Source organism: Trematomus bernacchii, unplaced genomic scaffold, assembly GCF_902827165.1.
Source record: "Trematomus bernacchii unplaced genomic scaffold, fTreBer1.1, whole genome shotgun sequence".
Lineage (NCBI taxonomy): Eukaryota > Metazoa > Chordata > Actinopteri > Perciformes > Nototheniidae > Trematomus > Trematomus bernacchii.
Window position 1 is genome coordinate 2,164,565 of NW_022987686.1, and position 58,140 is coordinate 2,222,704.

A 58,140-nucleotide genomic window follows, 5' to 3' on the forward strand; every position below is an offset into this window, starting at 1 on the left:
CGACCTCAAGATCAGCCTATTGGGCCCCTCTGGCCTGGAGCAGCCTCACCCCCGACCCCCCCCCCGACCCCCCCCCCCCCCCCCCCCCCCCCCTCCCTCTCGATACGAAGAGAGGCGTGCAATCGGTGTGCGGGTGTCACTCTATCCAAGCTGGACGGACACAACACAAAGTTGAAAGAAGAAGAGAGGACACCCTGCAGCTCAGGAGAACCAGGCTGATCGCTTCGGGATTCTCTTTTGGATTGTACCTTTCAGACCTCTTTTTGTTGCTGAAGTGCGAAACGTTTCAGTCGGGGCTTGTTGTACTTTTGAGGGAGTTTCACGTGTCTCCATTTGGCACCAGACGCATCTGTCATCGACTGCTGCTCGGTGCCTGGAGCTGCCAAAGTCATGCCGGCCGGGTTTCAGCAACTTGGAGGGGAGGTAATGATTTTTAGAGTGCTCTTCACAAATGTTACATGTGGCTGGACCTGCCTTCAGTTTGCAAAAGCGAAGGAAAGCCTTAATTTTGTTCGGTGCGCATTTGTATTTGGTGAGATTGTACGCACGGTTTAATCTGGGTAGAACGCAAAGACTGTTAGAGAACATCATTTAATATCTATGCCGGATTTATTTTGCCTAACATAATCCAATAAATAATGAAACACGTTGATTTGCTGGGCAAAAAATAATCAGAAAATAAAAATAGTATAAATATAATTTATTTAGCCAGATCTAGAACATGTTGTGTAGTGTCAACGTTGACAGTAAGCAAAGACATGGCCTATTTTCTCATTGACATAGTCTAAAAATGATAATATCAACAACAATGTCCTCTGTAACATCCAGTAACAACACAAAGTCAGCCCTGATCTGAACGGGTTTAGCCCTTATTTAGTCCTGAGCAGTGACCTTGGCCAACCAAATGTGCGAGTTGACAGGTCAGAGCTGAGTGCTGTGGGTTGTTAAAGGCCTCCTAGTTTGATTGGTTCCTTTTCACCTCATAAACAATGCCTGTGTTGTATGCTACCAGAAGTTGTTTTTGAGAAAAGCTTTATAGATCAGGTGGATGTCTGAATAAGTCTTAGGTGTCCCTCCTGGGATTCTGCACAGTTTAATTTCAAATCTGGAAACAAGAGAGAGTTATTTTAGAATGCCATGTACGAACACCATCTGTGAACAGGTTGATGCTCCATGGATGTGGGCACATTTGCTAACTCAGTCCTACAGTGTAAAATAAATAGTGGAAACTTAAACAAAGCAAAAAGCAAACACACTTTATGAGGTCTAAGGAATCAGATTCATTCATGATAAGTGAGAAGTAAATGAATTACCGAGCATTCAACTATGTCATTTTTAATGAAAAGCAGTTACCATTAAGTGTAGTAGAGCATAACTGACGGCTCCTGAGGTTTGAACTTTTCTGTTGCAAGGACATGTGCACACACACAAACTTTTGTTTTGGTCCATGAACACTAAACAGCACTTATCTGGGGATTCAACACAGCAAGGTCAAGCCAGTGTTACAAATGTACTACACACATATTACATGCAAATAATAATCCACTGAAACCATACAATACGAAAAGGCGGTTTGGCCCACATTTGAGTTTAGAGTCACATGACATTGTTGTTGTCAGGAGGCCCACATCATCAAAATGTCAACTTTACAGTAAGCCACGCTGGGTGTGTCTTCAAAGACTTTGTGAGCCTTTCCAAAGCTTTTAAAATCACCACGTTTTTCTGTCAAACTGTTCATATTTTAGCATTAGGCTGTTTTGTAACTTACATGCAGGTTAATGAAAGGTATCTTTAAGACTTAAACACCCTTTGAGGGGAAGACCCAATGTCCCGAAGGTCGTCTCATCTCTCACCGTGGAGACAGCTGCTTGTAGCCTGCTGGGAAACAGGAGGGAAGTTAAAGAGAGAGATCTGTTCTCATCAGGATCACAGTTATATATAGTCAATTGTTGGCGAGAGTAGAGCTACAGTACAGAAATGAATCCAAGTTGTCCATAGTACACTTTACGCTTAATGTTCCGACATATGTGTTTTTACCTCTCTGTATGTTGTTTCTTTGTACTTCAGACAGTGACTGGAACCTTCGTTCTCTCGGTCTTCACGGCTGTCCTGGGATCTCTGGGCTTTGGATACAACATTGGCGTCATCAATGCACCGCAGAAGGTAAAAATGAAGCACTGATTGCTCAGACGATGGTCAGAATCAGCCAATAAATCCTATACAAACTTGCCAAATTGGTGCTAACATTACATCAAGAAGGTGTGTTTAGGAGTTCTGTTGTTTAAGGCGGGAGGCCGTGACATTTTACCAGATGTCAACTCAGCTGTTTCTTGTATTTTCCTGATTTGATAATGCTGCTTCAAACGGTGCCAATGGTGTTTAGAAAATACACTTGGAAAATGACAATACATTCCTGGCACATGATGCATTGATATATATACAAGGGAGTTATGAAACAGCAAAGCAAGTTTATGGAGCATCTTAGTTGTGTTTATGGAAAAACAGCAATGCCAAACCCTGTCTTGTGTAACTGCAAAGAGGGGTATTTATGCTTTGTTTATGAGGAAAAGGGGGGTTATTGGATTAGATTTACTGTCAGATCTGGGATGCAACATAGTGCTGCACAAACCTATGGAGCCTGTTTATTAAACACTAAATATATATATATAGATGGAGGCACATGATTTTTGCAAACCTGACATGCTCTTGCTGCTCATGTTGCAGCCACACGAGGTGTTCCAGAATGAAGGCATGCTTGGGTACTGCATGTGAGAAATATGTGATTTATGACTTCCCCTACATGCATGTTGCCCTATTATAAGGACTGGTACGTGTCAATAAATACTTAATAAATACGTCACATAAAACAGTGAACACATTTGTTGGACATTAGTGACATAGAGTCTTAGAGGTGAATGGATGCAGAGAACCCGAGCCATGTCAGGTGAGGTTCTCTGACTCGGTGTTGGCCTATCTTTACACTCAACTACAAACACCCCCCAGCTGACGGAGTTTCACTGAGCCAATACACCTAGAATAGAAGCTGAGCCGATGTGTCTATGTCTGATGGTTTTGTCACCCGTAACAATACAGCTGAGAGAGGCTACCAAGTGCTGGTTGTTTCAATACAAATAAAACATGTGTTTTAATAAACATAACACATTTTATTTTCTACACTTTGCTCAACTAATGGATTGTCCTCCCATTTTTTAAACTTTTACTTTGTTGATAAACCCTTTGCATTTATTTCGATGCAGTTCCAGCTCATGAGCCTATATTCAAATAAAATAAATTGTTTAATGGAAATATAAGCATGTTTTTAGGACACTTATTCTAATAAGAAGAAGACAATTCAACTTATTGTCATTAGTACAGGTACTATGTAACAAAACGGTGTCTCTGCATTTGACCCATCCTAGTGTTAGGAGCAGTGGGCTGCCATTATGTACGGCGCCTGGGGAGCAGTGTAGGGAATAGTGCCTTGCTCAGGGACACCTGGTCAGCACTTGGTCTTTCCGGGACTTGAACTGGTGACCTTCCAGTTGCCAAGCCAAGTCCCTATGGACTTCGCCACCACCGCCCTATGGGTGTTCATAATAATGACATACATTCAATGCCAGCTTTTTGTATTTGTACTTTACAGCTTTAAAGACTCTGTGCTACTGACACATTTTTGTCACCCCCAAAAAGGATTGATGCTTGGAAATCAGCCTTTGATGTCAATCAAATGTGTTAAATTTACAAATGCTGACTTTCAATCCCAGTTATCAGGGCCACAAACCATGTAGGCTATCAAAGAGACTTTAACTCCTAAGTAGTTGGGTTCCAGGGTAACATGTTTCCGGGTCTCCTCTCACCTCTGTGCAGATCATCGAGCAGGAGTACAATTCAACATGGATCCAGCGGTATGGAGAGCCCATCCCAGCGGGGACCCTCACCACCCTCTGGTCCTTGTCCGTGGCCATCTTCTCCATCGGTGGCATGCTGTCCTCCTTCTGTGTGGGCTTCGTCTCCGAGTGGCTGGGCAGGTAGGGAAACACACAGGATGCAACAATGGTTTAGGTTTTCCTACTCAACTGTGGAGATATTTGTACAATGTTCTTTTAAATGAACCTGAGCCTATTCGGACAAATACAAATATTTTATATCCTCCAGTCTTCAACTGATTTACTACATTAAAATTGTACATTCAGGGTTTTTTAGGTAGGTGAGTAGGACAATCAACAATATGCTGCCCAATACAATCCTTAGGCCCCATTTAGATTAAATGCATATTACTATTTAAATTATTTGAGCAAAAACAGAGATATATCAATGTAAACAGAAATGCCTTTAACTGCATCGCACCTAAATAAACCTTGATTACCAGAATATTGACATACTGTATAGTTAATCCACTCAATTATTTTCTGAGTCAATGCTTTCTTTATTTTTGGACAGTCAGGTACATTTACAAATATGTCAGTGGCCAAATATTTGAGTCATGATACATCAGGGTCTCCTTTCCACCTCTGCATGGATCCAAAATGGATCCCAATGTCCAGCCTGTAGTCACTGAGGAAACTCTTCCCAGGATGTTCCTTGTCTACCAAGCTTCCCTCTGTAACCTGAGCTGGGATGTGAGCTGGATTGCAGCCCACATTTTGAACTCACTGAAAGGGGATCCAAACAGAGCTGGCAGCACTGGGTCAGGAGGGGTTGGGGGGGTGGGAGCATTCAGCTTCGGTGCACTCAGGACAAGGTCTTCCTAAAAAAAGCAGCGGACATCGATTTGGCTGTTGAAGACAGTGGGAACCGCGTCGAACTCTGAGGTCAAAGTGATTTAGATGCAACCTAAGTCTCCAGTGCACAAAGAAGAGTGGGTGGGTGAGACACAGTGGAGAGGAAAATATGGGGGGCACAGGTTTTACTACTGTGCAGAAGGATTTATGTGCAGAAGGCGACTTGAAGAATGTTCACATTTTTCACATAATCTTCTAAAATTATACACACATTTTATTTTCCCACCATTTTCCAGATATGTTTTTGGAAATGTTTGGCATATATTTTGGATGTAAAGGATATAGGAAGAGAAAGTAGATGTAATTTTTTCAAATTTTTAACAAGGCAACTGATCATCGTTGTCGGTAAATAAACATATCGCCTTCATCACATCCCGTCTGGACTACTGCAATGGAGTCCTGTCCGGGGTTCACAGCAAAACCCTGGACAGGCTCCAATACGTCCAGAACTCTGCCGCCAGGCTTCTCACCCGCACCAAGCCATGGCAACATATCACCCCCACCCTCATCCACCTACACTGGCTGCCGGTCAAGTCCCGGATTCAGTACAAAACACTCCTCCTCACGTACAAGTCCCTCCATACCCTCGCCCCCCAGTACTTATCGGACCTCCTCCATCCCTACACCCCTTCTCGGAGTCTGCGGTCCTCAGACACGGGCCTGCTCTCCATCCCCCGCTCTCGCCTCCAAACTGTTGGTGACAGGGCGTTCAGTGTTGCGGCCCCCACCCTCTGGAATGCACTTCCTGCCGAGATCCGTAATGCTGCCTCCCTGGACATCTTCAAATCATCATTAAAAACACACCTGTTCACCCTGGCCTTCGGGCCCTAGCCCTTTCTTGGTCCCCCGGCTTCCTTTTTTTTTTTTTTTGCCCTTTGATTGTCTGTTTGTTTTGTTTGTCCACCATGTACAGCGACCATGCTTGAAAGGCGCTATATAAATATCATTTATTATTATTATTATCAGTATAATTAGTATTCAAAGCAGAGCAAAAAAGGCTTGTTGGATCTTTAAAATATAATGATTTGTAAGAAAGGATTTTTTGAAATAAAGTCAAATATGTCCTATTAAAGTCACAATTAACAATTACTATTAATATCAGACAATGATTACGCTACTAACGAAAGCCTTCAATATTGTTGTACAACACTGCTCTCTGGAGGCTAAAAGAGGTCTGTCTAATTCATTTAGTACCATTATAACGTATGTTAAAGACCCATTATATCTTTGTTCCAAATGCAAGACTCTCTCTGAGATCCTTTGACTTAAAATGTCAAAGTACAATTTCATGTCTGGGGAATTTCTACAAAGATGTTTGTCTGTGTTTTTCTCCAGGAGGAAAGGAATGCTCATAAACAACATGTTTGCCTTCGTTGGTGGAAGTCTGATGGGGTTGTCCAAGCTCTGCGGCTCCTTTGAAATGTTGATCCTCGGCCGCTTTGTAATCGGTCTCTACTGCGGTGAGAGATCCACTATTCTCTATTTCTCATTTGTTTAATTTACGTAGTATTACTTATAAGTACATTGCCGTAACGGCTACTCTTTTTTTTCTCATCCAACCTATTCTCTCTGCAGGGTTGGCATCAGGCTTGACTCCGATGTATGTGGGTGAGATAGCTCCTACAAGTCTGCGAGGGGCATTGGGGACACTGCACCAACTGGCTATAGTCACTGGTATCCTCATAGCACAGGTAGGACAGCACACCCTAATATTAATGTTGCAAAAATTATGAAACTTTTTCTTTCTTTAGTCTGCATATTTTTGGAATAGCCCTTACTTATTAGTATAGTATTAGTATAGTTTAATTTCCTATTCCCTCACACTTGATCCCTCTCTCTTTGCAGATCCTCGGTCTGGAGTCCTTACTGGGTGTTGAACATTTGTGGCCAATTCTGTTGGGTTTAGCAATCGTTCCAGCTGTTTTTCAGATGGCACTTCTGCCTTTCTGCCCCGAGAGCCCCCGCTTCCTCTACATCGTCCGCTGCCAGGAGCACCAAGCTAAGAGAGGTGAGCAAGATGCTAAGTGTTTGAGATATTGGCTGTAGAGATGTCTGTCTTCTATCGATCATAAAGGAACCAGATGTGTCTCCGTTTGTGGTGCTTGTAGTGCCACAAAATACTTTTTAATAACTCTACACTACAGCAATGTCTCTTTTAAAAAATCATGACCTGCCCATTTAAGATAATCCACAAACCTAGACATGAGCAGTTTCAAAAGGGAATTATTACCTTTTTTTTAACCAAACTGTACAAGAAATAATGAGCTACTTGTCAATTAGTAGATGCACACTTTCTTATGTGCTGTGATATGGTTGGAAGGTGAAGGCCGGTTGAAAGAAAAATAGTTCCTACATGAATGTCTTACAACATGGGTCCGTTGATTATATTGAGAAACCGGATCGTAATATCAGGAAAGAGAAACTGCTGCGGAGTTTTTAATGTATTCTTTTCCTGCTTTGAGCCGATGTGCTAACTAGCCCTATTATATCTCAGAGAAGGCAGACATCTCTACAGCCAATATCTCCAACCATGCTGTACTAGAAGACATCACGTAATATTTCTGCGTCTGAATGTACTAGAACAGGTGTCTAAATGTCCCAAAACTCAAATAGAATATGTTAATCAAACATACAGACCTCTTAGATATTACGCTTTACATGTCTCCTTTGTGCAGGCCTGAGGAGGTTAACGGGGAGACAGGAAGTGGGCAGTATGTTGGCGGAGATGAAGGAAGAGAAGAGGAAGATGGACATGGAGAGGAAGGTGTCCATCCTGGAGCTCTTTCGCTCTAAGCTCTACCGGCAGCCCATCATGATCTCCATCATGCTGCAGCTCTCCCAGCAGCTGTCTGGGGTCAATGCAGTACGTGTTATATCACATTATTCTTGAATTTTTTAGTTGTACAAATGACATCAATTCACTTTGCATAGAGTCTCAAAAAGGAAAGTGAATCAGTGCTGTATAATATGGCGTCATTTTGATCTGATTTCCCCTCTGGTCAGATTTTTTACTACTCCACCAGTATCTTCATGAAGGCAGGAGTCCAGAGTCCAGTCTATGCCACCATAGGAGCAGGCGTGGTGAACTGTGCCTTCACTGTGGTCTCGGTCAGTAGCATATCTCTGATTTCTAATATCTCTACTCCTTCCTTATTAAATTACCTCATTTTGAAACTTTAATCTTTAGTGAATTTAGAATGATGAAGAAAACAGTCCTGCTATGTAGCAAAGCATGTCTCTTATGTCATGGCCATTTCTACTGATCATAATTCCATTGTTGAGGTCTACTAGAATAGATTTACATTGTTCAATTTTCCAAACTCACATTGGTTTCTCATACAGCATCTCTGTATAGTATGTGTATTCACTCTCTGTCCTAAACGCCTTGTTGGAGCTCCTGCCCACCCCCCCCCCCCCCCCCCCCCCCCTCCCTATGAGCCCACTGTGCTCTGATGTGTGTTTATGTGTTACAATGGCATTTGTTAGCAACGAGAAAATGACACCAGCAATGACAAACAGATGAGAATGCTGCGTGGGGTCTGGGTGCCGTGTTGGCGGGACGTTGCGGGGCTCGCTGCTGCGAGGAGCGGACAGTGTGAGCTGGATTACTGCTGGTGTTGTTTCCTGGCTGCTGCGTGGGGTCTGCGAGACAGCGAAACCCAGCCCGAACCCAGCCCGAGCACACACACACACACCCGCAGCCTCCCCGCGTCCCAGGCTGAGAAATCCGCGGAGCTGCAGCTGAGAAAAGATTGAGTGTGTGTGTGTGAGGAAGTCCGCGGATTGGTCCAAACGTAATGGCTCCGCGCACGTAACGTAACATCACTATACCCAATACGTCACTGTACCCAGGAAGAAAAAGAAAAATCTCCAACGAGGCGTTCTGGGGCAGCATAGACAGGTCTTTTCTGTGTTAGAGTTTTACTCGCTACAGGGTGTACTTTGAGGGTTTGTGACTCTGCAGACCGTTTACATGCAGAAAAAGCTACATAACACACAAGGGGACGGGTAATAACCAGAAAAGCATGACATGGGACCTTTAACAATGTTATCAAAGAGCAAATAACTTAACACTACAGGTTCTTCTTGTGCCTGCCTCTCAAACATTCCTGCGTCCAAATAGGTCAAGTTTGGTTTAGCTGGTCAAGATCATTTCAATGTCACAATATTGGTCACGAAGCAGGACTTTTAGCTGGTAGTAGCATCGCTCTTTGGTGTGTCCACTATTTTCTGGTGATCCACCATCATGTGGTTGCGTGTGCTCATTGCTTGAAATTTGGTATAAAAATTAATATCCTCCTCAAGGTGAATTGTCAAAACTTTGATGACCATTATTATTAGCTTAAGCTGTAGTTGCTAATGGACCTCAATTAGCAAACGTTAGCATGCAAACATGGGCAACATTAAACCTGCTAAGTATCAACATGTTAGCATTGGTAGCATTTGGCTCAAAGCACCACTTTTAAAGGGAATAGAGCTGCTAGCATAAATAAATAATCTAGCTTTCTTTGTCAATGAATCATATTTCAGAACAAGCTAGGTGAAAAGCTAACTTAAGCAACCAAAGTAGAATAGGTAAGGTTTACATCCAGTCACCTCCTGAGAATAATTCAGTGTTACCCCATTTTCTTGTTATTTACAGCTCTTCCTGATAGAGAGGATGGGTCGGCGGACGCTCCACATGCTGGGACTTGGCGGGATGGCCATCTGTGCCGTCATCATGACCATGGCTCTTGCTCTGTTGGTCAGTCTCTGCAGAGAAGCAATTATTCATCTACTGTTATGGATGTTGTCTGTACAAACCACTGAACCTCTTTTCCTACCACCTGATAGGAGCATGTTCCATGGATGAGTTACATCAGCATGCTGGCCATCTTCGGTTTTGTGGCCTTCTTTGAGATCGGTCCGGGTCCCATTCCTTGGTTCTTTGTAGCTGAGCTCTTCTCTCAGGGTCCAAGGCCGGCCGCCATGGCTGTAGCCGGCTTCTCCAACTGGACCGCTAACTTCATCATCGGCATGTGCTTCCAATCTGTTGCTGTGAGTATTACTTACCTTGATGATGTTGGGGATATTCTAAACAAATAAGTATGGTCTACTCATTCTCTAACTGTAATCTGTACTTTTCCCCATCCTCTTCCAGGACGCTACTGGGCCATATGTCTTCCTGATCTTCGCATCACTCCTCATCGTCTTCCTAATCTTCACATTCTTCCTTGTGCCAGAGACACGGGGCAAAACATTCGACCAGATTGCAGCAAACTTCCAACAGCGCTCTGCAGGAATGATGGATATGGACCTGGATCTGGACCTGGATCTGGACAAGCCCAGCACCGAGCTGGACTATTTGGGGGAGGAAAGCAACCACTGAGGGGTCTCTCTGTAGGGAAATTAGACTGTGTTTAGCTTGGGATGAACTGTGTATGTGGGCCTGACTCTAAAACTTTATTTTCTGACATGTATATTGAGGTTAATTGATGTATTCATATAGATTGTTGTGCCAAAGCAGTGTTAAAGGTGTGTGATAAGTGTCCTTTCCTGGTACTACTGCAATATTGGGTTACCAATTGAGCCTTGACAAAGAGGAGACTACTGTAGTTTAAAGAATTAAGATGTACTTCAAAGCTAAGTGTCTCCATTGTTGAGGCATAGCCTGTGCGTGTGGTGGGATGTTATTCCATGGTGATGCACTCTGTGGCAATATTGACAGAAGACGGAGGTGGAGAGACTTGGGATTCCTGCACTTTATGTACAGAGACATCTATAGTTATTCAGAGTTTGGAGGTAACCCCCCACCTTCAAGAATAAGATCAAAGTAATGTGCTTACATACTTTGTACTCAAGCTGGGAACACTCCTGTGTAAATGCTACCGATTCAAACACATTGACAGCATTCAGATTGTTATAATTTAGGGTTCGTCCGAAAGTTGTTCAAATGTAAATTTGAAGGGACGTCATGACATTTGGGTTTTGTGAGTGTTTGCTGTCCCAGAACTTAAAATAAGGCAACCCAAGCATTTCTTATGTGGGCTGCCTGAAAGACTTCATTGCCAAACTGCAATTTCAAATCATGAAGTGTCGACCCAGCTAAAGCAATCACAACATATATTTCTGATCATGAGAAACGTATTGCACAACCTGCAGAAATGCTACCGTTAAAGAAATTATATTTTAGTACTCCATGTGTACATAGTGTTTTATTTGGTTGTTGATATCAAGGTATGAGGGTCTAAATGTTTCAATTCTTTATGCACTCCAGTGGTTGTTTGGTCGTGTAAACAGAAGCCTGATGCACTAGACTAGAGAGTTGTGCAACCAAAGGGCTGCCTGTATAGAGTAGATTATTATTCTGTATTTTTCTGTCATGTGTGCCATTTATTCTTTATTGGTGTGTATCATTACCTTCTGAAGATTTCTATTGAGGTTGTTCAGTGAGGACCTGTTATTTGTATTATGAATTGTGATGCTGCTGTCAATAGGATACTGTAAATAAGGTTACTGAAAACACCTGTGAAGGTCTCCAGTGATTTCTATATAGAATTATAAATTGTGTTGCATTAAAGGTGGGGTAGGTAAGTTTGAGAAACCGGCTCAAGATACACTTTGTTATATTCCATGGAATGCTCTTAACATCCCGATAGCAATGAATATCTTAAGTGCTTTGACAAAAAATCCATAAAAAATGTTCATCTGTGGAAGCCGTAGTACTGTAAAAAGCACGACCAATCATTTTAGCTGGCCCGGCTAAAATAACTGGATGGCCTACCTGCCTGTCAGCCTTCCATCTGTGCACAAACTTATCTCGTGCCCTCATTGGTCATGTGCGCGTTCGTGTGTGTTGGGAGGAGGGGCTCTGTAAGGAAGTGGCAGATTTTTTCCGGCTGTGTATTTTCAAATTCTTGCGCATTCGAGCTGGTTTCTCCAAAATTACCTACCCCACCTTTAAGTACTCCAATTTTTTTTACACAAATGCGGACAAAAGTAGTCATATGTGCACCCTATTCATGAAGAAATAAGTACTGCATCTTGAGATTTGCAAACATGATTTATTCATTAACATTTCAACTACTGACATTGCACATAATCCCCTCCAAAGAAAAAGCACACACAAATAAGTAAAACAAAAAAAAATTATTTTTATCAATCTATCCTCAACTGAGGAGATGAAGGGAGTAGTTGTTTTTTTAAGAATGGATTGAGGTGGCAACAGTACTGACTCCCACAATGCACCACCAACCCAACACCTGCTTGGTTTTTCCCCTCTTCAACCACATTTTAAAAAAGGTAAATAAAAATCAAGGTTGGTTCCTCTATAACTACTTGATGCGTCCCGTCCAGCCAATTAAAAGAAAACACCTTTTTTTAAAGGGGGGTTGGAATAACTGGGCTACCAAGCAGATTTTCTATTATAATTTTTTTTAAAGATGCACTTACAATGTCTCAATATGCACACAAAACTACCTTTTATCCCCCCATTTCCCTACCTCATCCCTTTCCAGAAATCAGTGACTAGACAGGACAACACAACACAAGACAAAATGAGAGGGGTGGGGGCCGGAGGAATGACAGCAAGACAGGGTGGGTTGGAGGAGGGTTGGAGGAGGGAGGGGGGAGTGTAGGGAGGGGAGAGCAGTGCATGTGTTCTGAAATAGGTCCAGTCCTCCAACCCTAGGAACTATGGAAAAGGAAAAAAACACATGGGAGACAAAGGGAATGAGAGAAGAGCACAAAGACAAGCACAATGGATTCTGGTGGTTTTGAGTTTGACACGGATAACGGCTTCAGCTACCAGTCGGAAAGGGCACGTTAAAGAAGTTGTTTGTTTAGGTGTTGGTGGACTAAATATGTTATGCTGCTGCTCTCATCCAGAACAGTACATTGCTCTGCTCCCTTACTGGGACTCTTGTTTCTCCGAGCTCAGGGCGAGCCGACCCCCCTCCACTTTTGGCAATACACTGACGATGGATAAATACCTTATACAACCCAATTCCAAAACATCCCAAGTATCACTTTAACGTAGGTCTCCTCGCACGCCGTGTAAAATGTGAGCCAATGCGGCACCTGTATCTGAATAGGAAATACAACCCTGCACCCCCATGTCCCCCACCCTGCTTCACCCACCTCTTACCAAGGGTTACAGGACTGTCCTCTCACGAGCATCACTCTGTTGGTGCTGGGTCTGTTGTAGCAGCTGCCTGCTGTGGCTAAAGACACAGGTTAGATATTTGTGTCAACACAACAAATTCTAGTAACCATACAGATTAGAAGAAAAAAATGTAATGTAGTTTTAGCATCTTACCTCGGGTGATTTTGGCGGTTTAGGAGAGGTTTTAGGGGACAACTTGGGTGTTTTTGTCGTGGACTTAAGGTCACCTGGTTTGGACGTCGGAGGAGGGGTACCAGGTTCTGATGCAGACTTCTCTGTATCATTCTGCAATAGCAAACCATGAGTTAAACTTCCGGAACATTTTCAAAAATGGCTTTCAATCTAAAATACAATTGACCCAGTGAGGTTTAAATGATTGTATAGAGTGGCGAAGTCACGCCCATCTACTTCCGCCCCATGGGACCTTATTTCGGAAAAATAATGTATTGAAGTCAATGGAGAGAGAAAACTTATCTTTCGATCCCGTTTGAATTGTGCCATGAATTACACATATGATGTTTGTCAATCTTAAAAAATAATTTCCATGTCAAAAAAGTCAGTTTGTCGTAAAACTGTTGAAATATAAGACTATGAAAAATACGTAACTAGAAAGACTACAAATCCCAGAGTCGCGTAAGTGATGTCACAATTGTTTTCCTCCACTAAGAGATAGCTAAGATCAGCGCCATATATATATATATATATATATATATATATATATATATATATATATATATATATATATATATATATATATATATATATACACATACATACATATATATATATATATATATATACACATACATACATACATATTAGGGCTGTCAGTCGATTAAAATATTTAATCGCATGATTGTCCATAGTTAATCGCGATTAATCGCAAATTAATCGCACATTTTTTATCTGTTCTAAATGTACCTTAGAGGGATATCTTTCAAGTTTTTAATACTCTTATCAACATATGAGTGGACAAATATGCTTTATATGTTTGTTTATTATCATTTGAACAATGACAAATATTCTCATGAATATTAAACACAACAACCTCTGAACATTACAAATATTCACCTCAATTCAACCTGGAACCTCTCTCATACAATAATACTGTGTGTGTGTGTGTGTGTGTGTGTGTGTGTGTGTGTGTGTGTGTGTGTGTGTGTGTGTGTGTGTGTGTGTGGAGACACTGTGATGGAGCTATGTGCAGCTCAAGGCATATATGCTCGAATGGGAGCTGCCTGGACGCTGCAATCATGTTGCGCGCACTATCCGTGCTGACTGTGCTGACTTTTCGTACAATGTCCCACTGTCTGGCTACCTGCATAAAGTCAAGTGCTCGGCGCAGTTGTCGGCGAAATGTCATTGAAACAGCTCCTTATATCCGTCAGCGCAGCTAGCTAGCACCAGATGCTAACAACAACAACACGTAAGGTGTGCCTCGCTCGCGCGAGTCGCGCCACACATACACACTCCTTCCCGGTCCTCCCGATGGCCAGTCCGGGCCTGCCAGTGAGCGTGGTAGTGTGGTCTGCCACAAGCGGGTGGCAGGAGCGGGGCTGTCAGCATCAGCTTGTCGATGGTATTTTACACTCGATGCGCTCTGAAACTACGGGGGCCAAGGACAAAAAATACACATGCGTTAATCGCGTTAAAATAATTAGTGGCGTTATTTTTTTTTTGCGTTAACGCGTTATTAACGCGTTAACTTGACAGCCCTAATTAATAAATATATATATATATATATATATATATATATATATATATATATATATATATATATATATATATATATATATATATATATATATATATATATATATATATATATATATACTATCTATATGGCGCTGGCTAAGATAAGATAACTTTAACAAGATGCCTGTGTGCTTAGTACCAGGTTGTTATTATACCAGCAATGGGTCTTGCTCGTTCTTTCGCTTCCCGTCTGATGAAAGGACCAGGAGTGTCTGGATCAAGCTAGCTAGTAGCTAGCACGTTAGTTAGCATTACAGCCTTGCCATTTTTATTAGCCTTAACATGAAGTAACATTAAGTAACCCAAAATGTTAAACAATAAGAGTAGTAGTCATATTTCGTGAACCCTTTGAAGAGTACTGTCACCGGTGTGATCATTCTATAATACACCATTTAAGCCCGGGGGAGAAATGCTAACGCTAACGCTAGCATCGACGATCTTCTCTACTTCATGCTATCTGCACAAATGGTTGACATTAAACATTAAAACGACCAGGCAGTTCAGAGAGAATCAAAGAAAGGCAGGCAGGCAGCTTTGCATGACATTCTTCAGGACGCGTTTCATTGTGGTGATAGTGAGGGTAGTCAATCGTTTTGTTGACAAGACAGTAGTGACGGCCATCTTGGTGACGCGTGTTGTTGACCAGAGATGTAGTTCATTGAGCGTTTCACACAAACAAATGTGTTACTTCACAGTTTTACGACACATTTTTTTTTTTTTGACTTGCAAAATTATCTTTTAAATTGACAAACATATGTGTAATTCGTGGCACAATTCAAACGGGATCGAAAGATAATCTTTCTCTCTCCATTGACTTCAATACATAATTTTTCCGAAATAAGGTCCCATGGAGGTCCACCGGAAGGGGAGGGACTTCGCCACTCTATACCACTTACACCACAAGGTCACATGACACCATTGAAGCAAAAGTGATCATTGATTTAGTGGTGCAGCATCAGCCCATATTGTAAAACACTGCACTGTCAACTACACTGATGACATCACTTCCTGTTTGAGGGCAATTTTGTTTGACTTGAGGCAAGGTGGAGAACATACTTTATCATGTAAAATACATTTAAAAAAAGCTTTAAAGCTCATTTGTATGTGTTGCATTTACTCTGCACTTGCAAGTCGAGTTGAATTTATGAACTCTAAATTTACAATTAGCTCATATCTCACTTGATACTTTTAACACTCACTTTCGAGGTCGAGGACTCGGAGTTCCTCGTCCTGCGGCGTCTAGTCTGGCGGCGTTGTTCCTTCTGGTCCTCAGCTGCTTCTCCGTTGGTCTGGGGGGCCTCAGAGGCCTCCGGCTGCTTCACTTCTTCTTGCTCCTGGCTCTTTTCTGAAGTAGCCTGCTCGCCGTCTGCAGCCTGCTCAGCTGGTGGGCGAGGACGGAACGGTCTGTGACAGAGGACATGGAAGTCAAGCTTTTCAGTTCTGTAGTTCACAAACATAAAAATGAACACGTCATGTCACCTGCGGTACGGGCGCCAGAATCTGCGCTGTTGAGGTCGCGGTGTGTCGTCGCCCTCTGCCACTTCGTTCTTCTGTTCTCCAGCCTCACCCTAAAAGATGAAGAAGCCAAAACTGTGTTTAATAAAAAAGCTGATGGACACTTATTGAACTTTGGGATTTCGTCAAAAAAGGTTGTGGTCGTTTTCCCTTGTGCTAACCGTTCTCTTTCAGCTTACCTCTAGTGCCTCTGGCCGTGGTCTGCGGGGCCTCCGGCGGCGCTGCTGAGGTTTCCCTGCATCGTTTTCTCCTGATCCTTCGCCCTCAACAGCGGAGGACTGGCCCTCGGGTGTTTTCTCCTCATCAGGCTTTGGGCTCCTGGGGAAGAACCTTCGACGGAAGCGGCGTTTGTTGGGTGCGTAGCGGCTACCTTTGACAGGAACACCGCCCGGACCGGTTACATTGGCTGCTTCTGAGCCCTGTGGGACACCAAGGCAATGGGAAATGTATAGAAATCAACACATCTTAAACTGTTGTCATAATGCCATACTACACAATGGATCCCGAGATTCTCACCTTGGCGGCTTCAATCACATCAAACTCCACTACCTCCCCATCTCCGACACTGCGGAGGAACTTCCTGGGGTTGTTTTTCTTGATAGCGGTCTGAGGAGACAGATTTAACATCAAACAATGGTTCCAAATAAAGCCATGTACATGAATTCAAAAAGGCCCTTTACCTTACCTGATGTACGAACACATCTTCTTTGGTATCATTTCTGTGAGAAATAGAACCTGATTAGCTTTGGAATTATTGAGGATGGTTACAGAAAACTTGAAGATGCACTAAAATTGTAAAGTAATGCAGACAACATTATGTTGAGGAAACACAATACCTGTTTATGAAGCCATATCCATTACGCACATTGAACCACTTCACTGTGCCTGGGACCAAGGTGGCTACAATAACAGGTAGCACATGATTAAATATGTATTGCAGTGACATTTCACATAAGACATTGTTTTACAACCATTCCAAGAACACAATATAGGCATGTTCTTATCTTGCTTATATCAATGACAGCCTTGCTTACAACTAGAAAAGGCAGAGTTGTGTCAATCATTAACAGGAAGACTTTGAAACCTGGTCTGCACTAGGTCACGAGGAGAAGGAGGGGGGGGGGGGGGGGGAGAATGCTAAACAACAACGCTATGTTACACCTCGGTGGTCACAAAAATATGAATTTTGACTGTCACAATTGAAGTTGCTCTTGAAAAAACGTCACCTCAATGCATTGAATTGGGACGTTAGCTTCTCAATTAAATCGTTTGCACCTGTGAGGGTGCGCGTGCAAAGGCCGGGTGGCAGCGCGAGACAGCTGATAAAAAATTAGATGTAGGTCATGTGTTCAAACTGTTAAACAAACTTAAATAAATATTAAGCGTTTATTTTGTTTCCTTCTTAGTGTAGGAAACAAAAAGGAAGCTGCTTTAAAAAGGTGCGCAAAAAAGTAGGAAGAATCAGGTGTGCTAGTGCTCTAATTTTGGGTAAACTATGAACCAAATTACATTAAAAAAGTCTGCCAATAAAAGCACCTACGATTTTTTGTGTTTCACAGTAGAAGTCTGAATTTGTTTGGTATTGCTTCCTATGTGTTAAACTCAGGACACGTGTTTCTCCAAAAACGCAACACAAATGATTGATTGGCCTTCACACTCTCCATTAGTTGACACTTTTTAAAAACCATTACCTTGCAAAAGTTGACCATTTTTAAAATACAACAACAGTATTACACACGAAAAAGTTTAATTTGACATGAGTTGAAAAATGATGCTGCATCAACATAAATCTTTTTATCCGACTCATATCCATAAAACATGGATTCAAAGTCAAGATTAAAGAGTGCTGAACCACCTGACCCTCACAGATCCGTAGGCTATCAGAAGGACTCTCTTCACCCACCTATGACTTTTCTCTCCGGCTGTGGCTCTTCCTCCACAGGGGCAGACAGTGGAGCGCTCTGCGGTTCGGTTTCGATCATGCTCGCTGTCGGATTACTTTACTATCACTCCGCAGTCCCCTCCCTGCGGCTCCTCGCGAAACTTTTCTCTCCTTCTACTTCTTCTTCTTTGGGGTTGCGCGGCAGTTGGCCTCCTTGGCGTTGCATTAGTGCCTCCCTCTGGATGTGGTCTATAAGTACAGGGGCTCACATCAAACCAAATAGCCTATTTTCTGCCCTTTCCTCTGGCTCCACACTGGCCTGTCCTGCACAGTGTACTTAGAAATATTGCCATTGTATAATAATATATCAAAGTTAAATGAACCCAGTCACTTGGAATAATAATGTATCATACAAACATTACAGAGGTAGGAAGTAAGTACATTTACTCAAGTACTATACTTAAGTACAATTATTCCCATTATTTTCCATGTTTTGCTACTTTGTGTCTTTTTCTCCTTTAGATCACTGTTCTAAATGCAATGGATGAAGAAGCTGCAATCGGCATCAAAGCCTTGGGTAAATAAGCCACTGCAGGTAAATACAGAACCAACAGCTGTATCGATACGCAGCTGTCAATCATCCAACCCCCCAAAAACTACCGCCTGACCCCCGCCCGCCTGAAGATGAGAGCGTGTGTGTTTTGAAATGATGTGTGTGTTTGGGTGTTACACCACAAGTCACCAGCATGTGAGAGTGTGTGTGACGTCATACCGTTTGTTCATCATTGGACCGAGGGTAAGGCAACTCCAGTTAACAAGATGCAAGTCCAAAAAAAGACACTGTCACTTTAAAATGTTATTGACAATTATGAAAATCCACTATACTGGAAATATCCATAATGCATAATTACTTTACTGTGTATATATTGTTAAAACTGGATTTGTTAGAGAAATGTAAAGATTTAAAGATTTAAATTAAATGTAGCAAATTGGCTTGTGCAATAATATATAAAGCCTGTATGAGGTGATGCATATTTAGTGTACCACTGAGGATTTGCCTACCCCTTAAAGCACTTTTTGTCTCATGTTAACATGTGTATCGTTTCTATGTATCACTTTTGAATATAAATGCAAGTTTACGGTTCATTTTTTATTTTCGAGCAACGTTATATTTCTTTCTGTGTGTCACACTTCATTTTACAGCCTGATCTAGCCGGATGCTTCCTGTCATTGTTGGGTCAAACTCTTTTTATTTCCTGAAAACTGTAGGCTGTAGGATAAAGTGTCCATGTCATGGCCATTTCTACTGATCATAATTCCATTGTTGAGGTCTACTAAAATAGATTTACACTGTGCAATTTTCCAAACTCACATTGGTTTCTCAGTCCTAAACGGCTTGTTGGAGCTCCTGTCCCCCCCTCCCCTCCCTGTGAGCCCAGTGGCCGTCTGCGAGAAAGCGAGACACAGCGAAACCCAGCCCGAAACCAGCCCGAGCACACACTCACAGCCTCGCCGCGTCCCGCCGTGTCGGGCTGAAATCCCCGGAGCTGCAGCTGAGAAAAGATTGAGAGTGTGTGTAACGGCTCCGCGGACGTAACGTCACTATACCCATGAAGAAAAAAATGGAAAAAGAGAAATCTCCAAGGAGGCGTTCTGGGGCATCATGGACAGGTATTTTCTGTGTTAGAGTTTTACTCGCTACAGGTGTACTTTTAGGGTTTGTGACTCTGCAGACCGTTTACATGCTTAAAAAGCTACATAACACACAAGGGGACGGGTAATAACCGGAAAAGCATGACATGGGACCTTTAAGGCTTGTTCAGTGGCTGCCATACAGTACATATTTTCTGTAGGGACCTCCTGCTGTTTAGTTCATCCCCTGAAATGAGTCCATACCTACATGGCACTCCAAGGTTCATTCTTTGTCTCCAAAAGAAAGAAACCTAGCAACAAGAACAAATTGCCAACTGTTTCAAAGTCTTTCAAAGCCCCTTTTCAGAGAGCCTTTTGCTGAAAGTGAGTCAGATTTCATTTGACCTGAACCCTGAGCGCTGATTCAGGAGAAGATAACTCGTGGCAGTTTGGTATCCTTTTTCTTTGTGTTCATACAGCAAAGCCAAACTGTGAAAAATGTCTCAAAAAAAATAAAGAGGAAACAGTTGGACTTGGTGTTTGCTTATAGTTTTTATTTAGCAACCTTAAAAGTGTTAAAACAGCCGACTTCTGTAGAAGAGGAAAACACGGGAAAGCTCCATTGTTTTGTCAGAAAAGTCATTTTAATTTCATGTGCGGTAACTAAACACAATTGATCTAATGTGATCAAGGAGTCAGCAACACAGTGAAATAGAGTCTTTCAGTTTCAGTGGTCTTCATCAGTGTGAGCGTGACTTTTCAGCGGAAACATGTTGATTTAATCCACATATTCTTCCTCTAAAGCCACTGCGCAAACACTGAATCCTCCACAGAAAATAATGAATATTAGTATACAAAGAATAAGCTCTGTTTCGAAAAGATATTAACATTTTAGTGCACATGAGCACAATCGCACCTGCTGTACAGTGTATTTAATATATCAAATTATTTTACAAATTGAGTTTTGTAAAAAAAAAAAAGGTTACAGAAGCAAGTTATCAGCAGATCACATTAGGAAAGTCCAAAAAACAAACTGTACAGGATATAAAACTCAAATCAGATGGCACAATAATGACTTTTTCTGCTGAAATCAAGCAATTACTTGTCGAAAAGGTTCTCTTGAGTGAAGTGGAGGTGATGAAGGGGGGGTTACTTCCCGTGGTGGTAGAACCTCTGCCCGCCCTGGCTGTGGGGGAGGAAGCCGTGGCGAGGGGCGCCCTGGGGAGAGCTCTGGAACGAGGCCTGGGGGGGGGGGAGACAGGGAACAACATGAGGAAGGGGCATATTGTCTAACAGCTGATGAAGTAGAAACACATAATGACAGTATAGCAAAGTGTATATCAAGAGAATTAAGGGGTGGAGGAGTCATTTATCTAAAACAGGCAGATATAAAGTCATTTCTAAGTAAGATTTAAAGGTAACCAGGCCCCTTTGTAAGACAATACATTATCATTTCATAATCCAGCATCTGTCTCAAGTCATGTTTCTTTAAAATGGCCCTAAAAAAGGTTTGGATTATTTTAAAGAATGTAATATCAGTTTTCTCTCTGGTATGAATGTATGTTCCTCTTGATAAAAGCCCCAGCTAAATGAAATGTACACAGCCATATTATGCTAATTTTCAGGTTCATATTTTTATTTTGTGTCTCTACTGTGACATGTTAACATGCTTTAGTGTTCAATAAGCTCATTCATTTTCTCCTACTGCCTTTTGTCACCCTCTGTCTGAAACCAGAGCCCTTTGCAGACCATTTACATGCACAAAAACCTATGTAACACACAACAGAAAAGGGAGAAAAAAGCATAATATGGCTCATTTAAATAAGGCCTCAGGGTGGCACACGTGGAAAAGCTTCCGATAGTGTTATACTGCTTGCATAGCTCAATAAATGGTCAGTATAAGAGAGAAAGTGATGAAAATTAATAAAAAGAGTAATGTGTGTTGGCGTTTTGAGCCTTCACCTTTGCAGTGGGGATCTGGACCCCCATGGAGGGGGTAGGCAGGAGTCCAGGAGCTGACGGGTGCATGGTGGGTGGGTGCATGGGCCTCAGAGCGCCCTGTGAGAACATCAACGAGACAGAACAGAGGAGCAGAAGTGTAATCAGAGGAGGAAGAGAGGATCTGAAGCACAGAGCAGGTAATGAAGTCTATGCTAGCTGCTTCAATTATGTCACACCAAACGTTGTATTTTGATGTTCAGTCTGATACTTACGAATAATAATACTATGATTTGAAGGAGTCAATTTGATATGTCATTTCTTACTGCATCGGTAAAGCCGGACTGTTGGTTGGCATGTTCCAGCTGCTTCTGGAGGGGGATCCCTGCTCCAGGAATGTACCCTGCATGAGAAACACCGTTTGTTATCCAACAATCATTTACATCAAATACAGACGCCAGATTCAGGTTGATTACAATACTGTACGTTCTATTTATTGACTGTTATTTATAGTAATAAGTGCTGTAACCGAGGAACTGACCAGGCTGGGAGGTGAAGTGACTGTGGACGGGGTATCCAGTCTGCTGGTGGGGGAGGTACTGCATGGCCTGAAACGCAGACGCACCTGGGAGAACAAAAGCAACTTTTTCTCATAGCGATCCTTACAGCATACTTTTATGGTTCAAATTATGGATCTGAACATACCACACTAGCAGGAAACCAAAGTACAGCTGAATAAAAGACTATTAAACTTCGGAATAAAAAAATAACCTGAGAATATCTTCTTTTTTTCAGAAAGATGCCGTGGCTGCATTTGGATACTCCCTTAAGTACGTCTACATTGTTCTTTAAAATCCCACAGGACGGCTGTCCCTTCTCCAGAAGTGATGCTCATTCATTTGCAATAATATTACAGACTGCTCAATAAACCAATGAATCTAACAGTGGTTGTTTTCTAAACCAGTATAGTGGTACGTTTAATAAATTGTGAATAAAACCCACATGTATAACTTTTATTTGTATATACTTTGCATTGAGAAGCACTCAAAATAGCACATGTAAGCGCAAAATGAGAAACAGTGTGTATGTAAGATACTACAGAAATTCAGTTGGCACACTATTTCTTATATTACCCATAATTTGGGCTCTCTGCCACTTATAAACAGACACGTGTCCTTTACCTCTGATCTGGGAGCTGCTGGCGAAACTGACAGGTACTGATGGTCCAGCGGCGTAGGTGGAGGGGTGCTGGGCCTGAGACACCCCGTAGGGCTCGTGGACCCCCTGGCTCCCGCTGAACTGTCCGTGCTCTGCTGGACTAGAGCCGAAGCCGGGGGTCTGATAGTGACGAGCCTAACAGGAGGAAGAGGAGGGTTAAACTGTGTTATAGGCAAGACTGGAGTCCGAATATCCATCTCCTTAAGCACATTTTAAAACATATAAATCAGGGGAAATCTGAGACATTTCTAAACACATAGGATTAAATGGGCATGGACAATTTATCAATATTATATTGATATTGTGATATGAGACTCGTATCGTCTTATATGTGGAATATTGTCGTATAGTAAGTGTTGTCTTAACCGGTTTTTAAAATAAGGTATGTATGCAAGTATTTTTCTGAATTTATGAGATTTTCCATTATTTACCTTTCAACCCCTTAGCCAATTACAATATTCCTGATGATTATCTGTAACATTCTCATGGTGTGAATATATGGTGAGCATCAATTGTCAACACTACAATATCGATGCCCTAAATAAAGTAGCTAAATATCACCAGCAATCTATAATCAGACATTACTCTTATGGAGATATATCTTTGGCACGATATTTTAGATAAGATACAAAACAAATATGTATGGATATTATTTTGGAAAGACATCAGTTCTTTGAGTTAAAACCCCTTAACTCACTGGAATCACAGCAGCAGGGAACAGCTGTTTACTGCGTTCTCCAAGAAGTGCACCAGGTCGACTGTGGCTGACTGGACTGCCTGAGAGAGGCAAAGAGAAGGATCAGTTGAGTTATACATACATTGTAAGAAAGAGAATTTTCCAGATATCCCAGAGGCATAGCCGTACCCTGAATGCTGAGAAGGTGCTGCCCTGAGTGCATGGGCAGGCTGGTCTGGTAGCTCGCCGATGTCAATGTTGTAATGTCACTGGAAAAGAACAAAAATGCAAATGAATACCAAAAATACTTCAGCTAAATGCTTAGTTTATTAACCGAATTCTGTCATACCGTTATGTACGAAAAGTACTGAAAAGCTGCGTCATCCTTACTACCTCTGCTCCTTTCTGCGCCTCTTTTCCTCTTCATGAAGCACTTTCTTCAGCTGTAAGAAGAGCTGGTGTTTCTCCTCCTGGAGTCCCTGTAGCTTCTCCCCCATCTTCATTACCTGAGAGCGAGTTTGGGGATCAGAGTATAAGTTAACAAGTTGCCATGGTGTATATAATTGTTTCAAACGAAAATGCAAATGATATTTATCTCCAAACCTGTTCTTTTGTTTCCTCCAAAGACATCCTCTCCTCTATTTCTTTCGTCCTCTTCCTCTCCTCCTCTTCTTTCATCTTCTGCTCCATCATTTTGTCCACTTCTTCCTCCTCTAAAAGGTCACACATGTTTCAGGGATGGTGAAAATACATTCAAATCCCTAAAATATCCAATTTAGTGACTTCTAGACATGTTTGATGAATGTTGTTTCCAATTTCCTTATCCTTAAAGGGTAATAACTGTCTACATGTGAACACATTTAGTATTGCCCTGTACTGAACTGGGTTTCTAATGTTAAGTGCACCAATTCCAATTATGCAAACTTGCATTTAAGATTATGTGTAGTCATTTAAATATAAAAAAGTATTAGCTTATTGCTTTTATGGATTCCTAATATCCCAGAGTAAATATTTTAAATTGTGAGGTCGCCTGCAGTATTGCAAAAAGACAGACATCAATAAAACTTATCACAAAGTATAATGTTATCATAATATTTTTGAGTGAGTAGAGAGATTTGCATATTTACGGGAATAGTGAGTAGATGCTGGGGAAGGAAAACAGACTAAATGGCAAATAATAAGTCAGGAAACACATTCATATTGACTAAAGTGAAATGTAATATATGCAGTGAGAAGTACAGGTTAGTACCTCTGCAGTTGTGATAGTGTTTGCGTGGTTAGTGTAGTGTTAAACACAGGGGCACGTACCTTGTCTCTTGCGCTCTCTCTCCCTCATGATGTGTTTGTGGAGGGCTCGGGCCATCGCGTTGGAAAGCTTCGGTCTCTCCAAAAGGGCAGGCATGGTGACAGGCAGAGGAGGGGCCAGCTGGTGTAGATACAATGTTCAGTTTTAGAGTAAAATAGATTAAAACATATAATACATGCATGTAACATAGTCTATCATGTATGCTATCTATACATAAATGCAAACATCTTAAAGTTAAGCCCAACCTCACTGGATGTAATAAAGAACTTTTTAAATAAAATGTCATTACATAAAAGGAAAGAAACACCAAGGAACTTTTCTTATTATTTGACTTATTTATTGGACTTTAATAGACCCTTACTCTGTTGTGAATGATTGCTTTTGTTATGTAATTTCTATTTTTGTAAACTGTTTATTATATTTTATCTATAATGTATTTGCACTTTCATTTGCAATGTCATTGACTGCAAATATGTGCCTTTAAGGTTTGTAAATGACTCTTGATTAATAAAGTTTAAGAGAAAAAAACATTTACGCTATCTATCACTGGAAATACCACTGGGGGAAGGCCTTGCTGCTATTGGGCTAACAGCTAAGTTAGCAGTGTAAGCTTTGACTGCTAAACGACAGTATATGTATTTATAATGCATCGCCGAGCATGTATAGTTAAGTACGAATATATGTCTAGCGAATATGTGTAAAGCGGCATCAATTGTTTTATTTTCCAACATGCCAAAGAGCAAACGTTAATCTGAGTTAGCTAGCGGCAAAGCACTTATGGCTTATTTTCGGCGGAGTAATGAAATGCAATTAAAATCTTACTTTTGTTGCTTTTCTGGGTCGTTTGGTAAAAACCTAACCGTCGTGCGGTTTTAAATTGAATGCAAGTCCACTGCGATTGTGTCAGTTGAACAAACGTAATTCCTCAAAAATATAAACAGTCGTAGAGGCTTTCAGCCTTCAGCCCGGGTGATTGCGCTTCCGGTGCCAAGCAACACATCCGGTTTGTCCCAACGAATTGCATTTTGGGTTTTGTAGTTTCTCCTTATTTTCTCAGATCCCCAGACACAATCTGGTCTAAATATTCAAAAATGAACACGTCAAAGACAGTCATCATCCTGTATACATACAATACATACACATGAAACTAAGTCTCATTTGAACAATGTACCCCATTTACGTAGAATGGATCTTTTTCACAATAAAAACAAAACACAAAAGTGGTGTAAAACATGGACTGTACATATAAACCTGAAAGACCGATATTGATATTACAATGTTATCAAATATAAAATATATATCTGTATCCCAAACAGATGTTCCTTTTAAATTCCGTTAGTTTTTCAAACGCCGCTTTAAAATAAATAAAGTTCGTCCCTGGGTGGGCTTGAACCACCAACCTTTCGGTTAACAGCCGAACGCGCTAACCAATTGCGCCACAGAGACGGTGTAAGACATAGTGGGGCGTAATTTCTATTTAAAGTCCTCTCATGATACTCGCTGTCCATTGTGAGATTGGACCTAAACCAATCACGACGCGAGTTCGCAATGGACGGAGCCAATCACGTCACGGCTTCTCCCCGAACCCGCCCCCCTCACGCTTTTGGTTGACAGTGGACAAGTCGCGAGGCGCATCAGAGGTATTCAGAGTAAGTAACAACACTACATGTTTCTATTTTCCCGTTTACAGTCATAAAACCTATTTTTACAACCGTCGTTTTGGCGTCAACTTTTACATTACGGTATGCAGTCAGCAACTTCAGTCTGCATAAAGTTAGCAAGCCAGCATTGCTAATGCTATCGTGTCTAGGTTAAATACACGTTATTATATTAATCAATGTCAACAGCCATGTGTTATACATCCGATTGACAACAGTAATTTAAATAAGTTGTTAAACGACTCTTGTATGAATGGGCATGTTGTAATTAGTAACTACACTTCTGTGAGCAGTGGTACATTAGTCATACAGCATATATACTGTATACACAGAGGTGGGAAGTAACATTTACTCAAGTACTGTACTTATACTTGTACTTCACTTGAGTGTTTCCATATTTTTCTACTGTGTTCTTCTACTCCACTACAATTCAGAGGTAAATGGTGTACTTTTACTCCACTACATGTGTTTAATAGCTTACCTTTAGTTACTTTACAGATTTGGTTAAGATGCCTATTGGTTAATGGTGGCGTTTTATGAGATTATGTTTATCAGTTTATTTGTTCATATAGACACCAAAAGTATATCATATATTATATGATATAAATATCTTTATGTGAGATAAGGGATCGTTGCTCAGTATGATATGATAAAGTGTGTTATATGCTCCAGGAAGGATACAGTATATTGTTGAATATATATTAAAGATAGCTATATACTGTATATAACATTACATTAATTGTAATTCAATATACATACATCAATCATTTATGGATAAAAGGATAACTTCACCGTTTATGAACATGATGTGTTTATACATGATTATATGTGTAGATAACCTGTATAAATAATGGTTAACATGGTATCAGTGTTGTTCGCTTTGCAGTGTAGTTCTCTCTAACACTTGCATTGTTATTTTACTTAAAGTTTAGATGATCACTAAACCTATAAGCCATAAAGAAATGGGAGATGCAGAATGGACGGGCTTTGGCCTTCAGGAGGGATAAACCCGCTCCAAGGAAACGGAAGTGACGTGACCTCTGTCAGAAGGTAAAGTATAGAAACATATGTACCTATTACTTATTATTCACATGATAAGTATATTACTGAACATTTACAATTTACTGGTGCAAATATTATCAATCAAATGATTTACACTGAGTGACTCACTCCAGACTAAAACATAATGATGATAGTTTCAGATTAAGAAATGCCTCATGCATACATTTTATATCACACCCCCAGTAGTTACCCCCAAAGCCCAGCCTCCTCCCTGTGGTTTGCCAGGAGCCCCCAGAGCCCAACCTCCTCCCTGTGGTCTGCCAGGAGCCACCAGAGCCCAGCCTCCTCCCTGTGGTCTGCCAGGAGCCCCCAGAGCCCAGCCTCCTCCCAAGCAGTCTCTGGGTGCTGTCCATGTACGGCAGGGATATCCTCTCCCACATGGACCATATTAAGGCCAGCATCACCTCCACATTTGGTTCCATCTTAAAGATGGACTCAACCAAAAAGGTCAACTGTGTATGACTGTGTATTTGATTTCCATGTTTGTTAAACTCTCTTATAAACAATAACATTAAAAACTAGTTTTTATTATAAATGTGTTCGGTTATAAATCTGGAAACATTAACTGCTATAGATCATTTCTAATAAATGCCTCAACTTCGCTGTTGTCACATTCCAGATCACAAAGCATCAAAGCAAGGTGGAGCAGCTGTTCCCTGCTCCACCCTCTGGCCCTCAGGTGGAGATGTAGCTCTTCCCTGCTCCACCCTCTGGCCCTCAGGTGGAGATGTAGCTCTTCCCTGCTCCACCCTCTGGCCCTCAGGTGGAGATGTAGCTCTTCCCTGCTCCACCCTCTGGCCCTCAGGTGGAGATGTAGCTCTTCCCTGCTCCACCCTCAGGTCCACAGGTGGTGTTGCAGCTCTTCCCTGCTCCACCTTTGGGCTCCATGATATTTACACCAGTGAGCTCACAGGTTCCTGTCCTGGTCGCTGCTCCACAGGCTCTGAATGCCAGCCTCTCTCTGCTTTTCCTGCTCCTAGTCCTGCTCCTGCTCCATACAGCCACAAACGGACCCGCAAAGTACTGCCCAACACGTGTGAAGGTGTGGGAGGTTTGGGACAGCGGACACTGGACACAGCCAGTACAGGGAGTAGTGAACTACATTGTGCCAAAGGAGCAGTGGTTGGAGGACATAACAAAATGTATATCCCCCCCACCAGTGGCATGGACACTGGACACTTATTTATGTATATAGTTCGGTGGATAGTTTGATATTTATTTATATATATGATATGTATATATTTAATTAAGTTTATGATAATGTTTATTTTATGTTAAAACTCATTTAGAGTGTTATTTTGTTATACTGCACCTTACTTACTTTTAAGGGTTGTTTTACATTTTATTAAGTTGAACTACTTTAAAATAATGGTTTGGTTCTATCAAGTACGTGACTGTCCAATAATTGAGTGGAGTGCTATGTTTAGAATTTCTATAGGTTTTCTCTTTGTTTGTTAAAAGAAATACATTATAACACCAATACCTTCTTAGTTCATATTAAATGTAATGGTTACATTTAATTATTTATCGACAGCACACAAACCATGAGCTTCAATACAGGTCCATATTGGTTACTTCAAAACTATCCCTGATAAAGAAAATAATAATAATTGTATGTAATAAACTTGAAAGAAGTAGATACGTTTTACTTAATATTTAATAGAAATATGTTAATACTTAATAGTTAACTGCATAACACAAGTGTTATTAGTCAACAAACGCATACTTTGTTGGTCTTTAGTACTTCTGTATATAAATACTTTTACATGTTACAGAAGGGAAACAGGGAGCAAGAGAATCGTTTTTTCTCCTCTTTTTCCCCCTTCTCCTAGGAATACGATTTGTTTTTCTCTGTTCATTTGTTTAGTATATATTCCGGTTAGACAATAACACATGACCATAATAACATCAGTAGGCTAGTTGAGCTGTTCATTGTAACACAAAGGATAATGATAGTTTACTTTAAAGCCACCTATGATACATTAGCATAGGCTACGTAGCCAATTCGTAACTATTGCACCAGCACTTACTTACAACGGCTTTGCATATTGGATTTGAATGTCTGTACTTTTCTTCTTGTTCCGAGTTTGTTCTTTATGGTTAATTGCGCTTATAGTAAGTCCATTGGGGTAAAAGTGTCAGGAAAATTAACTTTCAAATCAAATCAAGTTTTATTTATAAAGCACATTTTTTAACTTTTTTTGGTCGAGCCAAAGTGCTGTACATATAATAAAAATACCCTACAGTAAAGACACTTTACAGCAAATATACTGATATTCTGCACTAACAGTACAGTTTGTACAGAATATCAGTATGAGAAAACGACACCCTCTGTCCTTTAGACCCTCACATCGTACAAACTTTAATCTAAACTGTATTGGATTTAGGACATACTGCATCCTGTTCATTTCACTAGTCATACTTTAGCCTCTGGATTTTACATGTAAATATGTTATATTTCTCAATTTTGTAAGGCTCACCATTTTTTTTTGCAACCGTAATATGGGATAATAGGCAACTAATGCAAATACAGTAACAAAGGCTGAACTTTATCAAGATTCTGGGTTTTTCATGTTTTACAGTGTTGTTCAGTCCATCGATCAACAACTTTGTACTAAGGTTCACACAAGGAAAACTATAATTTTCTTTAAATTAATAACCCTGTAACCAACATGATAAATACAATATCCAAAAAAAGACAAGTAACACAAGTAGCTTTTAATCACATTTAATCATGTATGGTCATGAATGGAGAGAAAGAGCCAGTAATGCAGCTGTATACAGAGTTCAAATCTATTTTTTTCTTTAAAAAAAAAAGGAGACAAACTTAAAAAAAGAGAAAATTGCACTCAGCTTTACAATACCTTTTAGAAATTAAGCCATCTAAAGAAACAATAACAACAACAATAATCATAGTAGCAGTCAAAATAGTGTTACCACCTAAAGCAGAGGATGATTGTTTAGTCTGAATTATATGATACTCCTTCCTAAGGTCAGATGTGGGGCGGTCCACTAAATTCCCATTCAGACTTCAGTTTTTTCTAGGAAAAGAACTGCTGCAAAACAGTTATCCTTTACTTTGCCTGAGACAAAATCACCTACCTTCACCTGGTAGATGCAATTAATTTCCTAACCTAAACTCAAAACACACTTTATATAATCCTGCAAGCATGCAGATTGGACAAACAATAATGTCAACAAGATCTGATTTGAACTCACTTACTATGTCTTTCTTCCCTTAACCCCGGGGTTACTATATTTACGGCTTAGTTCTAACATTACTTTGTTATTCCTGCTCAGTTTGTAAAGCATTATCAATTACGACACTAGAAAACAACTGGCCACGAGACCACTTCCCTCATGTCGCAAGTGAAAAGAAAAGTGGAGGCAAATACAATTCAGACTGCAGAATAAAAGAGACATATATGGGTGGGAGAGGGCTATTGTATGGGTGGTGAAAGTGGATTGACATATTTTTACTCTGGGAACTCTAAGCTGCTCGGCTGGATTTAATATTTAAATGAATGCATGGTGGAGGTCTCAGAAAGGTGGGTAGTGGTTGGGGGGGATGGTAGTGGGATCAGATTTCCCTTTGGCTGCTCCCGTACACACTCTCATCACTGTAGGCAATGTAGAGGAAAAAGTCCTCTTCATGGTGCTCCTGAGAAATAGAAAGAAAACATAAGATCTCAATATGACACAATACATGGATAACGACATGGTCAGTGAGGTAGAAAATGAGTCTTGCCTGGTACAACAGTCCCATGGTAGCTGAGGTGGGTGGAATGACGTTGTTTACAAAGAAGAAGAGTGCGTCCTCGGCCCGCAAGTGGATTCTTTTTCGGATGAGGAAGTAAAACTGGCCCACTGTTAAAAAAAAGAAGATTTTATTTATTGTCATACATGTGTTTTATAGAAGTTGTCCAGTATCTTTGCACTTAAAAAATATATTTACCTGTCAGGTCGGAGGGGACAAGGTATTTCTTCTTGTCCAGATCTCCTATTCTGGCTTTGGGGGCTTTCTCCACAATTACCTGAAAAAATAACCATTGTACATGTCCTCAGCAAATGACTCCAATACATTTTCCACTGAAGAAACTCTACGTATGTAAATAAAATGAGAAGTACTTCCACCTTTCAAAGAAAAGTGATCTGAAACCAACAACATTGGCTGATAAGCAAGGACGGAAATATTCTTTACCAAGATAAGGCGTTTAATTTGAACAGTATCTGGAGCCCAGTCATTTGTTATTTGTCAGTTAGTATATTTGTATGTGCACAAATCAGATTTAATACTGTAGGCGCACAAAAATGAAACTACTTAAAGGTTCCTCTGTTTAGTCTAAAAATAGGAGTACTACCTGAATGCTACCTGCCCACACACCGTCAGTGACACCCCACGATTGGTTAATGGCCAGAAAAGTAACCAGCAACCATAACTACTCATTAACTATTACATGTATTTCTTCAAGAAAATATTTTGGTTCCAGGTTGTCAAATGTGAAAATCTTCAGATTATTTTGTCCTTTATGACCAAAAAAATATATATCTTTGAGTTTTGAACTATTGATCAGACAAAACAAGGCAGGCATTACTTGAGAAAATAACTGTAGTTCTACTAATAATCGAAAAATCATTATACAGGCTACACCATTTTTGTTACTTCCATGACTGATAAGAGCTCTAAAATGAAACTGGATTGCTCTGGAAAAAACACAACAAGCTCGTCATACATTACAGAAACACCTTAATATACTGATATTATAGTTGGTTCAGTTTGAGTGGCAAAAAGCTAATATTTTTGGTGGACTAAATCACCTATAACCAAGAGCCAGGGCGACGTAAACAAGTATCCTGTGTGTTGACGCATACTATTTTAAGGTGCACTGCTGTTTCAACATACAGCCTAAAACGACACCCAGTTACGCGTTCAATCTACGATCAGTATCAACGCCTTACACTGTATTACCCATACGACCATTATAACATCTGTTGGGTAATATTATTTATGGTTTTGTAACGTTATCTTTAAAATAAATACATACACGGAAGGATTACACAAAGCTATCACTAGCTGGCCTGCTAGGTGCGGCCGCTGGTTCACCTCTATCTTTGTTAGCTGAGTGACTGTTGTTTACTAACGTGGCAGTCAACTATGGTGAAAGATAATCATATTTTGATGTAGCTACAACTTAACTACATGACTATAGGAAGATTATATTTGCGTTCAAGAGATGTCATTAACAATGTACTAGCATTAGCATTAGCATTGCAATATATATCGCGTAAGGGAGCTAACGTTAGCATACTTACAGGTACCCTGTCCGGATACTTCTTCCTTATTTTCTCGCCTTCGGACCGCCTTTTCTCAAAGGGGTGCTCTTCTTTGTACTGGAACTTCATTGTTGAAAGAGATGACAGACAACAAGTCAGTCACTCCTAAATCGCGTGATGATAACGGTTTGCTAAAGAGACTGCTCAAATCGCTGACACTCTCGACAAAAACAAACGTTGCTAACTAGCTTAGAGCTCGCCTCAGCTGTTTTCCTAGTGCGATTGCCGCGGAGGGATACAATAACAACATGACGTTGCAGAGGGTCTACTTCGCAGGGTTTACTTCACGCGTTCCCAGACCACGTAAACGTTAAGTTCTGACAACGGGTATTCATTTAATTGGAATGTGTTCCTTTTAAATACATATTTAAAAATAAATATTTTATGGTATGGGACGAAATTCTTCTTTGGAACTATTTTATTTTGATCAACCGCTGCGGGTAGAGACAAGAGGCAGGGCAGTGAAGAGGCAGCTGTCCTTGTCATATGACCGAGGCCCAGCAGTTAGCAGCAAGAGCAGAGAAACTGAAAAACATGCGATACATAACAGGGGTTTTGGCTGTATAGATTATTTGTGCTTTAAATCTGGGACAAAAGACATCCAAGTCTTCAAAAAATGGGAATTATTATAAACTGAAGGTATATTGACTAACTATCCGAGCTGTCCAAGTCTCCAAGTGTGGCCTAGATTAAATTGGATTGAAGTATTCCGTAAAATTCCTTATTCTACCCGTTTTTGCAAAGAATAATGGGAAGGGTGGTGTCAAGGTGTCCATTTTCTAGTGGGCCACCAAGTTTTTAATGGAGGTGAATACTGGTTTAAGAAAAGTATTGGGAATATTCTAGAAACAGATTATATTCAATTCAGAGTTAAGGAACATACTGCCATGTTTCCATGTCCTCAAACACTCATAGGAAAAATTGCTAACCTTTAGGTTGTGCATGTGACTCAGCGCTCTGACTCACTCTTATCTACTCATGATATCTCCACCTCAAATCTTAGTCTCTCGAGTCTTACTAAGTGGAGCGTTATTGTGGGAATTCAGGTATGACAGATCTACATGGTAAATGACAACTTTACATCACCAGGGAAACATTCCAAGTAAAACCTACCCGTTTCACCACAAACCATGAAGTGACCTCACTAAGAACCAACTCTCAGCAGCTACAGCTCACTCCTGCATCAGTCTGCTCAGTTCCTGTTTAAAGTTAAAGTATCTCCTTTCCCCAGGAATTGTTGACAAATGCAACAAAGAAGGTGAAATGTAATAATGAGGCTGGCCTGCAATAGCACTGTTGCTTACCCCTGCACTAGAATGACTAACATTAAGATATGTATGTCTCATTATTAAATGTTAAATAATTAAACTGCTTAAACCGTGTGTGTTAAGCTCTAACTGGTCAGTACATTTACAATTATTGATTAACATGTTCAGGCACCTACCTGTACGTTAGGATAAAACGAAAGGGGTAAATCACATAGTTGTGATGTACCTACAAAATAATCATTTAAAAAAGAAAACAAGTGAGCTTAAAGTCACTTTAAAAAGTGATATTTACCTACACTTGCATAGTCAGCTGCACGTTAACCAGATACATTTAGCTAAAGCTGAAGCAGTGTTTTACAACAGTCCTGAAATAAATCCTACATCCATGAGGGTTATAATGGTATAGTGGTAACTGGTCAATAGAAGTGTTGGTTAAACATAATGATAATACAGGAGGCTGTAGTTTGTGGTGCAATACCTACGTGTATAAAATAACCCAATCACCAGACTGTATCCTCTAAAATGATCATACAGTTGAATAAACCCCTCTCTCATAACATTGAATCTGTTGTATTAGGCTGCATTAGTTTTAGCTATCTATATCTATACACACACACACACACATTACTATCTATAAGTGGCCATATAAGGCTACACACGTATTAACTGATGCTCATGTTGCCTCCCTTTCCACGTTGCAGTGTGCCTTTCCCTGCAGTTTCCTGTCACACCACATGATGGCAGCATATGACCAGCAAACATCCCACTTATTACCTCAATCTGAAACTGTGACCCATTGGACCTCCCTCTTACCATAGCAAAGGTAATCGGGCAAAAATGTTCTGCCTCAAGTATGACCAAGACCTCAGAATAAAGTGCATATAAAGAAAACAAGCTGGGATAATACCGGGTCGATACTGACAAGTGTTTTATTAGTAACACAGACCTGGAGACAGAGCCAATAAGAAGCCAGTGTGAGCCTTGACAGGACTGACATTGTTCAGAAGGCATTTTAAAGACGGAGGGTCTAGTAGTTGAACCCATACAGTTAGCGGAGCGGGTAGAAACTGATAGAGGAAGGCTGTAAATCTGAATCAAATACAAAACCAACTGCAACAAAAAATAGAAAGGGAAAAAAAAGAATTAAGTGCAATTCCTATTCGGTGAAATCAGGATGGCATCAGATGGCAAAGGGGAGAGCGAAATGTCATGGTATGCAGAAGTCATATTATCACATATTATAATAGAGAAACAATCAGATATGGAAAGGCGGCACGGCAGTCCACGTATCGTTACAAGCCATTCTTTTATTCAGTCACTGAGTCCTGTGAGGAGCTTCGAGGAAAGACTGATGTTATGGCTGAGAAAAACAAAAATCTCAGGGTTCGCTCGGCTATTTGTCCAGAAAAAAATGCCTGTGTGATGGTGTGTTGCAAGCAGAAGTCCACGAATGATACCATCGAAGTTGATCCATTCAGGAAAATAAAACGTACCTCAGGAATCAATGAATTACCGTGGATCTAAAAGAAGGGCGGTTTCTATTTCCCCTGCTCAGCTGCTCTGAGAGGTTAAGACAGTTAAACGATGAATTGTCTGCTTAAGTGCAATGTCTGATGATGATGATGAAGAAATACTGTAGAATTGTCTTTGTTGCCTTGCTGATCCCCCCCCCCGCCCCTCCAATTGTCAAGAGTTTAAAAACGACTAACGAACTCAGCAAGCATACTCCGACTCACAAGCTCACCTCCATACGCACAGTCAGTATCAGGAGCAATAAGGCAGAGAGGCTCCGTTTTTGTTTTGGAAAAAAAAAAAAAATACAAATAAAGAATCAAGAAGAGGAAAAAAAAAAAAATACAAGCTGGCCCCTCCCCACCCTCCTCAGTAGTTTTGTGGGCTATGGTGATCCCGTACTGTTCGTCCCATGTTAGGCGGTCACCCCAGCCCTCGTCTCCTCAGGACGCGCCCGAGGGGCTCACAGGGGGCTGCTGGGCCGCCTGTGTGGGAGCGGAGGGCAGGACGGAGGCCGGCAGAGAGGAAGAGGCCGGTCAACAAGCCCCGCCCCCTCTGGATTCAGCCAATCACCAGAGTCGGTGCTGATGGAGGTTTCGACTGAGGACGGAGCGCACATCAGCGGTGAACCTAGGAGTAAAAGAGAGAGGTGATTAAAATAGGAAGAGCTTCACATTAACACTTTTTGTTAGCTTTATCTATTTGTAAAGAACCTTTAAAAACACATTTATAGAGTTCTACATTGGAGGAGGGTTTTGTACGTTTTTTAAAGTACTAGTTTGGATAAGATTTATATTTCTTATTGGGCATAAAGACTACAAACAGGTTGCAACAGGCTCTTTCTGAAGTAAAAAATAAAGCCTTTTTTACCACCTCTGGAGCTAACCAATACAAACGTTGCATCTCATTTTTTAAGTCTATACAGGATTAAAATAATAAGAAAATAAAAACGGATTTCTCGTGCTGGTTACGCTATAACTTACAAGACACTAAATCAATATGTCGAGCTGCACTGAATTACCGTCTCAGACTACAGTGCCGGTTGCCAGATAGGAGTGCTAATCAAGGTCTAACTGCATCGGATATTAACAAAACAAACTACAATAAGAGTTTTATCAATCTTCTAATCCTAATCGGAAAGAAAGCAAATATGTATATGCGAGGAACATTGTATTGCAAAACTTTCCCCAAGATAACCTTTAGAATATACTGATGTTTCAACATGATGGACAGGAAAGGTGTATGCCTAAAAGCTGGAGAGAAACTGACACTGTACTGCCATGTAGATGCAAATCTAGTCACTAATCGTGCTGTCAACTACAATATTATACAAGCATTGGTCAACGCCTTTTTTGAAATACTATTGTTACCTGCAGTCAACCTAAAGGCATTAACTTGCACTACTTGATTTACCAGAGCATTTGTATACAGACAGTGTTTGCTTTCATGCCATGTATTATGCCTTTTACCTTAGTGCATCCAGCATAGGCAGCAAGTTAAGAAGTGCTGTGTCACTAGGGTCGCTGAACCAGGACTTGATGGGTATTGCATTGTCTGGAGGGTGAAAAAGAAATGGTTGTGTCAGTGAAATGGACATGGTGGTGATTTTAAGCTGCTATGCTAAAGAGGTCACGTAGCTTTAGAGTGTCTACAGATTTAATGTACTGTTACAGCATTTACAATACGAGCTTTGTACTTAGAACAAAGCGCTCAATTATGTGACCTCTTCCTGCGGCATCACAAGGTTGATGCGTTTAGGATGAAACCTTGTTGACTTTTTAAGTAAAAGAGAAGATCTGCCACCTTCTTTTTGGATCCACACAAATTGTGGACGGTAAATGTAATTGATTGAACCTATAAAGTCCTCAGTGCGTGCTATATTGACAGAGAAAGCTGTGTTGGCAACTGCAAAATCTGTTATTCCTGTATATAGCGCCGACATGGATGTTACAGTGTCAAAGTCGTATGAAAGGCCTACTTTGATTATTTTATTCTGCTCCTCTAGGAAGCTCTCGGGCTTCTTCTGAAAACTAGCTACGTTTAAGAGGCGTTTAAACACATCGTTATGCTTGATGACATATGTATATGAGACACTTGGGCTGCATTGGCCATGTAAGAGGATATGGATAGCCAAAGCCTGGATGAAACTTGAGCACAATGCATCCTGGTACATGTATGCCCTCCTGGCAGGGCTCCCTAAGGAGGTTAACTGTCAATATAGCACACTGAGGGAATTTGTGGGTTTATCGGATTACATTGACCATCAACACTGATTGAAACGTCCCTTTAAAGATGGTTGCACACCGAATTCAGAGAGTCAATGTACAAAATACTGAATACATTGAACTATAACTTGTAGTCTTACCTGGATGGCTACGATAAGCGCCAGGCGAGTTGTCCAGGATGACAATACTGGACAGGTCATCGTGTACTACAGACAGGTCTTTAATATAACTACCTAGATCCAATGTACAATGCTGGCAAAAAGAGAGACAAAAACAAATGGAGAGAATAAAGACACTTTATAGGCCAATGGATCCAACAATCTGCATTATTAACTTTAATACATGTTGTGTAATTACAGTATAGAGAGCGGTACCTGTCTGTAGTATCTGCGTTTCAGGATGTTCCTGTTGTTGTCCAGCTTGTCTGCCACTGCTGAGCCATAGATCTCCATACTGGCTGTGAAAACCACCAGCTCATACCACTGGCTCACCTGTGTACACACATAAGGCAGACAATATTATAAGTCAACAAGTTACAGTAAGCGCTGCGCAAGGCGCGAGGGATCATTGCAAAAGCAAATCAAGTTGTATAATATGTAATATGAGAGTGCAGTTCAATGGAGAGGGATGGCAGACGGGGTTAAAGGTGAGTGAGGACATGGGAAAGACCTGGGAAATGATGTTTTACGTCACAGTGCGCTCCCCTTCCATGTTAATACAGGATTAAAGTGACACTGAACGCAGAGGGACACTCACCACTTCTAAAAAGAAGTCAACATGTGGCCTTTTATGTACAAAGAATCTGACTGGGTGCTTGTCAATGACGACCTGCATAGAGAGAGAAAGACAGACAGGGTTTAGTTTAGAATGCATATGTGTTCCAACATGTACAGATGTGGCTGAATGCTCTTACTTTGAGGATGAAGTCTGGCGGCGTGCCAGGTCTCACTGTAGGTCTGAGGACCCCGTCATGGTGAGAGTGGATCAGCGTCTCGTCCAGGTCCAGAACCAGAATCTTCCTCTTTACTGCATCTTGAGTTATTCACACAAAATAGACACTTGAGCAACTTCATCTCCGTACATTTACATGCACACAAGAAACCAGGTTACTGACACAAATGAGTTACACAGGAAACATGCAGTGTAATTATGGTTACTGTGAAATCTGCTGATAAATACTGTCAGTAATCATGTGACCTCATTTAGAAACCATGACTTGCTAAGTGTTATAGTGAAAAAATAAGAACATCCTTTGATATCTTTTAGAGCACATTGAAAGGAAAGGCTCTGTAGTTAAGGACTGCACAGTTCATATGTATGAGGTTCAAAGGCTGATCATCATTCTCAATATATATTATTTGGGTCAAATGTACAAACGCACAACGGTTTTACATTGAGCACACAGCGACACAGATGATTGTCACAGCCACACACCCAGTTTTACCACCCATGACATTACAGACCTCTACTTTTTAATATAAAAGATAAATAAATACATAGTTTCACATGTAAATAGTTGACTCTGTATAATAGGCATACATACATAATATGTAAAGTTGCAATCTATACTCATCTGTGTAACGATTTTAGAGATAGTTAACATTAAGGTGAAATGACTTCTTGAGAATTAAAGAGGGCTACCTAATGTCCTTCTTTTCAAGCTTTTAGTTGGATTTAGATCTAAGATCTAGCATTAACATGCGCCTTTTGTGATGCGATCACAAATGGACAGCTTTAAGTACACCAACTCACATAAGAATGTGTATTTTTGGATACATTCTATGAACATCAAAATAAAAGCTTTTGGGAGGAAGTGAGGATAACAGCACACTGGTGGGTGTTCAGTCCTGTGCAGAGCACCAACACAGACACATCACCAACAGCATGATAAGATCTGAACCACCAGGTTCCTTCTTGAAGGTCTTTCTACGACATGACTATGCTTTGAAATGACTGATGTTTAAAAATACACAGTGCTACAGGCGTGGACAAATCTAGCATCCGAGCGCTAACTTCCGCTAAGTCGTATAGGTGGTTCTTCAATGTGACTGAGGACACGCTGCTCAAAGAATGCAGCCATATGCGGCCCAGACCACCTCCAAATGTGCGTTCGTGTCTCAATGAGTCTTGGGTGAATCCAGACTTGTAATGAGAGCTGTTCACATGTGTTTTAACCAAATGACGCATGTTAGTACCAGGTTCTTAACATGTCCTTATTTTAAACACAAGCTGATGACTACATTGTCAGCTGTTGGGCCCTACACATCCAATTCAAATCAACTTACTTCACTTATAAGATAATACACCAAGGATTTAAACTGCTTTTCAGGGAGTTCTGGTTACATAAGTTATAACACCAAAATAAAACAATACAAACAAAAATTCGCCCTAAGTCAACTAGGCATTCAAGTAACTTGAAAAAGCCTTAAACTACATCATATATACTACATAAAAATGGCTGCTCTTTTTTGGACGAGGACTTCCAGGAGCTGCCTTTTCATTATTTTGATGCGAGCGGTATGAGAGAGGTATGTGCCACGAAGACTTGTAAACCACCGTTAGTTTGATTCCGCCCACAATACCGGCAGAAATACCAGCCACCTACAGCTAAAGGATTCACTTGAAACTGGACCTGGATCTCCAGCTGAGGTCGCGGTAGTGAGTGAGAGGCGAGGAGAGTGAAACTGAAATCATATCCTTTCTCCGAGTCAAGAGAGTGCTTCTGAATGAGCTCTCCACAGACAGGAGGGAAGCTCTGCCAGTGTCAGTGCCGTCTTCAAGCTTCTTATTTCCTCTAAACTTCCAGACCACTAACACCTTGAGGTAAGAGTCAGAGGAGGAAGATACTTTTTTTTTCGTCACACCATGTTGGGTGGATCCTGACATTTAACTGCCACTAAAATTCACAGTTTTTCTCAAGAGGGTTTTTGGAGAATTGCTTTTAACCTTTTAATTTCAGATTTCTGCTACAGGTGGGAACACTATGGTCTGTTTGCTGCCTCTTTATGGGTAAAAGATTGCTGTGCAGTGGAGTTTAAAATGTCAAACGTCTTGGTACGGATTAATTATTATTGATGTGGTTTTGGAAGTCTCTGCTCTTGTTTCATTGTCAGGTATTAATCTCATTAAACATGCACATTTACAGCTGTGCAACTGACATTTCCTTTAAAGTGCTGATGTTATGAGGGGATTCATGTATGTCGTCAGCAAAATAACTACTTTTACTTGGTTGGCTATCATTTTCAACGATGTAAGAATGTCATCTCATTGAGCTTTATGAACTAAAGATTAGCCAAATGACTTGTATAACAATAACAAACCAATGTAGCAAAACAGGTTTTCTGAATCAACTGAGCAAGAAAACACACCTGTCTTATCCTCCTTATTAATACACCTTCAAACAACAGTCATGACACAAATGATAACTTTTTCTGCAGAATAACTTCTTCCTTGACAGACTGGTTGAACTTGCACTCACAGTTCCTGATGCAAATATGTTTTGATAGCAACTCCTCCATCTTAAAAGCAGTCTTTACCATTTCTACGCCAACAATTTCTACAAGTCTTGACAGTCTAACAGTAGCTGTGCAGCCGTATGATGATATCATAGCATGTACTCACTGAGTCTGTTTCTGGAGATAGGGGACAGAGGCAAAGTGTCGTATCGCACCGTCTGATACTGGATTATCTGCAGAGGAACAAGGAGAAGGAAACAGTCAGTCACACACACACAACAGATTAGGACACTGCTACAACAACACACAAAATATAAAACGTACTTCACCATGTTGAGATTAATTCATCTCGGATAGATTTCAACTGTGTGTATGTGCTTTTTACTGATTAAAGACTTTTCAAAGTGTCTGACTTCAATTCCAACTTCATTTTGTGTGATATTAAACCAGGGATGGGTGTTAGAGTTTTGGAAACAGGTCTGCAGTAGTTCAATCTGGACTGGCATAACTCAAACGAGTAAGTATTAAGGGCCAGTGATCTACTTTAAACTCTAATATATTTGTTCTCAATACCATCATTCCTAGTTTGTCGACTACAATTTTGCATGGATTAACCAAAGTGAGCTGTTATCGGGCTGTGTATGCACGAGAGCAGAGGATTAGCACTGGAAACACACTATGCCTACAGTGTCCTAAACAGGACTGGATTCTCTCTGGACTTTTTCTTTTGAACTTGGTCTTGACTTAGAGTTAACTTAACCAGGTCTTACACATCATTTTGACTTATTTAACTGGACTAGACGACAGCTCTGTTTGGGAATCCTTTGACGCAAAATACGTAGTTTTTGAGTCTTGTTTATTGCTGCAATCTTCAGTGAGATTAAAAGAGAGCATCACGATTGAAACTAAACGGAGCTATAAATGCGCTAGATAAAATCCTATAAAAGAATGCTGGCTTACATCACCAGAAAAGGTCCTAAAAACTTCTAGTTGAACTTTTAAAACAATCCATTATTTCGTAATCAGCTCCCTTTGCTTTACATCAGCAATTAGGCAAGAGAACAGAGGAAGAACTCAGTTGTGACCACCCCATGACTCCCCCTCTCGAGTTTGACTACAGAGAGGAACCTTTCCGGTGCCGCTCTTTGCCCCGGGGCTCTGCACTTTTCTTCACAGGTCTATTTTTATCCCCCCAGCTGTCGGTTGGTGTCAGCAGAGCGTGGGGCACACTGAGAAAAGGAGACTTGCAGGGTGACTTTGACCGAGCCTCGGTCCCTATGCTTGGGACAGGGCCTCCCTCAGTGTCCCCTCCCACTGCTGCCTGGCAGAGTCCGCTCGGGGAAAGCCTATTGGTGCTCAGCAGCTGGGGGGGGAACCTCACCCTCGACTCTATGCACCTACATGAGTCTCCATCTGGACCCTCGGCCCGCTAACTCAGACCGAGTCTCTTTCCTCCAGACTAGGGCTGCCTACAACTGACATTTCAAATAATCCTGCTCTCCAAACCCAAACAAATACCTGATTTCTATACTGTTGATTATTGTGATTAATGATTTGGTTTCAGGGCTTGACTTCATGTATTCAAACTTCTTCCAGCTTCCCAGATATTAAATATGCTACAACAACTGGGAATCTGAAAACCAAACAAGTTGATGCAGTCTTGTTTACAACTTTAAACAAATGATTATCAGAATTGTTGCAGTCTCATTTCCTGTAGATTTACTGATCAACTAAACCATTTAAGTTCTACTATAACCCCTAAAAGTAGGACTAATGTGTTGTTAGCCAAGATTTTCCAGCACTAATTCCGCACCCGATTAAACACTGTTACAGTCTCATGCAGCTGATAATAAACCGAACCATTATGCAAGATTAATAATCAACCATATTGTCATCTGTTGACCCGAAGTGGCATGCATGGGATTATCACCTGCCAACATTGATAATCCAATAGAGCCTATATCCATCCAAATGTGTGGATCAGGTTACTCCATGGATTGCGGCCTTCTCAAACTGGAACACTGTGAGCCCTGCCTTACTTACAGGCAGTGGTAGAAGAAGTTAAGGAGATTGTTAGATCTATAAACTGGGTTATAATAATTCCTAGAAACTGGAGTGATCTACTCTTGCATCCATCCCTTGTTTAAGGTTTTGCGCAAATCTTTTTCATCAAATCACCTGCTTACTTTACGATCACCTTCATTATGTTCCTTGTTACTTTGGTGGCCACTGGATCATGACTATGTTTCATCACATATTGTAAACAACAGCGCTTAACTATGAGTGAGAATGAGAGAAACAGAAAGGGAACAGTACGCTCTCTGTGCTGACATAATCCCCCTCACTTCAGCCATAACATGGACTGGTCTACTCACTCTCAGGGCCTGTTGACAAGTGTAACTGCCGCACAATAAACTGAAGACAAACCTCAAACAGCAAGACGATTACAACACACAGGGACACTCCTGCAAGCTTTGTCGGCTTGATATGGCGCTAGAGTCGAAGTCCGCTCATATTACAGTACATATGCATGTCTATTAACGACTCAACAACACCTGTGTGAGTGTCTTAGTTACATGCGGCCAGCTTCTGTCACCTTAAATGCCATGTTTATTGTAGAGGCATTTGTTAGCAATTGAAGGTGACCTGCGGGTTTGTACTTGCTGCTCCTCAAATGGTATGGTTAAGCGATTCCAATTTGAACTGAAAAATGATTAGGGTATGGATTCATTATAAGTATATTTGTTGACCAACAACAGCAAACAATGTCTGGTTGAGCTTTTCCAATGTGAGGATTATCAGTGTTTCTACATATTATATAATTCTAATTGATTATCTTTTTAAACATTTGATTTTTGTACCGTCTGTGACAGACACTTTGCACTATTGTGTCATTGTATAGCAAAAATGGTTAATCAGCTAATTGTAAAAATAACCTTTAGATTTATTTATAGTGGAAGTTTATTTTGGTTGCAGCTGTGCATTTTGGTGATGTTGTGAACTAAGTTGTAAATGAAATGTGTTGAGACTAATCAATATCCTAAAAGTTTGTCCTAGGCATCTTTCTGCTGAATTATGCAGCAACATAATTGACACTGATGGTATTGAGTGGGAGGTTGATACTACTCAGACAGTGGGGTTACCATAACTAAATTTGACCAAAATCACGATGGATGAATGAAAAGAAACTGACGACTACAGCACAGGTGAGACACACAGGTAGTCTAGCTTCCTGAGAGCCAGCTGGACTATTGAAAATAGTTCTTTAGGCACATGAGACCCATGGCAACGTGGCAAGACCGTGCACACTTGTCACAGAAACAGAACATAATCAAATGCTAGATATATTTCAAACCCCTTCTCACCGTTCGTAGGTGCTTCCTGAGGATGTACATGATGAAGCCCCATATTCTCGACGTTACGCCGAGAAAAGTGCGGATGCCAAGTAAACACTGCCGGGTCTTCAGCATGTTGACGAGCACGCAAAGACCCCACAGTATCTTATATTCTCAATCGATAGCACGCTTTTCCCGAAGTTGTCGGGAGAACTACTAAGGGAACTTGCTTGCTAGTGATAGTCAAAACCCGTCTTTTAGCCACAGCCGCCAAACTAGCAATTCAAATTAACATGAGGCCAAGCAAACGTGTGAGTACCTCGCTCTGCACACTTGTGGCACAATTAGCATTAAATGGAGTGCATTCGCATCGTTACTGTGAAATACAAACGTGGACGTGGTCTAAAGAAGAGCTGCCGCACGACGACTGCTGCTTCGGTGTGGACCTTAGCACGCAACTCGTTGACAAGCTAGCTGTGGAGCTAGCTGTGTACCCACTAACGTTAGCTAGCAGCCACCGAGCTACCGCTAGCTCGACAGGGTGACCACCTTGAACCTAGGACAAAAATACCCCAAAAAAGCAGTGGGGTGGCTCGTTGTCAAGCTCCGGTTCAACGCGACTTCACTGTGTGCGGCGTCCGAAAAGAGACGGCTTTAGAAAAGTTCCACAAAGTCAAACCGGTCCGGTTAAAATCGGGTTGTAGTCCAGTGGAAATCCGGAATGAAACTGCGAGCCGCCATCGCCGCCTTGCCGTCACTTCCGCGAGGAATCCTGTGGTAGCGCGCAGCACGTCCACGTGGAAGGAAAATAAACAGACGTGGACGAGCAAGAGTGTGAGCCGGGTTGAAAGTCTGTGAAAAATAACCAGTTTTATCAGCAGTTTGAGTCTGGTATGTATTATTTCAGCAACCATTTAAGTGAGAGTAGTGCAGTTTAACAAGATATGACATGATTTCTGGTAACATGTTTTAACAGTGGCTTGATTGGTGTCAATAAACCTCATGTCACTGTGATTGAAAGTTGTAAAACTATAAAACATGAAAATGCTTAGTAGGCGTGGGTGAAAACTTTTGATAGGCACATTGTCATATTTGGCAGGGTCTGCTTACACAGCTGTCAGAAGACACGTGGCCTTGCTCACTAGCAGTTGATGCAGTGGGCAAAGAGTTCATTCTACACAGATAATTACTTCAAATGTTTAGGAAACTCATAAATAATCCCCCTCTGAATAGCAGATTTTTTGGTGGTGTATTTTCAAATTGGAAATGGTATCACTGAAAATGTATTATCATGTTATGCACATATACCTTGGCATTAATTGACTATAGTTGAGGTCTCCCATTAAGGAATCCAAATGTGTCAACATCATTTACAATGAAATGACAGATTACATACAACTGTTATCATTAAGAATTGATTTTGTAAATATTACTTTTAATCATGGCTGATGGCAGCTTTATCGACCCTCAGTTTATTTGATAAAAAAGATAAAATAAATATCTTGTGTTTTACAAGATAATAGCAAAACTTAGAGAAAAGTCAGAGAAATACATTTTTTATTGGTGAACAGAATGTATGTTTTCCTTATCTATGAAATAGTCTTGTGACCCAGCTAATATTTATTTTGTCCTGACCTCCAATGTTGGGAACAACTGCAACAGATCATTGTGTAAAGAGACAGTTAGATGATGGACTAGATGGAAATGAGATTGTACCTAACATGGACAACCTTCAATATGTTAAAAAAAAAATCAAGTGCTGTAACTGTTGGATAAAGAATAGTTTTATTCAGCAAGAAAAAAAAGTGGTTTGAAAAAAATGCGCTCAATAATATTATAAAACACTCTTGGATATAACCATTTTATAAACATAATACAGAGTTCCTGCAGCAATGTACATTATTTTATATCTTCAAAACTCCATGAGATGGCGGTAAGAGTCCTATACTGTAAACAAAAAAGTTTCTTGAATAGCAGGGATAACATGAAACATGGATCCTTTTTGCCTTAAGTGGGTTTTGTGGCCGAATTCTACACATCAAGATCATCGTCAGGATCCTCTTGGTCATAGTCATCGTTGGCATCCGGCTCATAATGAATTCGTCCTGATCCTGGGCCTGAGTGTAGCAGAGCTGTTTTCCTGTAAGATAAAAAAAAAAGGGACAACATTGAAGTTATTTGTACAAATTAACAAAATATGTGGAATGTAATCATTATTTTTTGTTCTCACTTTTCTTTGCTGAACACAAAAGGAAGTGCAAGTTTCTGTTTGGCCTCACGCTCTGTATCAGATAATCGAAGGTTGAACGTCAAGTTGGCTGTTGGGTCCGTCTATAGAAAAACAGAAAGGGCACTCGTCAGTCAGCAAAATGTAAACCCTATCTGTATTCCATTGAACCACATATGGTGTGGATGGATTAAGTTTATGTTTTATTGTACCTCTTGTTCTTCAGAGTCAGCCTTTTTGGCTCCCTTGCTGGACTTGCTTTGTACTACAACTGTAAGATCATCTTTGATTCTGAAAATCTCCTCCTATGGACAAAAAAACCCCCAATTATAAACCATTACAAAAGGGAACTGAGCAATAAACTATTTTTAAAAGGGAAGGAACAAAAAAAAAAAAGAGTCATTCTTACATCTTGAATAACTTTCCCAGATTTTGAGCGCTTAGTTATCTTTGCCACAGCTTCGTCTCCCCTCATTGCAGGTTCTACAGTGATTACTGAAGTGGCCGAGTGGCATACACTTCCCACAGTCCCCCTCTGGTGCATGTCTGCATGGAGCAGACCGATAATAGACCTCACGGCTCCCCCTAATGAAAACACAGGAAAATACCCTTGGTGAAAAATGACATGGTCTATAGTTATGCTTAATTATAATATAAATCAACCAGTTTAATTTGTTTTAATTACCATGATTTTTCTAAAAGGTATAATGAAAGCAGCCTGGATGTAAACCTTCATTCATTCAATAAAATGACTTTGACATCACACTGACACACACAATAGGAAGATGATTTAGACCTTTTCTAAGTTGCTGAAGAGTCCTGCAGACATCGGGAGTGCTGACATGTCTCAAAATCCACGAAAGAGAGTCGATCACTAAGGTAGCCGGTTTGGAGTGAGATGTTTGCTTGACCAGACGTGTAAGTTCCCCCAAACAGAACTGGTGAACTGTGAAAGCTGGGTGATCGGTCCAGCCCAGGGGGTCTGTGTAAGCATTGTGAAAGTGGAGTCTGAAATGACAAAAAACAGATGATTGATGGTGGGTATGATTATAGGTTAAATAAACTGCCTAATAAAAGAGTCAAGAGCAAAAAAGCATGTTTTAATTTCAAGTAATCTATTGGTGGTTTTCACGATCATTGATTAATAATTAATTCTAAGAAATGTCAGGAATCCATTTTTTATTTGCAAAAATGAAGACAGACAACAGATGATCAATCCTGCATTTTGCTTAATAATGGATTAACGGGATTAAACCAAATCAAAGTTATTCTGTCAACACTAATATCAAATTACCTCTGTACAGGTGATCCTCTCAATCCATCCTTCAGCTCTTCCTCACTGACCTCAAAGCCAAGAACATGGACAGCTTCCTCTCTAAATTCACAACATGGCAAAGGTAGATAGGTGTAAATATATATTCGTTTGTTTGTTTGTTTGTTTTAAACGACTATATAACCTAGAAACAAGTGTTTGTACATACATAACCAACTGTCACAATGCATTTCTTAATATACCTGTTCAATGCAGCATTGATGAAGCTCTGCAGTAGATGTCGCCCAGAATAAGAAGCAGAATCTAAAAATGCAAGTTTAAATTACATGACTTTACTGTATGTTATGGTTTCAGTTTACAGTTATACTACTATATATATATATATACTCTAAGCAAAACAGACTAAACAACATTTACCTTGGATTACGAGAAGCCCTCCAGTATCAACGCCTTGCAGTAATTCAGGCAGCATTGTACTTGGTTATATAAATTAAATGTAGAAGGTCCAGGTAGCTACAGCTAGTTAGCATGCCTCTGATTCACCACCTATTTAGACATAAATGTGTTGTTTTTTTACTCGAACGAATTTAACGCAAGAGAAACGATACTTATCGGTTGAGAGTGATGAACTCCTAACGTCGCAGAAACTCATATATCATTACAAATAAAGCTTTCTCAGCCCAAACAAAGTCCAGCATGCTTCGCTAGATAGCATGTTGGTGTACAGTCTTAAAACGTCATATCCCAGGATTCCCCTTACATTATTTTAGCTCAGATAAGGGAAATGTAGTTCACTCATTTTTACAACCCATGCATGTTACGGGTTGAATGAACGCAACATTAACTACGTTACCCAGCATGCCGCGCGGGAAACACTGCGCTGGCAGCCTCAAGAGGTTTCTGCCGCGCACGGAGAAGGCTGTGCGGAATAAAGTCAAAACTCCAGTCGTTTTGTGTGCCTACAGCGAAGAAACGAAAAAACTTGCTCTGAGAAGTTCACACTACGGACCTGCATTGACTAACAATCGCCTGGATCGAAGGAATGTTTACGTTTTTGCAATATTTTTCCACCGATGGTTATATAAATGTAGGGACGAAGAAAAGGGAGCTTTAAGTGCAGCACGTTAAGCAACAGAGGAATTAGTATTTTGTAGGGCTAATAACGTTAGTGTGGCGTCCAGTGTAAAGCACAGGCGTTTTGCTTGTGCTGTTGTTACGGATACCCGGGGAGGAATTGTTACAACTTCGATCCAGAGTGTTTTTGAGGAAGAGTGTGCTCGGTCCTCCGCGCCCTTGGCTAGCTGCTGCTGAAGTTCCCCGGCGGTAAGGTGCAGCCACGCCGGGGGAAGGCACAGCGCGACGGCCGCTACTGTCCGGCTAGCTCGCCTGCTGCTTCTGCTTCTTGGATCGGGGCCTTGTTGGTGAGGCGACAATGCTTGACATAATGTCTGAGCACCAAGGTAAGTTTCAACATTATATTCGGCACGACATTACAAACTGTTCCGAGCGATATTAATGGATTCGCTGTTGAAATCGGTCGTGTTTTGCGGAAATTAAGATGGCTAACCCAGCGTAAGTTATGTCTACCGTTAGTACTACGTCTGGTTGCGTATGCTGTATTAATAACCACTTGCTCATGACCAACTTGTGTTTTGTCGTCAAAATGCCATGGAAGTTGTGGTCAAAGTTTATCTATTTTAATTTACGAAGACTGTAGCTAACCTAATGTTAACGTATGTGTTGCACAGTTAAGTTAGCTTGCTAGTTTTGTTAACGCGCCGTTCCATGTAGCTTCATAGCTGGATAGCTAATGTTACCAGAACCAGCCCACAGAAAACACCCTTTACCATGTCATCTTTAACGTGAAATAGATCTATTATTAGACAATGAAAACATTATGTTTGCATTGGTTCAAATCGATTACACCTGGCTAACACCAAGCTAGCATTGCTAATAAGCCTCCCACTTCCATTTCAAATCAGCCAGCGTGATTAGCTTGCTGAACGTTAGCACAAGTTAGCTTGTATCAAAATTAACAATCAGCAATGTCGAGTTTATATTAATCTCGTAAATAAATAGGGCATTAAGGGACTCGCGTTAATCAAAACCCTGTTGCAGTCATAGCTGCAAACGACATAACGTGTTGTTAGCTTCTCCTCTAAATGTCAGCTAACGTTAGCAGGTAGCATCCACACAATACAAAATCACAATTTTAAAAGCCTGGCAGCCAACAAAATGAGCTTTGTAAGCCAACCTTCTTCAAAGGCAACCATTTGTCTAAACGGTAATCATAAATCGATAAACAAATAATGGTAACTGACTCCGGATCATAAAGAGTTAGGATAAAGTTCAGATGGTGGTCAAGTGACACCGGTTGCAGTTGTTGGCAGACTCAGTCAAAAAGCGTTAACACTCGATGACTGGTTTGCTTATTTTCCGCTCAAACAGTTATCTTTAAACCCTGTTGGTCAATTGAACGTAACGAAACAAACACGGCTCCTAAAACAGCTCATCACTAATAACCCTGATTAAGTAATTGAGCCGTGTTAGCAAGCTAATGCTATCGTTGGTCCCCATGTGTCCATCATACCCCTAGACAACAAGGTGCTTGGTAATGCTGTGTATAAGCTGTTTCTGTACAAAAATAACAAGGGAATCAACAATGGTTCACTTTTGACTTACAGCATTGTCCTTTCTTTTCCACCAGATTCACTGTTGTCGTGCAAAACGGAAACTTTGGTGAGTACTTTGCATAGTTTCTTTAAATGCACTCGGTTATACTTTTAGTCGCTTTTTGTTTATATTGTCTTTACTTTGCTAAACAAATGCATTTCCTTTCTTTAGCCCCCCGAGAGGAAAAAGAGGACTGTTGAGGACTTCAATAAGTTTTGCAGCTTTGTCCTGGCGTATGCTGGTTACATCCCCAGTCCAAAAGAGGTAAGCTGCTTTGAATGTCACTGTTGATAATAGAAATGACTGCTACTACAGATTGTGAAAATATTCCAAAACTTTCTTTCTTGTTGTCTCGAAGGAAAGTTCCTGGTCTCCAACATCTTCCAGCTCTGCTCACAGTTCGGGGTTATCAGCAGATGGAGGTGGTGGAGGAAGCAGCTCCACCGGCAACACATGGGCAGATGGAAGCTCAGACATCCACACCATCCACACATTTGTTCGTAAAGCTCGAGCAAACAAGGGAAAAAGTATTCGCCGCATGCACTCTGACAGCACTTTGCTGGACAAGATGCGCCTTAAAGACTCTCTATACGAGAGCCAGGCCAGTTCTAAGGCCGAGCGCAAGAAGGACAAAAAGCTGAAAAAGCTCTCGCTGGGTTCTGCCATGCCGGGGGTTGATAGTGGCAGCAGCGAAGGCGAGAAAAGGGCACGCATTAAACGCAGCAAAAACTCTAAACAGCCGAAGCCTAAGAAGCTCAAAACTTCCGCGACTCAAAGCGAGACAGACTCTGAGGCACGGCACACGCATACGGAGGTACGACCAGCCAGGGACGAACTGACGGAGCATGTGGGCTCCACCCTCGGCATGCAGGGCCTGGGGAAGCTGCAGCAGGAGGAGGCCCTCCAGGAAGCAGAGATGAGCTCCAGTGAGGGGGAGACCTGGATCGCTGACGAAGACATTATGGTGGAGTCAGGTATGTGAAGCAAACAATTAATTCTAAAAGGGCTTCTGTCCTAAATAAACACTGATTGAAGACATTTTACCAGCTATAATTTTAAGGGCTGCATAACATTTAATTGAAATCTACAATATGGACTAGTGCAATATCCAAATCGCAGCAATCACAATATTTGTAAAAAGCTAAATATGTGTTGTAATACCTTTTTTGTGTGGAGCGCCAGAGATATTCCAGCTTAACAAAACACATGTGTTTGGTCCTAAAAAAATCGACAGGTCCTAAAAAATTTTAGCCGTTTGTGATCAAGGAAAAATCACAAACTGCTCATTTGAATATATTTCTGAACAATAAACAGTGTTGTGATTTCAAATATGATCCAATCCCTCCAGTATTGGTAATCATATAAAAACAATAGCAGTTGAGTGTTATTTCCAAACATGCCACCATAATGATATCCTATACCCCTGTTCTCTTTGTCAACACAGGCGATGATTCATGGGACTTGATCACCTGTTACTGTGGGAAGCCATTCGCAGGACGGCCGATGATCGAGTGCAACCAGTGTGGCATTTGGGTGCATCTGTCGTGTGCGAAGATCAAGAAGTCCAACGTTCCGGACATCTTTTACTGCCACAAGTGCAGGGACGTGCGGCGGTCTGGAAACAAAAAGGACCCGTAGGCATGGAGAGGACGGGAGGGACGAGGAGCTACCCCACCCCCACCCCCCCCTGTTTTTGCTGTCCTCTTGACACTTGTTTTCTTCGATGCCTACAGCCAAAACAGCCTAAATCATCACCTGGATGGCAACTGTATTGTCAGTTTGTAGGATTTATTTTGACAATCACAACCATTCTTATTTATCCTTCACGGTTTCTGTTTTTTTTGTTTCTTACGTTTTTTTTATTTGGCTAATGTGAAGAACTGGACGGAAGACAACAGTGACAGTGGAGAATCATTTATTTGTTACTAATGAATTGGCTTTATCGTTGTATACTGTGCTTGTGATGTGCACATAAACACTTGTTCTCATATTAACTGAAGGTGCATTTCGACTTAAATTATTTCTTGAGGATTTAGACAAATCAGTGGAATTTTCCTTAAGTGTTTCAGGTTGATAGCCATTTCCTCTCAACTTCAAATCAATGCAAAGTTTTACACATTGAGAACATTTTAAACGTAAGATTTGGGAAACGTAAACCCTGTTATTTGTTTAGAAGTATGTCATAATAATACTCGGGCAGCTCATTCTATTTTTGATCGCATTTTGGCGATTTATTGAGTTTGCATTTTTGTTTCGGTTGTCAGTGATGATCACTGAACTTTAAATATAGAGATCTCACTCCTCTAGAATAAGTCTAACCTTTTAAATTCATAGAATCTGCAATTGAATTTCAAATTGCACATAGACAATTCTCTCAGCAGTGCACTTTTCTAAGTATATACCCAAATATCAATCCACTGCGTGTATGGGTAGTATTTGGGATATGATAAGCTACGGCTGGTTTAAATCTGTACTTGGCATGTTGCTGTGTACATCCATTATTAAGCGCTTAATGTTTCTCCCTGTCTGGCTTGTTAATCAATGATAGCCATTTACCATGAACAACATTTACATTGAAAGCTGTTAATTTTTGATGTCTTTGTTTCATGTGTGGTTTTTAGTTTCTCATGTTTAAAACTCATCTGAAATGAGGGCGTAACGTTGCTGTAAGACGAGTGGTTTGGCAGTCCTTTCACTATCAAAGTGGCTATGAGGCTCATTTATGAATGGTTGTAAAATATTGTTTTTTTGTTTCATGTGATTGTTTATTTCTTAGCTTTCTGAGAAGCGGGATTAGAGATGCGCCCCACATCAGAGAATGGACATAAGATTGTCTCACATCGAGAACAAAGTTGTAGTGTACAGAAAAGAAGTTGGCGCCGCATAGGTTGCGGCATTTGTTTATGTTGTTTGGTTTTTACCATGTGCTTTTTCTTTTGTTGGTGGGAGAGTCTTGGTAAGTCTCCAGTAGCAGTTGCACTCTCTCTACAACTTCAAATTCTGTGTACATATCCTGTTCTTTGACAACTGTACATATGTGAAAGTGAAGAGAGAAAATACCCAAGCAAAATCTATATTTTCTGCAGTCTGATATTGTTTTCTTTAATTGTAGCTTGAAAAATAAAAGTCTTTGGGAGCATAAAAGTGATATTTCAAATCATTTTTATTAAAAGGACACGTACAACAAAGACTTTCCTAACAGTTATTTTGTCACATTTAATTAGATCTTTGCACACAGCAGTGTTTGTCATGTTTGCATCTTCTACCACTAGAGGGAGATGGTCGACAGGCATCTCACTGGTTAGTATGGCAGTGAGTTAAATAATACAGAATAAATATGGAATTGGAGTTGCGCTTCACTCCCTGTATTTTTCCCAGGAGATTTCAGGGTTCATCCTGTAAAAGAAACACAAATGTTCACCTAATTAGAATTAGCAATGCTATAAATCAGAAGCTTATCAAGCTAATGGTGTGAAAACCTTGGCTAGCCATGCCAATAAAAAGGTTTCTTTAAGCAAATGATGAAAAATAAATGTGATCCGAGACATGGAAAGGGAAAAAGACCCTGATTCTCTAATGACAATTACAACATTTAATAACTGACGTAGATAATTAGTGCTCATTAAAACTATCTTGTACCATTAGCATTACTAAACACACAGTAATTTCCCCCCAAGTATAGCTTCTAATGTAGTTACTTTATGAACAGTTTTCCCACAGTATTTTTATCTTGTAACTCACCTTTCTGTTTCGGAAACTGGCCATTTGAAAGCTGCCGATGGAGTCCAGAGGAGCAACCTTCCTCCTGTAAATCAGAATCAGAAAACTTTATTAATCCCGAGGAAATTGGTGATATTTGTATATAAACATAAAAAGTAAAATGTCCAATAAAGGTACATAAAGAAGAAATACAATTTCAAATATTTATCTAATAATATCATTAATAAGAGGTTAAACTACACATGTATATTATATATAGTCAATCCTGTCCAATTCCCTTAATTTCTGTGATGCACGGTGACTAACAATACAATTTATCATTTTAATTCCTAATAAACATTTACTGAATGAAAATAAAATATGCATTTGTCACTAGAAAAAATAAAGAATTACTCATTCTCTCAGATTAATTTATATGATGGTTAACATAAACAAAGTTATTTAAACAACTTGCAATTTTGTGTTTATTACACTTCCAACCACCCTTTGTAAAGCAATATTTAAGCGTTCATTTCATCATCTGTCACAACAAAACTACTTCTAAATCAATTCAAACTATGGTAGAAGTTGGCTCTCATTCCTCACCTCTTTTCATTGGCTTCACGCTGAAACTGTGTCTGTCCCTGGCGTTGAGGAGTAAGGTTCTCTGTTGGGGCGAGGAACGTCTCTGGATGATGGTGGTGGTGGCGGCTCTCCACTCCCCTGTCCATCTCCACAGCAGCGTCTCCCACTGAGAGATCTCCCTGCTCTGAGCGACCATGGGGGTGAGGGAAGAGCTCTTGGTCCATCCAATCGACTTCCTGAGAGAGACAATCAGATTATTAAACTTTTCAGGTATTTTAGTTGTCCAAAAAAGCTTGATGATGTTGTGAAAACCTTACCCTTTTGTTTCTGAATCTGCTTGGCAATACAGAAGGAGACGCCTCGGGCATCATGTAGAGAGCCAGGAAAGACAGCACACACCTGGAGTAAAGCATCTGAACAGAGTAAGGTAGGAAGAGTCAGTAACAGAAAACACAAATGCAATTTAAAGTTAGAAGAAGCAACAAGCTCACCTTAAATCCTCTGTTTTCTCTGTGGAGTTCTGTCCTGAAAACTGTGATGGTTGCAGCTCTGCGTCTTCTGAGCTGCTGTTCAGTGTGCACGGTATTTGTAGCCATGAATCTAGGGTGGGTTTATATTATGGGACTGGCATCAGGCGCTGTTTAGGCTAAGTGAGTGTGTGTGTGACTGTTTGACTACAGACAAGCCAATTACATCTGCCGCCTTGTCGCATTGTCATCATTAGTGTTAAAGCTCTGAAGCTACTTGTAAGAGATGTTGAGTGCTGACAACATGCCTTGGCACACGCATACATACACATGCATGCACTGTCCCACGCCCTCGCCCATTTTCTCAGCAGTCTTTATGAGGGGAGATGGGAGTGAGATAAGCTCATTGTTTAGGATGTTGTAGCTGGATGTGTACAGGCTTGTCTTGGAAATATACATTACCCTAAGGCTGGTTTCAGATGTTTGCTGCATTCAAAGTTGAGTTTTTTACCACATGAACTTGTCTTTGAGTGAAAGAATCAGGAAAATAAACAAAAATGACATATTTGGCAGATAGAAAAATATTAAGTTGATCTTTTTTACTAAACTATTACTCAAATAGTAACAACATTTCCTTAAAGAAATGTTTTATTAGTCTATAAAAACATGCAAAATAATGAAAATGGTGCTATAAGTATGGAATTTAAACTACTTAAATAAACTATAAAACCCATTAAACCGAGGAAATTAAGCAACTATTTATATTTCTACATAATAAATAGCATATATGATAAAACAAAAAGTTAAGTTGCAGTCTAAATTGAAATAATAATACTGAATATCAGTTTATCCAATACTCCTATCTGTATTAAATCAATGTGTTTGGGTTTAAAGAGAGGCACAGAGACAGAGAGATCAGAGATAGGGATCAGTGTGTGTGGTGATCCTGAAAACTTGATCACTTAGTATCGCCTGACTTAACCGGTGGATCGCCACCCAAAGCAGACCACACACACACACACACACACACACACACACACACACACACACACACACACACACACACACACACACACACACTCCGCCCGCCTGCTGCTGCCTCTGTCTCAGAAAAACAACACAGAGGGGAGACAGTGTACAGGGATGGGTGGAGAGATTGGCAGAGGATGGGGCGGGGGTCTGTTATGAGAATATGCACATTCAGACACGTTTTCACTTTTCCTCTTTTCCCGCCCTGTCCTAATTATTTCTATTCTGGGACACTGAGGCCCACCAAACATAGAGGTAGTGCTGATAGACCAGGCGTGTATAAATAAGCCAACGCAAGGCTGGCAGCATGGCAGCAGGGGCAGAGGCCAGATAGGCTGCACTGATTACCTCCATTATCAGAGACAGGCCTCATTAGGAGACTCTGTGTGTGTGTGTGTGTGTGTGTGTGTGTGTGTGTGTGTGTGTGTGTGTGTGTGTGTGTGTGTGTGTGTATGTGTGTGTGGGGGGGGGGGTATATTATTGCCTACATGACAGAGGGGGACATATTGTTGTCCTAACTTCCGAAAGGGGTTAGTTAAGGGTACAATAAGTGTCTGGTTGATAACATTTAATTGGTAAAAGATAACTCGCTTCTAGCCAGCTTCAAATGTTGTATACACACAGGAGTACTATTAACTATTTACTTGAATATATAAATTCAAGGATAAACATAACCATTAGTACAAATAAAAGAGTATCTAAATACAAGTTTTATTTACAATTCAAATCAATATTTATCTTTGAGAGTTAGGTAATATAAATGTGTTCTTCATTCACCTATTTTTGTCTTTTAGCATAGACATGATTTAGTGATTTATGTTTCTTTTGTGTGTGTGTGTGTGTGTGTGTGTGTGTGTGTGTGTGTGTGTGTGTGTGTGTGTGTGTGTGTGTGTGTGTGTGTGTGTGTGTGTGTGTGTGTGCGTGTGTGTGTGTGCGTGTGTGTGTGTGTGTGTGTTAAATCTCATACCCCACCCCGGTTCAGTGCCCTATAAGTACCAGGCATTGCAGTGGGTGCCAAATATAGACTTGACAAATGCAGGCAACCTAGAAAGTATAAAAGATGAACTGGTGAAAACTTCATAAAGTTTCGAAACATTTGTCAGATTAAATATGGTCAGAAGGGCCAAATCAATAGTGATGGCGGGATGAAGCCTTATGAAGCTTTGAAGCTTTCCAGCCAATTGGTTCGCAAAAGGGTTCATCTCATGAGGCTTCATCACGGGCTTCATTTGAACACAAATCCCCCTGTTGGTCAAAGTGTGTAAAACAGGCAGATTGGACATCTCAACAGTGTGCTCTATCTATCTCATACCGAGTTCCCAATGAGTAAAGCCTTAGAATAACTCTAAACAACGAACATAAATCATATTTTCATGCTAACAATATTGTATGTATTCCAGTTTAATGATTGTGACATTGCAAAGAGGGATTTGTATTCCTTAATAATATTCGTAAACTTAACCATGTTGTAGCCTGAGAAAGGCTAAACCAT

At 40.7% G+C, this 58,140-nt stretch overlaps 7 protein-coding genes and 1 non-coding gene across 14 annotated transcripts; 2 read left to right on the forward strand and 6 right to left on the reverse strand.

The window, feature by feature from the left end:
- Nucleotides 1–390: 390 nt before the first annotated feature.
- Nucleotides 391–11,289, forward strand: LOC117488170 (solute carrier family 2, facilitated glucose transporter member 4-like). The gene is made up of 11 exons (XM_034136963.1): nucleotides 391–423; nucleotides 2,068–2,163; nucleotides 3,868–4,028; nucleotides 6,117–6,241; nucleotides 6,357–6,472; nucleotides 6,627–6,789; nucleotides 7,457–7,644; nucleotides 7,785–7,889; nucleotides 9,424–9,525; nucleotides 9,615–9,818; nucleotides 9,922–11,289. The coding sequence occupies exons 1-11, from the start codon at nucleotides 391–393 to the stop codon at nucleotides 10,147–10,149; spliced, it is 1,521 nt and encodes a 506-aa protein (XP_033992854.1). The 3' UTR covers nucleotides 10,150–11,289.
- A 515-nt stretch (nucleotides 11,290–11,804) lies between these two features.
- Nucleotides 11,805–18,286, reverse strand: LOC117488058 (Y-box-binding protein 2-A-like). The gene is made up of 10 exons (XM_034136788.1): nucleotides 18,098–18,286; nucleotides 17,031–17,094; nucleotides 16,880–16,913; nucleotides 16,711–16,800; nucleotides 16,374–16,613; nucleotides 16,159–16,247; nucleotides 15,879–16,083; nucleotides 13,078–13,209; nucleotides 12,907–12,982; nucleotides 11,805–12,453 (listed from the first exon to the last, which is right to left on the reverse strand). The coding sequence occupies exons 1-9, from the start codon at nucleotides 18,174–18,176 to the stop codon at nucleotides 12,938–12,940; spliced, it is 978 nt and encodes a 325-aa protein (XP_033992679.1). The 5' UTR covers nucleotides 18,177–18,286; the 3' UTR covers nucleotides 11,805–12,453; nucleotides 12,907–12,937.
- Nucleotides 18,287–20,238: 1,952 nt separating this feature from the next.
- On the reverse strand, nucleotides 20,239–25,832 carry gps2 (G protein pathway suppressor 2). 7 transcript variants are annotated; one of them, XR_004556503.1, is made up of 12 exons: nucleotides 25,669–25,832; nucleotides 24,849–24,966; nucleotides 24,668–24,703; nucleotides 24,144–24,253; nucleotides 23,931–24,046; nucleotides 23,730–23,809; nucleotides 23,562–23,641; nucleotides 22,828–22,999; nucleotides 22,188–22,271; nucleotides 21,922–22,049; nucleotides 21,671–21,766; nucleotides 20,239–20,950 (listed from the first exon to the last, which is right to left on the reverse strand). XR_004556503.1 is itself a non-coding variant. In XM_034136923.1 (12 exons), the coding sequence occupies exons 2-12, from the start codon at nucleotides 24,940–24,942 to the stop codon at nucleotides 20,858–20,860; spliced, it is 1,032 nt and encodes a 343-aa protein (XP_033992814.1). In that variant the 5' UTR covers nucleotides 24,943–24,966; nucleotides 25,669–25,832; the 3' UTR covers nucleotides 20,239–20,857. The 7 variants fall into 7 exon arrangements, 6 of the variants coding, with proteins under 6 accessions (XP_033992814.1, XP_033992813.1, XP_033992812.1 ...); XM_034136923.1 differs by having other exon boundaries at nucleotides 21,671–21,778; nucleotides 21,973–22,049; nucleotides 24,668–24,685; XM_034136922.1 differs by having other exon boundaries at nucleotides 21,973–22,049.
- A 386-nt stretch (nucleotides 25,833–26,218) lies between these two features.
- On the reverse strand, nucleotides 26,219–26,292 carry trnan-guu. Its single transcript has one exon. It is a non-coding gene; the product is annotated as a tRNA-Asn (tRNA).
- A 3,977-nt stretch (nucleotides 26,293–30,269) lies between these two features.
- gabarapa (GABA(A) receptor-associated protein a) lies at nucleotides 30,270–33,148 on the reverse strand. Its single transcript, XM_034136884.1, has 4 exons — nucleotides 32,880–33,148; nucleotides 31,522–31,600; nucleotides 31,315–31,433; nucleotides 30,270–31,227 (listed from the first exon to the last, which is right to left on the reverse strand). Exons 1-4 carry the CDS (start codon nucleotides 32,967–32,969, stop codon nucleotides 31,147–31,149), a joined length of 369 nt encoding a protein of 122 aa, XP_033992775.1. The 5' UTR covers nucleotides 32,970–33,148; the 3' UTR covers nucleotides 30,270–31,146.
- Nucleotides 33,149–35,079: 1,931 nt separating this feature from the next.
- On the reverse strand, nucleotides 35,080–45,527 carry ctdnep1a (CTD nuclear envelope phosphatase 1a). The gene is made up of 8 exons (XM_034136945.1): nucleotides 44,726–45,527; nucleotides 41,527–41,593; nucleotides 38,819–38,937; nucleotides 38,662–38,733; nucleotides 38,280–38,396; nucleotides 38,046–38,157; nucleotides 37,150–37,234; nucleotides 35,080–36,310 (listed from the first exon to the last, which is right to left on the reverse strand). The coding sequence occupies exons 1-8, from the start codon at nucleotides 44,828–44,830 to the stop codon at nucleotides 36,250–36,252; spliced, it is 738 nt and encodes a 245-aa protein (XP_033992836.1). The 5' UTR covers nucleotides 44,831–45,527; the 3' UTR covers nucleotides 35,080–36,249.
- A 936-nt stretch (nucleotides 45,528–46,463) lies between these two features.
- Nucleotides 46,464–48,984, reverse strand: elp5 (elongator acetyltransferase complex subunit 5). Its single transcript, XM_034136890.1, has 8 exons — nucleotides 48,613–48,984; nucleotides 48,438–48,498; nucleotides 48,217–48,297; nucleotides 47,719–47,930; nucleotides 47,332–47,507; nucleotides 47,135–47,227; nucleotides 46,926–47,026; nucleotides 46,464–46,835 (listed from the first exon to the last, which is right to left on the reverse strand). The coding sequence occupies exons 1-8, from the start codon at nucleotides 48,665–48,667 to the stop codon at nucleotides 46,727–46,729; spliced, it is 888 nt and encodes a 295-aa protein (XP_033992781.1). The 5' UTR covers nucleotides 48,668–48,984; the 3' UTR covers nucleotides 46,464–46,726.
- A 102-nt stretch (nucleotides 48,985–49,086) lies between these two features.
- phf23b (PHD finger protein 23b) lies at nucleotides 49,087–54,007 on the forward strand. The gene is made up of 5 exons (XM_034136888.1): nucleotides 49,087–49,655; nucleotides 50,903–50,934; nucleotides 51,040–51,132; nucleotides 51,227–51,842; nucleotides 52,313–54,007. Exons 1-5 carry the CDS (start codon nucleotides 49,628–49,630, stop codon nucleotides 52,504–52,506), a joined length of 963 nt encoding a protein of 320 aa, XP_033992779.1. The 5' UTR covers nucleotides 49,087–49,627; the 3' UTR covers nucleotides 52,507–54,007.
- Nucleotides 54,008–58,140: the final 4,133 nt, after the last annotated feature.

Excerpts from the sequence above, each read along its gene's own strand:
- LOC117488170 (XM_034136963.1), top strand. The coding sequence starts at position 391 with ATGCCGGCCGGGTTTCAGCAACTTGGAGGGGAG. Across the intron at positions 7,645-7,784 it reads AGCTGTCTGGGGTCAATGCA|ATTTTTTACTACTCCACCAG; the intron begins GTACGTGTTATA and ends CCCTCTGGTCAG. Across the intron at positions 9,526-9,614 it reads CCATGGCTCTTGCTCTGTTG|GAGCATGTTCCATGGATGAG; the intron begins GTCAGTCTCTGC and ends ACCACCTGATAG.
- LOC117488058 (XM_034136788.1), bottom strand. The coding sequence starts at position 18,176 with ATGATCGAAACCGAACCGCAGAGCGCTCCACTGTCTGCCCCTGTGGAG. Across the intron at positions 17,095-18,097 it reads GCCGGAGAGAAAAGTCATAG|CCACCTTGGTCCCAGGCACA; the intron begins GTGGGTGAAGAG and ends CTGTTATTGTAG. Across the intron at positions 16,801-16,879 it reads AAGATGTGTTCGTACATCAG|ACCGCTATCAAGAAAAACAA; the intron begins GTAAGGTAAAGG and ends CTGTCTCCTCAG.
- gps2 (XM_034136921.1), bottom strand. The coding sequence starts at position 24,942 with ATGCCTGCCCTTTTGGAGAGACCGAAGCTTTCCAACGCGATGGCCCGA. Across the intron at positions 23,000-23,561 it reads TCCCTGCTGCTGTGATTCCA|GCTCGTCACTATCAGACCCC; the intron begins GTGAGTTAAGGG and ends TCCTCCTGTTAG. Across the intron at positions 21,779-21,972 it reads AGTCCGGCTTTACCGATGCA|ATGTTCTCACAGGGCGCTCT; the intron begins GTAAGAAATGAC and ends TCTGTCTCGTTG.
- gabarapa (XM_034136884.1), bottom strand. The coding sequence starts at position 32,969 with ATGAAGTTCCAGTACAAAGAAGAGCACCCCTTTGAGAAAAGGCGGTCC. Across the intron at positions 31,434-31,521 it reads TGTCCCCTCCGACCTGACAG|TGGGCCAGTTTTACTTCCTC; the intron begins GTAAATATATTT and ends TTTTTTTAACAG. Across the intron at positions 31,228-31,314 it reads CCATGGGACTGTTGTACCAG|GAGCACCATGAAGAGGACTT; the intron begins GCAAGACTCATT and ends TCTATTTCTCAG.
- ctdnep1a (XM_034136945.1), bottom strand. The coding sequence starts at position 44,830 with ATGCTGAAGACCCGGCAGTGTTTACTTGGCATCCGCACTTTTCTCGGC. Across the intron at positions 38,158-38,279 it reads AACGCAGATACTACAGACAG|CATTGTACATTGGATCTAGG; the intron begins GTACCGCTCTCT and ends TCTTTTTGCCAG. Across the intron at positions 36,311-37,149 it reads CCTATGCTGGATGCACTAAG|GTTCACCGCTGATGTGCGCT; the intron begins GTAAAAGGCATA and ends TTTTACTCCTAG.
- elp5 (XM_034136890.1), bottom strand. The coding sequence starts at position 48,667 with ATGCTGCCTGAATTACTGCAAGGCGTTGATACTGGAGGGCTTCTCGTA. Across the intron at positions 47,931-48,216 it reads AGAGGATCACCTGTACAGAG|ACTCCACTTTCACAATGCTT; the intron begins GTAATTTGATAT and ends TTGTCATTTCAG. Across the intron at positions 46,836-46,925 it reads TTTGTGTTCAGCAAAGAAAA|GAAAACAGCTCTGCTACACT; the intron begins GTGAGAACAAAA and ends TTTATCTTACAG.
- phf23b (XM_034136888.1), top strand. The coding sequence starts at position 49,628 with ATGCTTGACATAATGTCTGAGCACCAAG. Across the intron at positions 50,935-51,039 it reads CGTGCAAAACGGAAACTTTG|CCCCCCGAGAGGAAAAAGAG; the intron begins GTGAGTACTTTG and ends TCCTTTCTTTAG. Across the intron at positions 51,133-51,226 it reads ACATCCCCAGTCCAAAAGAG|GAAAGTTCCTGGTCTCCAAC; the intron begins GTAAGCTGCTTT and ends GTTGTCTCGAAG.